Source organism: Lissotriton vulgaris, chromosome 7 (assembly GCF_964263255.1).
Source record: "Lissotriton vulgaris chromosome 7, aLisVul1.2, whole genome shotgun sequence".
NCBI lineage: Eukaryota > Metazoa > Chordata > Amphibia > Caudata > Salamandridae > Lissotriton > Lissotriton vulgaris.
In genome coordinates, this window is record NC_141695.1 from 621,692,690 (window position 1) to 621,764,778 (window position 72,089).

The 72,089-nt window shown below is 45.1% G+C and overlaps 1 protein-coding gene across 2 annotated transcripts; it reads left to right on the forward strand.

Annotated features, from left to right (window-relative positions):
* Window positions 1-13,396: 13,396 nt before the first annotated feature.
* ATP5PD (ATP synthase peripheral stalk subunit d) lies at window positions 13,397-32,656 on the forward strand. 2 transcript variants are annotated; one of them, XM_086930792.1, is made up of 6 exons: window positions 13,397-13,788; window positions 18,284-18,435; window positions 22,972-23,068; window positions 29,515-29,586; window positions 32,248-32,310; window positions 32,439-32,656. In XM_086930792.1, the coding sequence occupies exons 2-6, from the start codon at window positions 18,314-18,316 to the stop codon at window positions 32,568-32,570; spliced, it is 486 nt and encodes a 161-aa protein (XP_086786918.1). In that variant the 5' UTR covers window positions 13,397-13,788; window positions 18,284-18,313; the 3' UTR covers window positions 32,571-32,656. The 2 variants fall into 2 exon arrangements, with proteins under 2 accessions (XP_086786918.1, XP_086786919.1); XM_086930793.1 differs by lacking the exon at window positions 13,397-13,788 and adding an exon at window positions 13,918-13,995.
* Window positions 32,657-72,089: the final 39,433 nt, after the last annotated feature.

The following is a 72,089-nucleotide window of genomic DNA, read 5'->3' on the forward strand; positions in this document are numbered from 1 at the left end:
TGCTCACGCACAAGTGATTATTGTCTTTCCACTTAGACTTATTTCTTTCAGTCACAGCTACTTAGTATCAAGTAAGTGAACATTTAGAGGAATAGATTCCCCACTAGGCTTCTGAACAAATTGATGTCTAGGTAGTGATACATATATATCTTGTCGTTTTCGTTCTCAGCTGAGAGATTGAGATTTATCAACTTTACATGTTGGAGCACTTGAATTCTGATAAATGACATTGAGGAGTTGAGATGTGAGTACCTTCGTGACTATTTTTGCCCCTACAACATATGCAGTATGGTGGCACACTTACCATTAACATCGAGTTTATCCCTTGTTGTGCCCTGAATTTTGTAAATTAACACTGTAACGCAAGACACACTGATAGCGGTAGAGAAGTTTTCTCCAGTTTAGTTTTTACCTCTTTTCTCTTTCTATTTTTTGACCTGGATCAATTGTCCGATGTTTATATCATTCATGTAATCAACTGTTAAAATTAGATGCCAGAACACATACATCTAGCTTCAGTGTTTTTCATGAACTGCCTTCGCAAATTATTTAATGAGATGTTAGTTGAAGTTCTTTGTAAACAAATGAAATGTTAACACGGATTATTGATACGTTGTCTCATTCTTACAGTGCCCCTGAAGAAGGGAACCCCCCGAAATGCATTGGGCCTATTTCTCAACTATGTTTTCACCTTCATCAAAACGTTTTTCAACATCAGAGTTATTACAACAAATTTATAATGTGATGACATTTACTTGTTAATTTTCAGATTGTGTATTGATTTCAAAATGAATATGTTGAAATGAACAAGATTTACAAGCAAAAGATTATATAAAGCTACGTTTTGAAAAAGAATTTCTTTCTTTGAATTTTCTCTTCGAGTGATAACATTGAAATATTATAGGTTATCAATTGTTCACATTGGTTATACTTTAAACATACAGGAGTGCGCTTGGTAAACTAGTGGAATTTTCCACCAGAGGTTGATTGCTAAAGCCATTTTGGCAACTTGATAGTATTTCATTTTCATCAGCCCAGATCTGCAGATCTTGTAGCAGGAGGCTAGCATAACCTTTTGCTTCAATGTCTAAAAGGGCTATCAACCTGTAGTTTGAGGGGTCCCCGGTATTGCCCTTTTTGTGGATAGGTTGTAGTAAAGATCCTTTCCAAGTATCTGAGATTGTTGAATTTGCAAGACAATGCTGGTAGAGCGGCATGAGTATGCTACTTCAGAAATCGCGGTCTTCTTTAAACAATTGTCCTGGTAACCCATTAGGACCTGGCGCCCCATCCTTTCTAATGTTTTTTTGTAATTGTTGTCACACGTTTTCCTACGACAGGGGCTTCTGGAGGTATCTCCATAATTAATGGGTTCCTTACCATTGCCGATCCAGGTATGTCTTCTGTGGCTACTAGTGAGATTTCTGGTAAAGCAGTGCCGGTAAAGAGCTCTTGGTTGTGTGCTGATGTCAAGTTTTGTGCATCACAATATAATGTAGTTACATGGGTTATCCATATGTCATGGCAACCACATTGCACCTATCTTGGCCTTTTGGAATTTTGTATTCTACCATGAGGACTGACCCTCTTACTTATGTTCTTACTGCTCAGGTTATTTATACTTAGAGAGAACTCTTTTTTTAGATGGCCTGCTTCTTTGGTCGTTAAATGTTCTGTTTAACTTTGGTCACTTCATTTGCTTGCCATGCCTTTATCTCCTGTGCCTCCCTCTCACTCCTCCCACAACACTGCTTTCGTAGCTTTGCGTCCCTTAATCTCCCAGTGCCTCCCCAACGCTGCTCACAGGTCCCCTCCACCCTTCCCAAGCCTCTGCTGTTTTGCTCATTTGCAGTGCAGTGCCCTCGTTGATATCTCTTTGCCGGCTACCACCAACCCTGCACAACACAGCTTGGCACCTGAGAACTCTTCATTAAATTCCTATGTTATTTTACATTACTCGCTTTTAATTAAATAGTGCATCTTGCCATGGGCTCTGAGAAATTAAACAGCCCATTATCACAGGATGTTCAGCTGACAGCAGAACACGGCTCCCCAGATCACCAGTCGGCAGCTCCCACCACTGCATCATATATCCTTTCCCTAGGCATGTTGCAGAGTGCAGTACCATATGTAGCCAAAAGAGGTCCCAAGGGAAACCTAGTGACAGCCTGTGGAAAATGTAAATTTGGTATGAACTCTGTAACGTATTTGGGTCATGAGGTGAGTGGTGATGGTGTTCTTCCCAAGAAGAAACTAATCAGTGCTATTGAAAATGCTGTACAAAAGGGGGTGGTGATGGACGGAGCATCTGAATCAATCAAACGCTCACACCCTGTCAAAAGATCTGGGTTTAATCCATCACCGTTCTTTAGCCCACTCTGCCACCCCAGTTCAGACATAGCTATATGCAAATCAGTCTGACCCTGTGCCTCATGGGAACAGTCCAGCCCGAACTGCCAAGCCATGTCTTCCCTGGACCGGAAACAAGCTATTGAAAATGCTCCCATTCCTAAATCTAAGGAAGATTTAATATCATTCTTGGGGATGGCAGAGTTTTACTCCAAATTTGTAAAAAAAATGTTGCAAGTAAAGCTTTTGATCTTAGACAACTCCTCAAAATAAGACAGGAATTTCATTGGAATGATGCTCTTCAAAATGATTTTGATAGAATCAGAAACAAACTAGTCTCTGCCCTCCCTTTACAAGCTTTTGATAGGGCAGCTCACAGCATCATCACCACTGATGCTAGTGGGAAAGGTTTTGGTGCAGTGTTGTCTCAAGTTTGTGATAATGGTTCAGAGGTAACAATTGGATTTGCGTCTCATTTCCTTACTTCTTCGGAAGAGAACTTCTCAGTTATTGAGAAAAAGATGTTAGCCACAGTCTGGTCCAAAGAAAAGTTTAGGCAGTTTCTTGGAGGCACCAGGTTCACATTGCGAACTGATCATAAACCGTTACTTAAAGTTCTCACTCCTGATGGTATGTTGAAAGCAACTCCCAGGTTAGCTAGAATGAGCCTTAAATTGTTGGATTATACATATGAGGTTGAGTATCTGCCTGGGAAAAAAACAAATTGCTGATTACCTCAGTAGATCTCCATTACCTTTTCATGACAAACTATATGATATGTTTGAGGATTACAATGTTGCTGTGGTTCATGATGTGGGTAATTCCACAGTATTTGCTATTTCTAAAGAAGAATGGAATACAGAATGTCAGGAAGATAAAACGTTAAGTCTTGTTCATGAACATGTTATTAATGGCTGGCCCAACAAATTTAGTTTACAAGACGATTTAAAACCATTTTGGGAAATCAAAGAAGAGTTATACATTGATGATTGTGGTCATCTCTGCAGAGGTGGAAGAGTGGTAGTACCTCCAAACATACAAATTAAAATCTTATCCATAAATCATGAAGGTCATTTAGGGATAGTAAAACTTAAATCCAGAGTTAAGATGTCCTTTTGGTGGCCCAATATGAATAAAGATATTGAAAGGTTTGTTCAACAATGTTCCACTTGTGCTAACTCTGACAAATTCCAACGTGTATTCAAACCTTCTCTCGGTAGGAGACGTATACCTGAATATCCTTGGGAAGATTTGAGTATTGATTGGCTAGGTCCCATTGGAGACAGTCATGGTTGTTTGAAGTATATTCTAGTTGTCATAGACAACTATTCTAAATGGCCAGAAGTTATGATCACGGAAAAGTGTGACTCAAAAGAAATTATCATATCCCTAGAAAAGTTGTTTTTACGTGAAGGTATTCCTAGGAACATTTTGAGTGATAATGATCCACAATTTACATCCGAGTGTTATCTCCAATTCTTAAAAAGAAATGGGATTAATGATAAAGAACACCTGTTTATCACCCAGCAGGTAATGGCATTGCTGAAAGGTTCAACAGAGTAATTATGGGAAGTATACAAGCAGCTATTAGTGTGGACATGAATTGGGAGAAAGAATTAAACAGTACCATCTGGGCCTATAGAATTACTCCCACATGCACAAGTTATAGTCCCTTCAGGATTCTTAGAGGGAGAGAACAATTTACGAAACATAATGTTGCGTGGAATGAGAAAAAAATCTGTGGAAAATGGTCACCAGCCTTAGTTCGTTCTAAATTACGCAAGGTTCATGAATCATATGTGAATGAGTTTGAGAAAAAACATTCCACCAAGGAAGCGAAGTTACAAATTGGTGACTGGGTTAAAATAAAACTTGGTACTAAAGTTAAACAAGCATTTACAATGCAATGGTCTCGGCATTATTAAAGGTAGAGCAATTGGCATTGCTCATGACATTTTTAAAATATTTTTATTAATCTTAACACTTTGGCTGCTAGGCGTTTTCCCCCTCCTGTGCTGATATTTTATCACTCCCATTGTTCATGACGAGCTCAGCTCGTCATCAGCACAGCTCAACTGTGCATCATGACGAGCTGAGCTCGTCATGAGCATCGAAAGGGTTAAATAAATGGCATTGTCATTTACATTGCCAATAGCTTAATCGTTAAATAAATGGCATTGTCATTTACAATGCCAATAGGTTAATCGCTCGCAAATGCATGACCTATTGCATTCACACCAACACAGAGCAACACACACAAAGCCACCCACACACACATACAGAGCCACCCACAGAGCCACACACACACACACACACAGATCCCCACACACACACAGAGCCCCCCCCCCACACACACACACAGAGCCCCCCCACACACAGAGCCACACACACACAGAGCCACACACACACACAGAGCCACATATACACCCAGAGCCACATACACACACAGGAGAGCAAGCACAGCCAGGGGGCAGGGAAGTAAGCACAGCCAGGGAAGCAAGCACAGCCAGGGAAGCAAGCACAGCCAGGGAAGCAAGCACAGCCAGGGGGCAGGGGAGCAAGCACAGCCAGGGGAGCAAGCACAGCCTGGGGGCAGGGAAGCAAGCACAGCCAGGGAGCAGGGAAGCAAGCACAGCCAGGGGGCAGGGATGCAAGCACAGCTAGGGGGCAGGGAAGCAAGCACAGCCAGAGGGCAGGGAAGCAAGCACAGCCAGTGGGCAGGGAAGCAAGCACACCCAGGCGGCAGGGGAGCAAACACAGCCAGGGGGCAGGGGAGCAAGCACAGCCAGGGGGCAGGGGAGCAAGCACAGCCAGGGGGCAGGGGAGCCAGCACAGCCAGGGGGCAGGGAAGCCAGCACAACCAGGGGGCAGGGAAGCAAGCACAGCCAGGGGCCAGGGAAGGAAGCACAGCGAGGGGGCAGGGAATCGGAGGTCGGAGGGGGAGAGAAGGGAAAATGTATGTGAATATTTTTGTGAATTACCTAAAACTTCTAACTCAAAGTTCTTCTATTCGTCCTCCACTCTCTCTGCACCCCAACACTACTGCACCCTGCTTTACTCATTTTACAGGATTAGGGGAGACTCCTAGATAACACCGCATATATTCAACGCCGCCGAGCCCAGTCCCGGCTTGAAGGTGAGCTCCGCCTAACTGTAAAAACACTTCAGGCTGGCGGGAAAGACCTAATCAGAACCACATGTGGAGGCGAGGCCTAGCCACATCCGCAGTCATTTCATTCTGACAACGGCACATGTGGTACAAACAGAACATTCATTTTTATGTTAATCTTGAAAGAAATGAAGGATTGCGTTGCCCTGGACACGCACGCACGCACACCCACAGGCACACACTCTCACGCACAAATGCTTTTACATACACAGGCAAACACACACACAGAGGCAAACACACATACACAGATGCGCACACACGCCCAGGCAATCGCGCACACACACAGAGATGCACACACACACAGATGCGCACACACGACCAGGCACGCACACACACAGATGTACACACACACAGAGATGCCCACACACACTGATATGCACACGCGCCCAGGCACGCATCCACACAGATGCGCAAACATACATGGGCACACACAGGCACGCACACACACACAGACATGCATTCACATACAAAGGCAACCACACACAGGCATGTACACATACACAGATGCACACACACGCGCACACACACACACACACACATTCATGTTTCCGTCTGCGAATCTAGGAGAAAGAGTTAATTCCAAACTCCCTGAGTGTTCACATCTAAGACAAGAACAGAATTTTCTAGAACAAAACTGCCAAATCAGAGGCTCCGGCAGGAAGTAGTGTCAGAGCTTCAAGGGGCTGAAAACAGCATTTCAGACCAGCAGAAAAGACAAAACCAGAACTACACCTTGAAAGAGAGGCCCATCAGGGTTTGTTTTATTCTGACTACCGCAAAAGGGACACAAACATAACATTCCTTTTCAGTTACTAATGACAGCAGTCCCTACTATTTTAGATTCCTTCCAAACCCCCTCATGCTCTGCAGATGACACTACAGCGCTGCCTGAATGAGAAGAGCATTGCACTTCAGCGGAAATATCTGAATTAGACGCACATCTGGGGTGCCAGCAGAGCTTTACATGGAATGAAACAACTGGGCAGATGCAATTAGGGGCGTGGCTTAAAAATATGCGCGCATAGGTGCCTCCCCCCCCCCCCGCTGGTATTTTGCTGCTTCTGTCATTGCCTCCTGATATACAATACAAAAGTAATATTACTCCTACAACAAGCTCTTAAATGAAAGCTGCTCCCTGGAACCTCTGACAAGGACTGCCGGACTCTGCATCTCAGCAGCGCGAGGGACAGGTGCAAAGACTGCCGGACTCTGCATCTCACCAGGGAGAGGGACGGGTGCAAGGACTGCCGGACTCTGCTTCTCAACAGGGCGGGGGACGGGTGCAAGGGCTGCCGGTCTCCACTTTGCACCAGGGCGGAGGACGGGTGCAAGGACTGCCGGACTCCACTTTGCACCAGGGCGGGGGACGGGTGCAAGGACTGCCGGACTCCACTTTGCACCAGGGCGGAGGACGGGTGCAAGGACTACCGGAATCCACTTTGCACCAGGGCGGGGGACGGGTGCAAGGACTGCCGGACTCCACTTTGCACCAGGGCGGGGGACGGGTGCAAGGACTGCAGAGGGGGCGGACCGGGGTTATCAGCAGATGTGCCGTTGCCTTCCCCCATGCACCAGGGCGGGGGACGGGTGCAAGGACTGCCGGTCTCGCTTTTCACCAGGGCGGGGGACGGTGCAAGGACTGCAGAGGGGGCGGACCGGGGTTATCAGCAGATGTACTGTTGCCTTCCCCCTTGCACCAGTACAGTGGACGGGTGCAAGGACTGCCTGTCTCGCTTCTCACCAGGGCGGGGGGCGGGTGCAAGGACTGCCGGTCTCACTTCTCACCAGGGCGGGGGATGGGTGCAAGGACTGCCGGTCTCGCTTCTCACCAAGGCGGGGGACGGGTGCAAGGACTGCAGAGGGGGCGGACCGCGGTTATCAGCACATGTGCCGTTGCCTTCCCCTCTCGGAGGCTGAGCTGTGCTGGAGTGTTCCCGTAGACCTGCCCTTTCATATTGAAATAGGAGTCTAATCTGTTCCCGCCAGCTCCTGGTCTAAAACAGTCATAGTTGTGTAAGTTATCGCGCTAGAGTCAGGGTTCTAGGAAAGGCGTGACAGAGTGTGCTGAAGAAAACACGCCGTGTCACCTATTGACCTGTGTGGAGCCCCGAGTCCTGTGCCCGGGTCACTGTTAGTGATAGCAGTGGTGGCCTCCTCCTGGCAGTCAGTTAAACAAAGCCCAGATGAAGATGGCAAAGCATGGCCTGGAACGAAGAAAAAGACGTACCTCTGCCATTCTGTCATGTAACTCGCGGTCAACCTTTTATCTCAACTCCACGACCTCTGTCGAATTCGAGTGGGTCCGACCAGCTAAGTAGAACAAGAAAAAAATGGCGGCCGCAAACATCTGAAAATGTCGCATTCGGGGGCGTGTTTTTGGCGTTCTGAGTGACGGATGACATCACAGTCGAAAGAACGCAAAAAAACACGCCCCCGAATCTGAAAGAGACGGGACTTTGTTGGAGTGATGCCTGTCTCCTCCAATGGCTGGCCTTCGTTTAGGAAGCCTACCAATGGAGGAGAGAGGAGGAGAGAGGCGGGTTCAAGCCCCCATACTCCAAATCATTAAATCTCCTCCCGGAGACTGCGCAAGCGCAGCCTTCGGTCCTCGACCTAAAAAGGGTGCAGTAAATTCTCCCCCCCACTTGCAAGTTACAGAACTGTACTCTAAATTTGCTAAATTGAGCGATAATAAGGTTTGGCATCACAACAGAATAGCAAAATGCAAAGGTAATGTTTCCATTGATTGTAAAAAAAAATTGCAAATCACCATCGATGGATTGGATGTGGGATGAAGTTATCAATTGTGAGAAGGAACCTCCTTCTAGCTATGAAGTTTCTCCTGTCAATGCATCCTTACCTGATCAAGCTACGAGTAACAAACCTATAACTACATGCGTTGGTAAGTCAATGAGAGCTCCAGTGCGATTTAGAAGTTATGTTATGTAAAGTCTTTTTTTTTTCATTTGGAACATTTTGTGGAAAAGAAGTGGGGTTACACAACTACTATAAGTATCACTATACTCCACATTGTTCACTTTATCTCGTATTATCTTTACATGTATTTTACTGTTCTATGATGTCTATGATGTTATTCACATTGTTTTTAGTTTACTTTTCTTTTCAAATTTAAAGAGGGAAGATGTGGTGTCTTGGGTGCAGTGCATGCATCCAGCGTTATGGCAACTGATTGATGCTCTGTAGACACGTTCCAGAATGTAGAGTTGAGGAGTCAGTTGAAGGAGAGTTGTGGTAGAAGAGAGATGTACCTGCTTGTCATGGAATAAAGGATTACTTTACTACTACCAGCCTTATTCATCTGTACAGCCACCTTGTGGCAGGCTTTTACAAGCTCCGGTGCTGACAATTTATTGCTGGTGCTGAGCACCGGAAACCACTGGAACAAATTAAGCACTGCAGCCAGGTTTTATGTTTGAGTCATGGCAAGGGCAACCTGACTCCAATAAATTCAATACCATCAAATTAGGTAATAGTAATCCTGAGCTTTGCAGTTTGTTGAACCACAGAGCTGCAGTACTACAAAACATGCATTTGCAATGCAATAGGTCTCGCATTACTGAAAGTTTGAGCTACTTGTATTGCAAATGATGTTTGTTACAGTTTTTTTTGTCAAGAAATATCCCAGCAGTAGCTTAAGTAATAAAATTAATGGAGGAAGAAACAATTGCAGTACCACAAATGGTTACTAGGTGTCCCTGTGGAGTTATAAAGGGACCACATTTAGACACATAAGGTACTGCATCCTTAATGCAATTATAAACAAGCATTTACAATGCAACAGTTTCGCCTTTGCAAAAGTTAGAGCTATTGGCATTTTAAATGACAACATTTTTATTTATGTGTTGGTTTTGAAAACAGATAAATAAATGGCATTGTCATTTACAATGCCAATAGCTTAATCTCACGCAAATGCCACACCCACACACCCACAGAGAGCCCCCCACACACCCACAGAGCTCCCCCCACACACCCACCCACAGAGCCCCCCCACACACCCACACAGAGCCCCCCACACAAAGCCCCACTCCCACACAGAGCCCCCCACACACTGCGAGCCCCCTCACACACCCACACAGAGCCCCCCCCAACATTGGGTGCTCACCAGCATACATGTGTAGTATAATGCGAATATTTAGATGAGGGTGCAGTCTCGAGGCATAAATCAGCGTTTGAAGTGCTCGGCTGTGACCCACAGTGCCCGGTAATGTAACAGACGTCACCGTGAATCACGGGGGTTAGACAGGTGCAGTCTGCGGGCGAGAGGTGGGGGAGGGTCAGCCTTCATAGTTCGCGGGGGCTCTCCTTCGGTGACACTGGGAGTGTGCGTGTGGTTTTGGGGTGTGTGTGTGGGGTGGGGGGGGGGGGCATTGGGCCCTTATGCCACAGAACTTAAAATATGCAAAACGGATAGCCCATTAGCTCATGCATTTCACGTCAACACAGCATCCTGCATAAAGCCAGTCGATTACAGCCAATCAGGGCTTGATTCGGGGGCACAGGCAGGTACACAGCGTCCCACCACTCTTTTTACAGGGTGGACACAGAATTATGCTGAACGTGTCCCAGTGTAATTTTCAAACACCGAGACACATTCAGCATGTGACGTCAAGAGGTCATTTGCATATTGTCCGTCACCCCCACTTCTTTTTATAGGACGTGTGCCCTGCAGCCAACCAAGTGCTACAGTAGCAAATCAAAAGGACTTTTTAAACCCCATATCAAGGATTACTGGTTAATTGTCTCCTACGCATCCAAGGAGCACTTAACAACACTACCCCCCTCCACCCACAATCGCATTAAACTTTTTACAACTCGAGCCAAACAACAACCAACCTCTATCACGAGGAAAGATTACACTTTGAAAAAACGGGTCGTCTAGGAATACATTGCATTCCTCATACTCCCACCACAAGGGTGGAAATTACTCGTTCCCAACGAACAATTGTCCTTGCAACAGTACATCAACATATTTAGTATCAACCTAGCCACATCTAAAGTTGGAAGTAGCCTCCTCACACAAAATAAAATTAAAAAAACTATTTGACACCTCACTAACAGGTTACCGCTCGAACACCGTGTATCAAACCCTCTCTGCAGCAAAGAATCTAGGACTTGCCTTCATTGTCGAGTGGTATAACTTGTCCACATTCCCTACTGCAAGGCGTGGATTGCTAAACTTAATGATAAACCGATGCAGACAACCCAGGCCAACAGGTGGCCCCTGAAACGGTTTGAAAAACGGAATATGTACGACGATGACATCAATTCCTTCTCCCTCGTACAGCCATGTTACTCTGTTGTCTGCAGTCAGACTTTATCATCGCGTCAATTAAGGGTACCTACTGCTTATAGCAGGTCTTCCCAACAAAGAACGTACCTACCAACTACTTTTTAAGGTGGCGTTGCTGTTCTGGGAACTTCTCTTTTATGCATTTCAATGCACAGTAAAAGCATAAGGCATTACACTTAAATAGAGACTATCGACATAAGATTTAAGTAAAGTGCCATCCTGATGAACTACAAATGTTCTAATAATGCTGATGTTCTTAAATTGATGGAGATACCTGGGGCCAAGCCGAAAGTTCCAAAACAAGGCACTGCATTGCTAAAAAGAAGAGACACGCCGGGTGCACCGCATATGTTCGGTCCAGTTCAGCTGGGACCTGATGCTCTACCAGCATACTTGTACTGAACTGGTATACAGGATGTGACGAACAACTGAGCACTAGAAGTTGCTTGGAACTGCAAACCGAAGGTGACAAGGGGTGCGGCTGCATAACGGGTTGCATGGATAAGGAGGAACACTTGAAATGAGCGGGAGTACGGAAGCTTGTGGTCTCTGGGTAAAGGGGAGGCCGCGATGGGAGCAGCTAGGGGGAACGACGGGAACCGCAGCGGAGCAGTCTCGGAGGGTAACAGCAGAGGTTGCCCGGCACTGAGCACTATAAGGAGCAATGAACTGTATCAGGGGCGGCACAGACCGGGACGGTAGAGTACCTGGGCACGAGGTAGGGAGCAGATAGGAGCAGATGACGCGAGTACGGCCCGGGTGGCGCCTGGGCTGCACCGCGGGGCTGTTGTGCGACAGGGTCTACACGATTACGCCTGCGCTGTTTAGAATCTGCCAAATAAATTTTTCCATTCCCAGGTGCTGACAACTACAGTAACAATCTACTTTTTGAAAGCAATGTGTCCTTCGTATAGTTGTTAATAAATAGAGAAAGCGATGCGCTGAGCTCTGAAGTTAACACAAACTATTCCCAGGCTTAATAGGTTTGCGTCATCTTGTGGGAGTCCTACACACTCATGCGTGCTTTTTGCTGAACAAGGTAAGAACGACTGTCCTCAGAAAAGACGTGTGTCAAACAGGAAATAAGATGCTGTGATACAAGTTCGCTTTCACCTCCTTCTAATTAAGCCTTCTTTGTAGAAAATTCATAATGAAGTAGAGATGCCGTTGTCTGATTTATGCACTGCACGTCATTTACATTGATCGGGTTTCGTCTTTGAATAGCGCTTCATGCCAGAGCAGGCTACTTCCAGGCGCTCGCCACCGGACAGTGCCCATCAGACGCGAATACCCTTCTTAGGCTGCTTGGGCTCACTCTGCAGTCGCTCGCCGGTGGGCACTCGTCCTGAACTTTTCCACCTCACCACCTTCAAATGTCCCCAGTATTTATTATTTTCATTATTTGCACACAAAAAGATTGACGACTCAGAATTAGGCTGCCAGGGGTTATTTAGAGGAGAGAAGTAACAGAACATCCACTGCAAAATGTGAACTGTGTCACCCGACACCCGAACCACATCCACTTTCTAACTTACACGTCGGGAGCTGGTTTTCTAACAGCGAAGTAGAGACCAACTCTGCCTTCACTTCTTAGTGTTCAGGCCCCCATACTACTAACAAAAGATTTCGGCTCCGCCCACTGCTTACTCAGTGGGACGGTAGCCGAAACCTAAAAAAAAGATTGTAACTGAGCATATGTTTCCATTTCTTTTTAATGGAAGTGAGATTTTTTTTTTTTTTAGCTTGAGTTTTAAAAATGCACCATTGTTGTTTATTTTAATAATGCAACTTTTAAGTACAAGGTAACAAAAATCTCATTTTCAATAAAAACTAATGGAAACGTATGCTCAGCTGCAATCTTTCTCTTTATTATTGCATTAAGGGTGCAGTACCTTATATGGCTAACAGAGGAGGCCCACAGGGACACATAGTAACAGCCTATTTTACTACACCCTTGCCTTTTTTCGTTGATTTTCTTTCATTATTTCTGCTGTTGGGAAATTTGATGACAAAAAATAAAAATCAAAGAAACATTAATATTTCCAACGCCAATAGCTAAAACTTTCATGCAAGACCTATTGCATTGTAAATGCTTGTTCCTTAGAATAACACTTTCCATCCCTGCACACCTCCTCTGAACACAGCCTACTCTGTCACTTATAGATTTGCCTTTACCTCTATTATTGCATTTCTGCTAATTGCCGACATCTCATTTCAAACATCAAAACCTCCTTTCTAAATAATACCCCTGCATCTCCTCTGGCTCATTTATTCTCCAACCTAACTAACAATCCACCCTAATAACCAATAAACATTAGACTAATCGCTAACTGTGGGCTCCGGAGCAGTGGCTGCCCAACATAAGGCGCTTCAAAGCTTTGTTTGGGTAGCAAGCGCTATACAAACGCAATTAAAATACACTACGCTACTCGCTAACGGACCCGGCAGACGTGAAAGTTCTAGATGGTATTTTTTTTTATTTAACAGTTTATATATGGCAAACGTGGCATCACAACGATTTATATTAGCACCAGATTACACACAAACACAGATTTTTTTCTTTTCTCGAGCACGGTGAGATTAAATGATTTCTCCTAGAATCACAGCTTTGCATTTGTTTCTGAAAATGCAAAAGTGAACATGTCATTCGGCATCGCTAAAACAGTGGTTTGAAATGCGTCCTATATAGCATTGAATTATTTTCCACTTCAACATGGCCGCCACGTGTTCATCTCGATTGCTTTGTCCTCTTTCAACTATTGATATAGATTTTTTTTTATTTGGAGAGGAAGTATCGTAAGTTCCGGTGAAAGACTTTTCGTCAGCCATGTTGTTTCGGGCTTGTACTGACTTCTGGTGCGGAAGGCATTGCACTGTCTGATTGGTGGGTTCTCCGTCCTTTCGTGGTGAAGCAGCGGTGACCTCTCTTGACTTCCGGTCGCCATACCACGGAGCACCGGTAAGTGCAGTTGACAGAATGGAGCAGGAATCCCTGCAAATAACCATATTCTGATGGTATGAGATGGAAGTGCAGTTCAAGGGAGAGAGGCAGTAGAAATGAAGGAGCGTTAAGGAAGCAACGAGACAACTTGAAGAAAGGAAACGTGGATGGGGCAGGGATTAGAGAACCAGGGCTACAACGTACTGTGGAACCGTAGACCACCTTGTATAAAAGGGCATCTGGGAACAACGAATTTACTTTATTTCATCAGTTACTCTTAATTTGCATGAAGATAGACCGTGTGTATTTGCGATGTTAAAAAACATCAACAAGCATTGGCAGAGCCAGTAGGTCTGATTTTCAGTAAGAGGCATTAGGGAATACCCTAAGCATTGGCAGGGCCAGTAAGTCTGTTTTTTCACCAGCATCTATCGTATGCCTAAAGTTAAGAGGCAAGTAAGAACATTCCCAACTTTTTATCCGAACCATTATACTTCTTTCTGCTGAAAAGATAAAGACTTTCACCTTGGCCCTCATTGAGTTGGATTAGCTGCATTTTTCTTGTAGCGGGTAATGTTTTTTGACGGAAACACTACGCAAGTTAATCAATTATGGAATTTGTAAAGTGTTATAAATCATGTGCTTTTTAAACCCGTAGTGCTTCTAGCAGTCTTCAAGGACTATTGGTCCTTTAAATTCTTCCCTTCTACTGGTAGCACTTTCCATTCAGCAACAATCCGTGTTTGGATCTCACCTGGGCTATACATAAACAAATTAAGACTGATGCATCAATTTCTTTTTTTTTTTTTAAGCATGGAAGCATTTAGTAGTAAAAACTAAGGTATTACCTTTTTTTTGTTCGTTGGTAGGATTTCCACTTGATCTGTTTTTTGCTTGCATGACTGGTATTGTAATGTTCTTGTTGGTATATTTATTAGGGAAATCACTTAAGCCAGTAATTTTTCCCCCTTACCCACACATACCTTGCCATGCAAACAGGTTTCTCAACCCCTCACTGGTGCATGTTAGGAAACTGCTATGCCCTGGGGATGGGCTCCCTGGGACATAGCATGTGAGCCAGGGCCTGTAGAGGCTCGGGGAGGAGGGCACACAGGCTGTCCCCATTCTGAAAAGTTTTCCCCCTGGCGTGTATCCCGGGGCCTCTGTCAGGGGCCGTACACTGCCCACTTGTATTTTTGTTCTAAATATGTTCAGGACAGGGGACTAAGTCCCAGAGTCCTGTAATGGCTGCCAGCAACATTTTTCTCATATTGCTGGCAGCCAATCAGATCGCTCGCTCCCTCAAGAGTCTGGCTTCTGTAGAAGCGAGATGGTCCAGGGGAAACGAAGCTCCATGAGCCAATCGGAATGCTCTATTTTTAAGTTTGCACTCCCGCAAGAGTCTCTTGAGATTCTTACGGGCCCAACCGTCCAAATAGGATTCTTTTTTAACCTTAATTTTGCCAAAACTACTGAATGGATTTAAACCAAATCACAAAACTGCAAGATCTGTGGACTAAGATCTAGCTTGCTGCCAAATTTGGTGTAATTATGATCTGCAGTTTTTTCTGTAGCCCGTCTTAAAAAATCTATTCAAAATGCATAGGGATTTTATGTTTTGGGACCAACACCCTTTTTTTTTTCTCGCCCCCTGCTTGTCTGATTACCCCGAAACTTTCCATGCACAAACTAGTCAAAAAGTAGCCCCTCGTTGGAAAGTTTTGTGGAGCTTCGTCAAACGGTACCAAAGTTATTAGCAACACAAAAACGCTTTTCCTGTGGAACAGCTGACCTAACTATAACTACTTAGTGGCGATCTATATTTCAAAATGCTTTTGTTAAATTAAAACCCCTAGTGATCCGTTCATGTAAGAAAAATTGCTTTATTTTTCTTTGATCTGAAGGTGCAGATGCCCTTTTTTATTTCGGAAATTCTTTGCTCTGTGCAGACGAAATGTGCTTATTCAGTGTCCTTCAGAGGTTAGACTCCTGTTGTTTAATAACTGAGCTGCAAATCTATTCTTATGAGCTCATCCAGTGCATTTGTATTTCTCAACCTACGATATGGCTGCTCAAATCTGTTTTTTGGTTTCGCCTAGACTGAGCATGTGCTGTTTTTGTAAGACATGTTTACATAATTTGGGCTTGCAGCCCACCCATAGCGTACCATTTATTAACTTTAACGTTGCTCTTGTTACCTTTGCACTCATTTGTCATGGCACACAGGCGTCATGTCCTATTCTTGTGTTTGGCCCTTCCCTGGAGCATTGACCAAGTACTTGTGTTTATCTACTGCTCTAGTTTTTGAGCTATTTTTTTCTTTGTGTTCCAGCACTCTGTCAGTGCTTGTGTTTTCAGTCAGTCTCCCAAATTCAATCCATGTAGCTTCTATTTCTTCTCTCGTCCAGCTACCATGTTGCGTCTTTTCCCTCCCAACACCCTACCCTGCATCCTATGCCAATGCACTAGACTCTGCACCACTCTGCGCTGTGCACTCTGCTCTTCTCTGCATAACTCTACACCCTTTGCACCAATCTACTTTATGCCACTGCACTCTACTCTGAACAACTATACTCTGCCACTTCACTTTATGCCACTGCACTCTATGCAACTCTAGTCAACACCACTCTACTCTATGCCCCTGGACTCTACTCTGCACCACTATACTCTGCCACTGCCCTTTTACTGCACCACTTTGCCTAATCACCCTACTCTGCACTACTCTACCGCACTCTACTCTGTGCAACTGCATCGTATGCCACTCTACTCTGCGCCACTACACTCTAATCTCCACCATTCTATGCCACTATTCTCTCCTGTGCCACTACACTCCACTCTATTCCACTAGACTCTAGTGCACTACACACCACTCTACTCTGCAGCACTCTGCACCACTCCACTCTGTGGCAGTCCACTCTTCCACTCCACGCTGTGCCACGCCCCTCCACACAGTGCCAGTTTGCCAATCTATCCCACTTCACATAATGCCACCCCACTCTACCTCAAGCCACTAAACACCACTCTACACCTCGCCATGCCATTCAACTCTGCACCACCGTACCCCACTGCACTCTACACCATTCTGTGCCACTCTACTCCATTCTACTCTTTGCAAGTCTACTCAGTGCCACTGCATTCTATGCCACCGCTCTCTACTGTGTACCACTGCACTCTACGCCACTCCACTCTGTGCCACTCTAGGACAGTGCACTCTACTGTACACCACTCTATGCCACTGCACTCTACTCTGCACCACAGCACTCTCTATGCCACTGCACTGTTATCCCATCTTCTCTACCACTGTACTCTACGCCACTCTACTCCACTGTACTCTGGGCCAGACCACGTACTGCTAGTCTATGCCACTGCATTTTACATCACTCCATGATACTCTGTGCCACGAGCCTCTGCACCACTCTACGTAACTACACTCTATACCACTCTACATCACTACACTCTGCTACTGCACTGTACACCACTCTACACCACTGCATTGTATGCCACTCTAGTCCACACAGTGCCACTCTACTACACACATTGCAACGCTACTCTACCCCACACCACTCCATGAATGCCACTCCGCACCATGCCACTCCGCACCATGCCACTCCGCACCATGCCACTCCGCACTATGCCAATCCATGCCACTCTACTCCACTCTAGTCTACCACACTCTAGTCTACCACACTCTTCTCTAACCCACTTCACTCTCTATGCCAATCAACTCTGTGCTTCTCCATGCCACTCTACACCAATCCACTGTACTGCATTCTACACCACTGTATCCCACTCCACCCAACGTCATTCTATCCCACTCCACACCACTTTACACCATGACACTTCACTCTGCTGTATAACATAGCTAAACGATATCGGCAAAGTCAATAGATCTTGCGTTGGTAAAACCTATTGGCTTTGCCAATGCTTGTTCCTGTATTGATCCAATTTTAAATAAAATCACAAACCTTTGTCCTGAACCCTGTTTGCAGTTGCATTTATCTAACGTCTTTGTCTGGTTTTCCGAAGCCTAAAGAGTGAAGATTGCTCCGGTGTGAAGCAGACCTCATCCGTAGGTTTCAGTGACATTGAACAAGCACAGAGGTGGCTTTTTTTAGTCGGAGACTTCTGAGCTGTTTTCACAAGACTACATGATGCATGCCGTAGCCCCACTTAGTGACGTGCTTTTTATATCTGCTCACAGCACAGAAAAAACGTCATACTTATCCCTCTCTTTTTCGAACCATCGCTGATATCATCACTGAAATCATTTTGTAAGAAATGTTTACTGGCACATTACCTTTTAAGACTAAGTATTTATCCCGAAGTTTTGCCATACCCCATTGCTTGTTATGGAGGTATGTGTAAGGGGTTTGGCTCAGCATGTCAAACTGCAAGGTCCGAGGGCACTGCCTCACCTTGTTTTAGAGCCATCCTCTGCCACATTATCGTTTTAAATCCTTTTCAATCGATTGTTTCACCTTCTGTGTCTTATTTGTTACTTCTGTTTCTTCAGGTGCTACCATCATCCCTTCCGAGCTGAAAGATGGCTAGCCGAAGAGCTGCTGTGAAGGCTATTGACTGGTTGGCGTTTGCAGAGAGGGTGCCGCCCAGTCAGAAGGCCATGTTTATCGGTCTGAAAACCCGGAATGACAGCCTTGCATCTAGGTCAGTGCTGCATTGCTGAAGGGTGTAGGAGCCATTAAGGTGATAAGTCGTGAAAATAGGGTAATACCCGTAAAAGCATGGCTCCCAGTAGAGTACATACATTTATGTGCACTCCTGCAAAAGAGAGTAATTATGGTGTGCACTTCCCCTCTCCCTACACCCCCCCCTCAATGAATATATGAACTCTATATAGGCCACCCATGTAGCCCCGAAAGGGCGATCAATGACCTCTTAGTTGCGGACCGTAGTGGAAGCTACTGCCTGCACAGGGACTGATCTACCAAGCATAAGCACACTAGTATCCCATTTTACACTCTGTTTCTTCTTTCTGTCCCTAACTGATATGTAGGTATAAAGTAAAATGATGGGTGGCTAAGCAGGGAAGAGAATAGACTTAACTTGTGTCAGTTTTATTCTCAAAACGAATGTCCATCTGTACAACAAAGCTCCGGTGGGTAATAAAGAACATGAAATGAAAAGTTAAGAGGTTTATTTCCCACACAGTGAAATCAAGCAATCAACTCTGATTTGGAGAGTGCGGCTAATCACACGCGAGGTTATCCAGGTGCTAAAAACCTGCATCATTGATTATTTGCTCAATCTGTCCAGGAACTAGATGGCTAACCTTTTATGATTGAGTGCTTGATTGCAGCAGAAGTTAATAAAAGAGAAGAATGAACCACATTAAGCGACTCTTGCAGTACAGGAATATGCCTCTCCAGAAGAAATAGCATCTCTGTTCTTTCAGGAGCCAAAATGATTGCTTTTGAAATTCTGACATGATGCAGAAATGCACCCAACCTGTTTACCTATCTGTACACTTGTGTGGGTGGTGTGCATAAGCCAGCTGAATGCTTTGCAAAGCATAGAGAATGTGACATTTAGAGGAAGCCTCTAAGCTGTGACACACCGTGACCCACACTCTAAATGGTGTGAATGCTTTTCTAATGGCGTGTTGAATGTAATTAAGCCTGTCCGTATCTGCATCCACTTCGGTACAAGGGAGGGTAGAAGATCCTTGCGGACAGAAAACATAGATTTGGGCTTCTGAATAACTGTATTTAAGTAGCTCTTCTAAAAAACCCTCAAACTTTCCTATTCGCCCATGAGGTCGCTCTCATCCTTCTTTGAGTCTGTAGTGATAGAAAATTTGGGAACAAAAAGTTGAATGGAGTTACTCGACAGTAGATGGGATTTCAGGAACCTTTTAAGACAATCTACTGATGACCAAGGCTGAGTATAAAAGTCGCTTTTGCCAGTGGGTCTCCAGCTGAAGTTGTACTGTACATACCCTCCGACCTGCCAAGCGTTTTACCAGAGTGATAATGTGCTGGCCGTAGGATTCTCTGAAACCGCCAAGTAAGTTGTCTTAAGTAGGAAGTATGGGGGTTAGCACCTGCGCTGCCTAAGGAACAACACAGATTAAATATATGCTGTGATCTGGGATAAGGGAAAATTTCAGTACATTGTGACTCCCGCATTGAAAATAAATGGACAACATTGAAGGAGTGTGAAGCATCCTTTTCAGAGGACCACCTTGGTCATTTGCAGAAACAACAAAGGACTACTCCAGAGACTGGAAAGGAACACATAGTGGTTCATTAAGCAGTGTCCTTTGCTCAGTATGAAGTGTCCTATAAACAATGTTGGATAAATGACATTTTTTACAGGTTGACTAGGTCTTATAACACAAGTGTATGAAATGGGTACCTTCAGTGAGATGCATCCTCGCCTGTTCCAGGTCTATAGTGTCATATTCTGGCTGTAGATCTAGGTAGCTTCTTGTAGCAAGCCTAGAATGTACATTATTTTCAAGTCTGGAGATTTTTAAATGAGCATAAACTGGCTATTATTTTTGTTGGTTTTATGTGACTTGAGAATTTTCTTTCCTCACCCGACCCGAACTGTCTCTGTGATACATTATCTGGTGTTTTTTATGTTTACATTTTACACAGGAGATCTCTGCATTAACTATTCACACATTTCTGCTGTTCTGGTGGCAGCACCTGGCATATTGGCTATGGTTTGCCCATGCTGCCTTCAGATTTTTAACATGTGTTGTTTCTGTGCTGATTTTTAACTTGTTGCTGTGTGTCCTGCTTTGTTCCTGCTCTGATGTGGTCAAAGGGGAAACCAGGAAAGGAGATGAGGCTCCTTTGAGTTCACTTTTTGTCTAATCCATGCTCTCTTTTTAACTGGTATTTCACGTCATTAGGATGTTGTTGTTTTTTTTTCTTTAGACCTCTCGGGTTCAGTAACAAGAACAGCAGTGCACCCTTTTGTGGCAAATCAATGTTGATATCACTGATCTGGACATAGTGAATGTGGAGCCGCATCCTATGTTTTCCTGACTACCTATTTTATTGTTCTTAGGAGTACTTGCTTCATTTCATTATAGATTCAACAAGCCTGTACGGTGCTTGTATAGTTGGCTGGAAGGGACTGAATCCCACCACTGCCTGCTTTGAAGAGAGGGACTGCATGTGAAAGTTGTCTTAGTACTGTTGTGTTAGTAATACAGAACCAGGGCCCATATATATATTTGTTTAATGATGGCCTTGAAGTAACACATCATAAGGTAACCACGAATAAACTTTGTGAAGGTGCAGAAAAGTAGATGCTGGCGGGACAGAGGTGGGAGCAGTTATCGGAGTTTGCTTGTGAGAAAAGACTTGGGAATGCAGATAAGGGAGCAGCTGGAGCTTAGGGAGGCAAGAACAGGCTGATGAGGAGGCTTTGAGGATGTTCCCTAGAACATTCTACACCAGGTTACAAAGCACTTCTGAAACATGACCAGATAAGAAAAAACACTAATAGTACTCGCTGGGTTAAATTATGCTTGTGGAACTCCTAGCATAGCATGTTCTGGTGGTATTCAGAGTCCTTTTAAAACTTCATCAGCCCTGGCGAAAGTATACTCTTCAGGGACTTCTCTCTTATCATGCTCTCTGTGCATCTTGGATTACTTTTGTATAAACAAAAAGTTTGGAAAGAAAGACAATCACTTGGTCAGGGACTCATGGATACAAACGAGGACTTGTGTACGTTTCTCCTATCTTCTCCTTCAAAAGTAAGAAACTGATGTTGCCTTTTGAAGGACTGCAAATTAAACCATACAATCATTGGTAAAGCGAATAGATCAGACTTGCATTTTGATTCGTGGCCATTTATTTTTTAAAGCCTTCTGTAGTGAAATTATATAAAACAAGACTTGCTTTATATAACACATTCATGAGGTAAATAATTAAATATGTGATTTTTCACATTACATTTGAGATGTAAAATCGTCGGTCATACATTTTAGGGTTAGGAGGTGGAATAATACACCTAATGACAAATAGCAGGAGGCGAGACAGAAATATTTCAGTGGGTTGAGCCAAAGGTCACTATATTTATATTTTAAAACATTTGTAACAATAGAGCTTGCAAATGGCTGTACTGCCACACCAGACCAAAAAATAGATAGCCTTTGAAAAATTCCCATTATTAAATGCTGAAAGGAATGCGACTCATCCATAACTAGTTGACTAGTGCTGAAGCCCCAGATACTGCAGGGACAGTTTGAATCACCTTGTAAGATTTGCTGTTGGGAGGGTTATTTATGGAATAAATGGAGGTTAGCAACATCATGTGAGTCTGGAGCGGGGGGAGGGGGGCTTGACTTATCACTACATGTTCACAATAGATGAACTCTCCACAGCACTGAAGGATGCATATTGGATAGTGTACAATGTCACTATTTAAGAATAAAGTTTTTGTTTTTTCTTAATCAATTTTTGATGCATCAAGGTTGCATTACAATAGTGAGAATATTGCATTGTTACTCGTTGCCTCTCATTCCATTTCATGTTTGACCTATATCACATCTTGATTTGTTACTGTGTTGATCTGTGTACAAGCTTGTGTAAGTTTGCCCCTGGGAGCAATCTATGGAAGGAGCATGGTATGGGACCGAATCTGGTGATGCATTAGACTACATGGGATTTCTAAATCGGGCTTCTCCACTGAGTAGTTTGTGAACTATAGGTAGCTCTCCAGCTACTTATCAGTAACTCTCCTGTGCGCATCACAGCCTTCCAAACTGTGACTTTGTTTGGTTAAATTAACATATGATGACAAAATTGCGTAATCATGAGAATGTGTTTTTTCAGAACTCATAAGCTGATGTGTGGAGAAAAATGGCTTGAATTTCCAAAATATATTTAAAGGTGATTTTTGAGTGATAAATCATATGTGGAGACTTATTACTAATATGAATACTTTTGTGCCAGGGGCACTGCAGCTGTGGCAGGCATGTATTTCCTGCACATAGGTATTCCAAATGGACAAAGCCTTTTTCACATTACTGCTGGCAACCCTCCTGATGCACTACTGCTAATCTTGGACATGGTGGCCACTAATGTAATCTTCCATGATGTGGTTACTGTTACAACTCAAATATTAGTAGCTCACCATTTTTGTGTATCCCGAGTAGCTCTTATTACTCAAACGGTTGGAGATCCCTGTTCTAAATCATATCTTATTATAACTGAACAGGTTGGCAGTTCTTCCAGAGAAGCCCCCAGCAATTGACTGGGCCTATTATCGGACAGCTGTGGCCCGTGCTGGGATGGTTGACGAGTTTGAGAAGAAGGTAAGTTTCTCATACGAATATGTAGTGGAGGAAAAAAAGGACAGCGTTTGTGGCTATTTCATCTGGCCTTGGCTTTGCCCAGTCTGTTAAACTACCTACTTACTATAAAGAGCATGATTTGGAGTAGTTGTTTGGGGCACTGTTGAACCATTGCATCATTCACTGGTAGATCTTGGCAGGACAGCTCATGTTGGTATTCTTTTCAAGCATATACCAATATTCGGGTAAAGGAGTACAGACTCAAAAGGGAGCAGAGACTTGATGAAACTTGTGCGTGTCTCCGTATTACTATTAATAATTCTGACTCCAGAAAGCCTCCTGACAGTTAAGATCCACAAATGATCTCTGCTATGATTATATCCTAGAACATTAGAACATATTACCATTAATTTTGGTCCAACAGTAAAGCTGTGCATAAAGGCGACGGGGCATATTTACCTGACAGGAAAACCAATCGAAAGCCAAGTGTAGCAAAAGGCTAATTTGAAAGTTGGCTAACTACCCAACAGAAGAAATGAAAAACTTCTAGAACCACTTTGAATACCAGCTTTACACAAAATATCACTACTGCGGAAAAGCAATGGCAAGGACATTTTTAAGGCATTACGGGTATGTACACTGTCTAGTCAACATGAAAATATGCCATTGTTTTAATTACTGTAATAAAACACCAGTATGTTTTTGCAAACAAAATGCCTTGTATCGAACTCCTATCAAAGTGCAACAGAATGTGGCCACTGAAAGCATCTGTCTTAGAAAACCTGAAGCAAAATGGACCAGAGGTCTGTGCCCTGTATCACATTAATCAGCGGTAGCCTAGGGACAGAGCCAGAGCACTGCAGGCTAGGCCCAACTAACTGAGGTCCTGTTCCCGACTCTTAGTGACCAAGTGATGGCTTTTGTGAAATACTGTGGTGCCCCTCTTCTTTCCACAAGTCAAAACTTCAGAAAATGTAGTGACTGACGCCCACCCTGGCTTAGCCTCACGCCCTTGCTGTCACTCCTTTGATCTTGGATATCTTTGCTCTTTAGCAAGAGGTTAGGGAAAGTCTTACTGTGCATTAAAGGTAAATGTATCTTTTCGAGAAAAAGAGCTCCAAGGCCTGCTTGTCATTGCGGTCCTGGGCAGAGAGCTGAGAATGGCGGGGAATTGACTATTACCCACCCAGAGGCTGTCCACTTAATACTAATGGCAGAGCCATCCTTTGGTCGGCTGTCTTATTGAACCACCTCTAACCTGTCACAGGCGGTACCACATTCCCCCTCCCTCATCACTTGCTATAATCAATACTTTCCTTGCAACAGACAGCAGAGCCTCCCCTTACCTTTGATGGATCAGTCTCTTGGTAGAAAGATATTTTGGTTGCAGCAAAGTTATCTCTCATCTGCTACAGACAGCAAAAATAGCCCATGCTTGCTGCAGTCAGCACAGGTGTCTCTCATTTGACACAGGAAGCAGAGCTATCCCACCCCGATGCACATAAATGCCTTGTTCAGCTGGTTGAGATCTTGTTCAGTGCTGACAGAAAAGCTATCTCTGACCCGTATTGGTAGTATAGCAGAGATACTACTCATGTCGAAGACCGTAGTGCTAGCCATCATTGGATCTTGGCAGAGGTATAGCTCACACCATTAAGGTGTCTCGTAAGGTCCACACCTGTTTGATTATCTGTTCATCCGTGTATTCCTGGGAGCCTCGGACATAGTCTCGAGGCAAGAACTCTCTTGAGACAAGAAACCAGGGGAAACGTGTCCCCTTTGGGGCTGGGAGGAATCCCAGACTACGTGGTTAGGGCAGGAAAAAAAGGAGACAGGGAGACCTAGGTACCAGACACACAGAGACATAATGACTTCCACATCAAAGCAACATTTGCATGTGAAATATATGGCACAACAACTTGGGGGCGTTACATCCAACAGAAACAGTCCAAACAACAATGCAGGACCGGAACTGATCTTTTCAAACTTTGAAGCACATCGTTTTAGATCCCAGAGTAGGATCTTTCCACCCCAGATGAGAAATGGGAGATCTATTAAAACTGCACTAAAAAGAATCTGAACTGCAACCACCAAGACCTTTTGAAAGGGTACAAGATAGTTGCCCACACTCTAACAACACTTCCATAGCCGACCGAGGTTTAGGCAGAGTGCCACAAGACCTGGAACCACCAAGCAGACCACCCACGACTCCCTCTGCATTAACCTCATGCGCGCTAGCGGAATTCCGCTCGTACGCTGAGATTTTTAAAAGCGCATGTTACGTGACGAGCTGGGCTCGTCATCAGCGTGCGAGGAGGCTACGCCATGACGAGCGCAGCTCGTCATCAGCGTGGAAGGGGATAACATGGATTAGGTAAAAAAAAACGCAAGACCTATCCAAATCTGCTTTACGAAACACCGCTTTGAAGAAAGCATGGAGAAACCATGTCCATAACAATACAGCTAACCACATTTGGTGGCACGTTTAACTACCGCCACCCAGCACGCGTGGAAACCAAAAGAGAAATTGTTAAAATGATCATTAAAAAAAGTGATCATAAAAAATTATATACAGGAAATTTCCTATGCGGTCCTACATATTGACATATTCACTCCTATTTAGCGTCAGTATATACAACATTTCTGGTGCTTGAGGTAATTGGATCACCGAATCAGTGAAGGTGAGCAAAAAAATATATACATACTGAAATATAATGGGAGTCAGTGACAGTGTACATTCAGTGACAAATGACTACAAATTATGCTCTGATAAAGTCTATGCAATACCTCTGTGGCTGAATCCAAACTTGAAGAACTAAGAAAACTGGAGAGAGAGAGAGAAATGAAAGAGAGTGGGTTGTTAGTATGCCCCCGCTATTGGGTCCGAATCAAACTTAAGACGAAGTCTGTAGTAAGTGGCTAAACACAATCTTACTCCAAACCCGGTGATAATTCCAACCCGGCATGGTAACTAAAATCTTGTCAATCAGTGTTCGAAAACGGAAGAGTACAAGCTAAAGATTTAACGGTAAAGGAGAAAGAGAAAGAAAACACCAATAAGCACCGTAGGTCACAAGGGTCCGAATGTTCACGAAAGAAAAAAATGAAAGTATCAATGTAGGTAATCTCTCAAATATCGTGATCATGAAGTCCATTGTTTCAAGGTAGAAAAGCCCCATTTCTCTGTGGTTCGCGCAACAGTCCACGGAGGCACAGTTCCCCCCCACCTCCTCTCGCCCCCCCCTAAAACCAAAACGGCACGTTGCAAGAATAAGTGAATTTTGGCGGATGTATTGGAACCCAAGCGCAGTAATATTAATTTTATTTATCCTGCAGTTTTATACAGCGTGGAGTTGCACCAGTACGCTTTATAAGAGAACAAGAAATAAGTTCCATACCAGCGAGGACGTTTGCAGCAAGTAAACACTATGCACAACTGACACCAACTGGAAATTTCATTGCAGGTTTAAGTGGCACCTACTGTCGAAAGTGACAATGACAACGCGTCAACAATCTTGTGAATGTGTCCTTGAATGCACATATCTACTGCCTTTATTTAAAAGGCAGTGTACCTAGCCTGTAAAATGTTTTCCAACTCTTTACACTATCCCTAATAAAACAGTGCGGTGGCTGAGTAATTTATAAGCACCACCATCCGTTTATTAATGGACCCACATGTGCTTGTGCAGTGTTCCTAGTCATGTGTGCTGCCAGCAATGTGCTCTGTTGTTCCTGCGCTCGTGGGACAAAGGCTTGCATTTCTCCCCTTGTTTAATTGGGTTTCTTATAATATCACCGGCACCCTCGTTCCATTCAAGAACTCCTGCATCATTTGCTGCTTTTTCGTGGCACTTTACCCATTGAAATTCCATGTAATCCTTTTTATTAAGACATCATTAACTTTATACTTAATCTGGTTTCAAGTGCAGTCCTTCTATCACTGCTATGTTCTAAGGAGGCGCAGCTAATTTAAGGATTTTTTTTACCATAATGCTCCCCATTAGGTTGCCCCCCCCCCCATATGTGCCTGCCAGTCACAAACTAATCCACTACCCTCTCTAAATGAATAAGAAAACAGAAAAAGTAAAGACCAAAATAAGCATCCTTTCTCTAGCTAGCTATTCCGACGCAACACCAATGTCTTTACCCCTACTTGTGTAGCCTATTAGCTTTTGGAGGTTCCTGCCTGCTTAACATTCTTGATCAGTTAATCAGCCTCATCCCCTCCCCTGAGGTTATGCATCTCATTCTGCCACATGGCTCTCGGCTTGGCCGGGAATTTAAACTGGACCGAAACTCCTGGACCCTTTAGCTCCTCCATTTACATACCCAGCTCACGCTGCTTCAGGGCAGTAATCCTTTCAACATCAGACATGATCTGATGCAGGAAGTTGTAACATAACAGGGAATTGGCTTTTAGGGCGCATGAAAGGATCTGCTGCTTTAATGCATAGGTCTGGATGGAAATTCACCAAGATCTCTTCCGGTGTTGGGATTCTGCCTAAACTGTATTCCCATATATCCTCTGGCTGTCGGTCACAAGATTAGGGTCTGGCCTATTATTGGAAAAAAAAACACCTTCAGGATTTTAATGATAAAAGCTTTTAAATCGGGCCCTTTCACCCCCTTCAGGACATTCAGGATTCTTAAATTGTTCTTTCTAGAGTGTAATTCTAACCTCTCCTCATCCTCTCTCAGCCTCTTGTTTTCCAAAGGCTTTGACCTCCTGTGCATTCTCAGTGACCTCCAGGCAGACTTGGGCCATTCTCACTTCTAAAGCATCAGTAGGCTGAGTCAATTTGTACAGTTTATCTTCTAGTGCATGACAGACACCTTTTATCTCTTTGTGGTTCCGTTCCAAGATCTCAGATCTTTGCATGATATTATATTTTCTTAAGTGACGAAAGAAAATATGCTACAAAGGAGCTATCTGTACTCTGAGACCTTGTACCCTGAATAGTTACAAAGGTACACCCTGTGGCAAACAGTCTTGTGGGGCCAACATAAGACTGCTTATTACATCCCATGATATGTGAAGGTGCAAGATTCAACAGCATTTGATACCGTATTTTTCATTCCACTGGTGCTGGAAGGGAAGGCCGAGGGGGTGAGCCCACCACCTCCTCAACGGCTCCGACCCTCTCCTGGTTGATGCCTCTGATGGATCACATGCTCATCTGAGCTCACTTTCTGCGGGGTGGTCCCTGGCCACCTTACTCTGCTTCTTCATGATTTAAAACAAGTATTTGCAATGAAATAGGTCTCGCATTTACGCTAGTTTAAGCCCCCTAATAAGTGTTTAGCCTTGCAACAGTTGATGTTGTTGCACCAAGGATATTGTGCTGGATAACTAAACATTTATAAGGTCCCAAAGGCGAAACCTGTTGGCTATGCCAATGCTTGTTTAAATTGCCCCCACTGATCATCGTTCCTGTGAGAGCCTGTGACCGATCCTACGTTTTCTGGTTTTGCCTAAGGTCCGAGTAAAGGCCACCCTACTGTAGTTGTACTATTTGATGTAACCTAACAGCAGTCAAGTTTAATGCTTTTCAGAAGAAGTTAAACTAATTTAGAAATATCCAAAAAGACAAGATGAAGCAGGTGTGAGGCTGGACAGGACTGTCAGGCAGTGCAAAGGTAAGAGCAGAAGGTGACTAGGGGGTAGGGCAGTGTCCTGGAGAAGAAAATTTATGAATTTAAATCTTTGTGGCTAGAATGTTCTGTCCTTTACAGATGATTTAGTTAAGTGAGAACAGGCGACTGCACAGGAAATACGCTGGTATGAGATTGGAGAGGTGAAATTGTGCCTCTATGTACGCATAAAGTAAAGGCTTTGGCTCTTTTTGCATGCAGAGATTACATAAAGGGTGTGTTTATTGCTCACACCCTTTCCACTCTCTTGGTATTATACTACATCCTCTTTCCTTTATTGGGATGTTCATCTCCTTACCTCCTGTGCCTAAATATACTCCGCTTGTTCACGTCCCAGCTCTGGAGTAATCAACTGGTCTGAGTGATCCTCTGAACATAGTGCACACCTTGTTTTTTTGACTTGCACTCGTCCAAGAAGTGGCTCACAAGGCTTCAAACAAGTCTGGGCCTCCCTGGTTGCACAGATTGCTCAGTCCGACTTTGGTACTTTTGCAGCGATAGCAAGCAGCCTTTGTGCAAACACAGCAGGGCTAGACATTTTCACTCTCTTGCATACACTGAGGTTTCAAGAGTGGGGTGGAAGCCTGCAAATCCATCTTTCTACAAATCTGACACGTCAGCTGATAATTTTTCTTTATTCTTTTTCTTAATCTTTCAAATCCTGTATTTTACATGAGAAGGAAGTCTCGGCGTCTGGAAGGCTGATTGGAAGTGCAGAGCCCCTGAATATCCCCAAATGGTTTTATTTTGTTTTTTGCAGCGTGGTTATTTCTGAATCATGCCTAATCTTATCTTTTTTTAATTCTGTTTTGCAGTTCAGTGCATTGACAATTCCAGAGCCTGTTGATACTCAGACCGCTAAGATAAATGCTCAAGAAGCAGAATCTGTAAGCATGTTTAAACGTTTTGCTTGACTACTTTGTGCTCTTCACATATAACTGATAACTGTATACTGACAAACTTTATAACCGGTCACTGCGTAATCCTGGTTCTATGGGAAGTTTACCTTTTTGTTATGTAGGATTACTCATCTTTGTATAGTAAGGCCTCTTAGTATAAGGGGCTCATAGTTATTAAGTGTCATTGTACCCAGTGATCGCAGTATTGCTTTCACGTGTATCTGCCATTGGTACCACCTGGTCCCTATATTATTTGGACGTCCAAGGTAATCCCCCTGTAGTCCCTATATGGACTGGGCAATAACTTGGGGCAGTCTGGGTTTCTGCAATGATTCCTGCTTGTGAACTCTTAATTCCAGTCTTTTTACTAAGGAAATTCCGTGAGGTATGACTTGGTGGTGGATTTATCTCTGGTGCAATATGCAAGATTCCTACACTCTGTAATATTTGATGCAGTTGTCCCATGCCCCAGTGCTGTTATTCCAGATCGAATACCGAATGACTCATGTGGACTTAAGTTCAAAGGTTGCACATTTATGTTAACATTTTGACTTACTTTCTACACCCTATTGTGTTTATTCTCTGTACATTGTGCATACCTGCCTATTCATTTTATGCATCCTCCACCTCTTGCTTCCTTCCTATTTGTTTTTCAAGGTCTCCTCTTAAATATCAATTCTTTTCCTCTTCTCCACCCTTTTGCATTTCTCAGCCTCCACTTGCCTTCTTTTTCTCACTCTCCTAAATCATTTACTGCATCTTATCCTCTTGCCTTATTCTCACTCCTGCATATCCCTTCCATGGGTCAGTTGTTTAGCCTTACCATTGATATTTTATTACTTTCTGCTTCTGCCTCATTCTTTCCCTATACCTACCCACCACCCACTGCTCTCTCCGCATATCTCCCCCTGTCTCAGTATGCTGTCTCCTTTTTTTTCTTCTTTGCTTCTCAGTTTCGGCGGTAATATTCTACCGCTGTCCCTGCTCCCCATCACCCTTTCTCACAAACTCCGTCCATCTTGCCCTCTATCCATTTCTCTATCGTTCTCCAGTCATTCTTCATTATTCCCGCTGCCCTCCCGCTCTTATTCTACGTCTGGCCTGGTTTCTCCCCATTCTTCTCCCACAGTCACTCCCTCATCGCTGCCATTCCCTCCTGTCAGCCACATTGTTCAGCACCCTTCTTTCCCCTCTCAGTTCTCTTTGTCTTTCCATCTTCTATTCTTTCCTTCTTTCATTACATTTCTTATTCTCTTCAATTTTCACTGGCTCTTTCCACCTTACCTTTTTGCACAGTTCGAGGTACTCTGACTAGAGCAATGCACCCCTGTAATCTAGAGATGTAATCTCGGAGGTCGAATTTAAAAAATGTAAATGGCCTAGCATTGATTCAATTCAGCAGTGCTTGCCTGTAAGGGATCTAATTGCAGGAGTGGGTGCACCATTTGACTCCATTGGTTTGGGTCCATTCCACGATTACTAGCATTACCCAGTTGTAACACTGTACTTCAGATATTGACATGACCCAGCAATAGAGGATTGTTAGAGCAGCAGGTCATTGTGTCAACAACGGCTAGTTAGGCCAGTTTATTGCACCAGAATTAACTCAAATTGTACCCCCTATTTACGCTCCATTTCTTGAGAACGTACCTAGATAGCATGCCAATGCCACATATACCTAGTGAGCTTGAAATAGTGTCTGTCATTAAAGATGGACTTGCTAAAGAGTAAATTAGTTGTCATGGCCATGATGACACAGTAGATTGTTCTTCCCCAAACAGCTGTACTCAGGTTTTTTTTACTGTCAGAAGTTAGGCGAATATAATAACCTTACTTGGCCTCACAAACATGGGGTTGAAGTTTACCGTGGAATGCCGAGGCCTCGTAAAATTTGATCGGCAACAAAATGCAATACGTAGAGCACTGGCACTCAGCCATTGCAGTAGTGTCTTTTGTTTAAGAAATGTATGCATGTTGTTGCTACTGTTTGAACGAACAATGAGCAGGTGCACTTTCAATGACATGCTTCTGCTCCTGGGTCTTTTGAAATATTGCAGATAGACATGAGAGAACATACCAACCAACTCACCCCCACATAACAAATCCATATGAAGCAGTGTAACAGCAAGAAGATCTGAAATTTTCAGGAGACATTCAGCAGTTTACTGTTGTGATCTGCGCACAATACTTTCCGGAGCAATGTCAACAGGCACATTGAAATGATCTCAAAACTTCCATGTTTTTGGGGACAAACAGTATGTGGTCAGCCAGCGAAAAATCAGTTGAAAGTAATAATTCAATGAGGTAATGACGGAGTGAAGGTATTGCTAATAGACATCATCCAGCAGTGGAGCTGTTTGAAAGTTGTTTCAGACTGTTGAACAGGGAAATGTATTCGGCAGGAAAACTGATTTAAAGCGAGGTAGACTGGGCCTCTTATCTGGCCAGTCTTTGGTTTGCCTAGTCAGCCCTTTCTCTTAGATTCTTGTAAATATTAGTAAATTTAGTCGCAAGTTCCTTGCAGGGCTGGTCTAGAATTGTGATATACCAGTCTTTAGATGGCTACGCCCACGTGATTTATTTTCTTCCTTCAATTACACCACTCTGATGATACTTTGCTGAATGTTCTTTCGCATCCCTCTCTTCCAGAACAAGAACGCGACTGAGTATGTGCAAGCTTCTAAGGCCCGTGTTTCTCAATATGAAAAGGAGGTAGGTTACAGTCACTCGCCCTGCTCCTGTTTAAGAACTGCTGTTTCTTCTGAATTATTAGTCTTTGCTTGGTGATTCTGGACACCTAATTAATGTTATTGCCCATGGTTTTCTTATTCTCCCCTCAGCTGGAGCAGTTCAAAAACATGATTCCGTTTGACCAGATGACAATTGAGGACCTGAACATAGCCTTCCCAGAGACAAAGGTCGACAAGGAGAAGTATCCGTACTGGCCGCACAAGCCCATTACTGATTTGTAAACCTTTGGGGACATGCGTGTGAAAGATTCAACTTTATCCTACGTTTAAATCTCTGTAGCTCATAAATAAAAAAACTTGTACAGAAACAATGTGGCCTTTAATTACAAGTGGGTGAAAAGAGAGAATTCATTGTACCAAAGTGCAACAGCACCTGGGGATCATATGATTTACATGAATACACGGTAGAGCCAGAAATACAGATGTTAATATTCCGGGGTTGAGGCTGCCTACTGACCTTAATGCTGGTTAACTGGGTTGAGTATTGCTTGATCCATTGTCTCCACTCTGGTTGCCAACCCTCCAGGGTAAGAGAATTTGAAAATTCTAAAGAGGGCTAGTTTTTATCGATCAGTGGACAGAGTAACAGATAGGAAAGTGAGATTCAGGAACAATGATTTATTTGTGCTGTTTTGTAGCACAGAACCAGCCATCTGGGCAGCGGAACATTGTACAGCAACTAAGGGTATCAATATAACACAAGCATTTGCAATACAATAGGTTTCGCATTTTCAAAACGTTGAGCTATTGGCATTGTAAAAGTCAATCACTTAAATTCTTGCAAATGCGAGACCTATTTCATTGCAAATATTTTATGTTTTCAAGTGCCCCATGACGCACTTCCACTTAATAGAGGCCACAACCCTTCCTTTAGAAGAGCTGTGTTTAAAAGGGCCGTGGCCGCCATTAAAGTGAAAGCATGGTATGGGGTGTTTTCACCAAAAATCTAATATTTTTTTGTAAAAGCGCCCCAAACAGCACTTTCATTTTAATGGCAGCCACGCCCCTTTCTTTAGACACAGCTCGCAGCTCGTCTAAAGAAGAAAGGAGCGTGGCTTCTATTAAGTTCAAGTGCAGCCTGGGGCGATTGGAAACAACCCAAACAAAATAATTTGCAAAGCAATAGGTCTCGCATTTGCAAGAGTTTTAAGCTATGGTCATTTACAATGCCAATAGTTGAGACTTTCCTAAATGCGATACATATTGCATTGCAAAGAAGCGCCCACCATTGTCCCCGGCTGCTTGGAAAGAGAAAGCGTGCATGGTGTACTGAATGTTGCTGCAAAGCCCTTAGTGCTGCAGTAGGACAAAACTCCCTAAAGAAAATAGTGCTTACAGACTAAATAACACAGTCTGTGTAACCGAAGTAAAAGGGCTAATCCTCATGGGAGGTTACAAATAAAAACAAAGTGGTACTAAGGAGGGACTAACAAGCCGATTACTGAATCGGAAGCCAGCATTTACAAAGGACAAAGACACAAGCCAATGAAAAATATGGGCGGAGAGTGGGCGTAGCTTCAAGTCCATACTTTAATAATACAGCATGCCTCGCAGAGCATGCGCTACCCAGCCTCGAGCTGAAAAAGGTACATCAGAATAAAATGTTAAGAATAAGAAATTCAGGTTAGTATGGTCTTTGATTTCTGAAGAGGAGAGGCTTCAAGTCTTTTTTGGAATTACAAAACTGGCGTGAGCTGGATGGGCTCTGAGAAACTTCTACAGTTGTATCGGAAAATCCCCATGTTGGCGCCCTTAGACATTATGTCCGGAAGAGAACCAATAATTGTGATTCTTAAGCAGGTGGTAGAAAATGTAAATATGACGAGAGTTGAAGACATGGAAACAAAGAGGATGAACCGAGCCTAGAATCTTCGAGTGAGCCAGGGAGTGGGTGTAAAGCAGGTGTTAAATTGTGGTAGCATGAGGCGAAAAAAGTAGGTCATTGTTGACAGAAATAGAAAAGGGTTGGAGTACATTTTCAATCCCATACATCAGCCACTCATGAAATTGTCTGACAATTACCCTTCATCCTACTTTGCCTAGTGCATTATGTATTTCTTGTAAAGAGCAGTCACCCGGCAACCAAAACCACTAGGTTCGAGGCATATGAGCTGCAGATAGTACACTGTGCATTAGATCGCCACCTAGTGTTGGGCTCGGATGATTGCAGGTTGTTGTCTTCTTGGAAGAAGTCTTTGCTAGTCCCGATAGGTGACTCCTCCCTTGGACAATACTGGGCATGGGCATCTGCTCCATCTTCAGAATGTTTTTTTCCGCCACTGGGTTCGGATGAAAGTTTCTCCGCTCTGGCCAGAAACAGTTTTTCGGCAACTTCGACACGCAGAACTTTATAAAACAAGTAATACCTGCCTTCGACATCGACGGTGGAACCTTTCGAAGCCAAAGTTTCCATTCCGGTCATCCAAGTTGGCCTCTGGGCCTATCGACGCCGTGCGGCCTACACCATATGGGAAGGACTCCGTTCCGAAAATTGGTTACCACACCATAATCCATTTCGGCATCCATACTCCTCGCTGTTGAAGTACACAGTTGACTGCTTTGTGGCTGCCTCCTTAGTATCTCTGAACTAGATTGTCATTCTGGCCACTCACATCTTCAGTTTTGGCACAACGAACAATGGCTCCATGTGGAAGTAACACAATGGAGGTCTGATTTACTGGCGCTGTGTGAGCCAAAGTACTGGTGAGACCAGTCCTGGACACACTTGTCACAAGTTCTTTGTTGAAAATGCCGATTTAGTCATTCTTGTGAACCAGTACAGAGTACTTGGTAGAACTTTGGGTCCACCTTATAAAAGTTTGTGAAAGCGTGTGCATGTAAAACTAGTGGCAATTCACAGACCTAATACTTTTTTTAATCATTCAAGCGAGCATGTTGCGTAGCCTAGCCTTGGCGGGCGGGCAGGCAGGCAGATAAGGTTTTAAGTGATTTATTATTATTTTTTTTTTTAATCCTCATTTGCCTGATCCTCCTCTTATTCAGCCTCCAATTGCCAAGCATTTGTTACTCAGAGTGCAGGCCTCCTGCTGCCCCTGATAATGCGATTGGTTGCCCTCGGCAGAGATGGCCTGAAGAGAGGACGGGGTGTGACTCCAACCTTGGTGTTACACCAGTTGAACTAGCCTTGGAGCCAACCGGAGGGGGCCTAGTTCTTGGAGTTACACAAGGCATAATCATTGGACCGGGGAAGAAAAAAAAAAAAAAAACCCCGGCTATTGCTTCCACTGAACCAAATAGTTCCAAAACGCCCGGTTACGTGAGCCACCTGATCTCAACATGTCAGTTTTAGAGGTTGTATACAAAGATGTTAACCAGTTTGCTTGTGTTGGTGGTGTTTTTTCAATCCAAACCTTGCATATCTCTCTTCTTGCAAGTAGTATTGCATAAAAAAGAAATGTCCTTGCATGGCCCTTTATACTGTTATCCCACCCGAAAATAACCAGGGGGAGTGTTAGAGAAATCGAGATGTTAAGAATAGAATCCAGGGTCGCTTTAACCTCATTCCAGAACTGCAATAGGTTAGGGCAGTCTAAAAACATGTGAATGTCTGAAGCTGCGATGGAAGAAATGCAATAAATGCAATTACCTGGAACGAATTTAGACTGTTTTAAGGGGGTAAAATAGGCTCGATGTATCGTAAAAAAATGGTTGCGCCTAAGCCATGCCGGTTTAACACATTTATATAGCAGGGTGCAGGATTTCTGCCAGATTTCAATACTCTGGGCCCCAAATTCTATGCCCCATAGCTGTTCCGGGAGGATAAATTCTCCATCTATCTCTTCTAACAGACTCCAGTACCACTGCGAGACTTCTTTACCCCCTCCTGGTCTTCCTACCAATTTCTCTTCAGTGGAGCTGCACTTCCCAAATGTTACCCCTGACCTGTTCATTGCTTTAAACCAGCTGTTTATTTGTAAAAATTTAAACCTCAAACTCTGAGCCCAGTTGGTCCCTTAACTCCTCCCAAGGCCTCAATGATTCGCCTACCAACAGATCTCCCCATGTTGCTATTCCTCCTTCTCTCAGCGGAGTGATATATTAAACGCTTTTCTAACGTCCTGTAATTGATGCCTACAGTTGAAAGGTGTAATCTTAAGTTGTAACATTCCTCGCACTCAGGCCATCCTACTCCTTAATACTATTTGGCTTGTCTAAAGACTAGCTTTCCCTTTTGAAAAAAGCATTACATTGTCAATTAACTGTGAGACGGATACTGAACTGTCCCTTCTGGTCTCCTGAGTTCTCGAGTAAACTAGTTAACTATGGTCCATGTCTCTGTCCTATTGCATCAATAGCATATGCTGTTTACAATAGCAAGTTATTCAGCAGTAAATTCTAACAAAACACTTTCTATAGCTCTGGGCATAAACCACTTTAGTTTTTGGAAAAACGTCATGTCTTCAATTCTTTAAACAAAAGTACAGAGCAAGAATTACTTCAGGTCAACCCCCTTAAGCCACTGGCTTTAATGCTTTTTTTTTCCTGTACTGCCATTGCTTGGATGGCCTGTCTGTCAAGACTATAGCATTCAGCAGGTGGTTACATTGTCACCTCTTGTTAAACAAAAGATGTGACGTGACGTTGCTTCTAATTAAGAGCTAATGTGTATACTTTATTGAATCTACTGACATTTAAATTGCTGATTCTGCATCACAGGACTATTCATTGAAGTCATAAACCATAGAATAATTCCCTCCTATTTATGGACCCCTTAACACTTCGTTTTGTTTTATTTGTCCATAGAATTATATATCACTGGGTGCAACTGGCTATATGTTGAGCAGCACCCTATGGAAGCCTATCAAAAGCAAGATCTTTACGAAACAATCTCCAGAGGGACTGCAAAATGTTGAGAGCCTGTGTACAACTGAAGGAAAAGTGCAGCCTGATAGGCTTACATTGTAAAGTTGTGAAAACAGACTCCTATTCCTGTAAGGCTCCAGGAGAAGGTGAATTTTCACAGTGCATTTGCTCATTTTTATCCCCCATAAAACTTCTTTATCATTCTGTCGAGTTAAGCAGTTTTGTTTAGTCATTTTGACATTTTTTCCGTCTGAAATGCCTTCTATATTCGTACCATGCCACCAGCTGTCTGACAAAAAAGGTAGCAACACTTTGAATCAAATTTATTTTAAAGGAGGTCGTTTTAAAAGCTAATCACATTCCCTGTCCTCCCAAACATGACTTTAAAGTTATTGAACCATTTCCTGCTTGCCTCTGGCATATCTCATTCACTAAAACATCTAATACAGTGCTCAACTTGAGCCGGTGGGGTTGCAGGTAGGCAGGGCCCACTGGCACGTATTTTGTCTCTTCAAACATTTCCCAAGAGCAAAAGAAGGAATAACACAAATCTGAAAGATGGAAAAACGTCACAAAAGGAGAAAGCAGGAACCCAGAAGAGTGAGATACAGGGGCAGTCAGTGTCTGTCAGTGGATTAAAGAGGCCTGGGTGGATTCAGAACTATGCAGCCTTGGTATTCGGTGCACTGACCTTTATTAGCGCTGGTTGAAGCCGGCTTCTGAGGAGAGCTTGACACCGGCATTCATTCTTTTATAAATTAAGCTTTACCAAAACACAACAGCTAGGATATTATTATGGGACCAACTCCCAGAAACATCCATGAGTATATGAAGTAATACTTTTAGTACTACTTCACATACTCCTCAAAGTCCTTCAAGAATTGGCCCCAAAACATCCGAATTGGGAATATTTTGTGACAATTCATACATAATCTGGACAAATATTAAAGACTGTGCCCTCGTTGCACTTTTACTAATCAAGGCTTGTTGATTTTGGCACCAAATTCACAAAGGAATCTGAGTCCTCGGAGTACTCCATGATATACTCACTCTGGTTCACAGGCTCAGTGGAGTAATGCATCCACTCCAGAGATCTGTGTTAGACCTCCTGGTCATAGATTTGAATCCCAGCAGTTCCACTTAGCCATTCATACTTTGGAGGTCAATAAAATGAGAACCATTGAGTTGGGCAACAAAAACATTTTGTGCCAAGCGGTTCAAGTCTTGAGTGAACGTGCGCTTTACAAATACACATTGTTCTAAATGCCTTTGAGTTGGTCACAGTATAACTGTAGGGTACCATGTCTCCAGAATGTACATGCTTTCTAATGAATACTTCTAACCGGATTCCTCACCTTGCGCATATAACCATATGCCATGCTGGATCTGTAAAATTCAAAGCAGTACTCCTGTGCCCCATTTGACTGCATCTGTCCTTTCACTCTGAAAGTGACAGAGGCGCCATCCATGTGTGCTGATACTAGTTCTTTTGTTTCCGTGCCTTCAGATGTAGATCCGATGCTCCGCTCTTTTGTTTTTCTTCACTTGTGAAGAGGACTTTTTTCCTTCAGAATTTCCAGTGTTCCAGTCGCCCGCCCTCTAAAGACTACAGGGTTTAAGTCTTGTAGGGACTTTCGCAAACAGATGTCTGTGACTGATCCCCATGAGGTGTGCCTTTGGTTTGTTGCACAACTTTCAAGGCCTGCAACAACTGCCCCCATATGTACCCAAAAGAAACCTAAGATAGGCAAAACTAGAAAAGCACTGGAAGGCTTTGCGCAGGTCTGCCTCAAAGTCGAGTTTGCGAACCTGCTGCTTAAGTAATTCCCAAGGCCTATCTTTATTGTTGTCAGTCTTCTGATAAGGCAAAGAAGAAATAACAAGAAGTCTAAGAGTGGCTCTGCCCCCTCCCATAACTCTTCAAAGAAGGCGCAAGGGCATCACTGTGCCTCTATCACGCTTCTGTTCCACAAAGGAGTTGATTCCATCTTTTGTTCCTATGCACCCCAAGTTTTTGGCCTGCTCTGCAACCTTGTAGCAAGTCAAAGCATTTGTAAAGCTATGGTGCGCATGTTTGGCACGCTTCCAGTTCCCACTAGCACGCCTACGGACAGCAGTGGCCCATTGCCTTGCCCTCATGAAAAATGTACATTTCTCTCTACACCATCTTTGTCTTTTTTTTAAGGTCTACCATTGAATGCTATCTTTACTTCCTTGTACAGCACTGTATTGAAATTTTGTAGCCTGGTCCTGATGATGGCCTAACATTGCATACAGGCTGAAATGCAGTCGAGCACTTGTGCATGTTATCACAGGTTGCATGACATTTACTGTAACACAGTGCAATCTGTTTATGGATTCATTTGTTTTTGTGTTGCCTATATCATTTACTTAAATATATGTGGAAAGCATTTGTATAAGAAACTGTCTCGCTCCACGTTCTTGTGTTTCCCTGTGCCGCTCCACAGCAATTTATTTTGCTATTTAACAACTCCTCTTTCAAACGATACTCCTTGGGACATTGTTTATGTTGTGCATAATTACCCTGGTCTCTACTGGGTTTACGGGTAACCTCCTGTAGTTTTTCACATGCTTTGAGCAACCGAACGGTTGTGAGAGGTGGTCCCCCACAAGACCTTTATAAATTCATAACCAATTTGATTGGTTACAATACATGTAATTCATTGACACAGTATGGTATCCATGGAAACTCCCAATTACTCAGAGGAATACATTAAAAAAAATCTTGAGTGGACCTTCTCCTCTCATCCACACCTGTCCCTCCACAGAATGCAGCCAAGTCCTCTTGCATTCTCCTGGAGACACTAGAAAAACTTTCGCGCTACCCTCCATGCTCGTGTGTTAACGGATTACTTGAGATCGAACATCAACCCCCTTGGACTACAAATTCGTAATATGCCAGCCATTTTTACCCAGGACCCTAAATTCAGATTAGGCTTCAGGCATCCACCTGATCAAGACATTGTATGGTCCTTGGGATTGACACAGCTATCAAACACAGCCGGATAGAACTAGAAGAGATAGCTGAACTAGAGAAGCTTATTCTGGAAGCCAGTACCATTACAGACTCCAAAGGTCTCCTTGAGAAAATCAATGTGACGACTGCTTGGCCCAATAAACCCAACAATTACTCAATTGCATCGGTGTGGGGCCTTACCCCCATCAAGGGGCACTACAAATGCCAGAGGTATGTTGTCTGCTCTTCCACACTTAACACCAAGGAGTTCAAATGTAATGATTTGACGTACCCTCTGAGAAAATTCACGAACTGCAGATCCAGCCACGTCATATATACACCATTCGATGCCCCTGTAACCTCTATCACATTGGGCAAACCACCCAGATGATAAGACAGAATAATTCAACATCAGTCGCATCAGGTGCAGAACACTGAATGCGCCCTTGGTACAACACTTCCAAAAACAAAACCACAATGAAATGGATCTCACATGGCAGGTCATAGACAAACCTATCTTACCACAAAGAGTTGGTAACCTGCAACAGTTTCTGAACCGGTGCGAGTGCCGGTGGAGAGCCTGTTGCCAGACAGTCGACACTGCCTCAACACTTTGGACGAATGAAACAACACCATTACATCTTCGCGTGCTGCCTTATGTTCTTCGTCTGGGCCACTGCATATCCAGACATATCCATCTCCCCCACATGTACCTTGTATCTGAATACGTCCTTATCAGTGACCCCAAGCCAACCTTTCTCTGCTCACTTGATAATTTATGTGCAAAATAAATATACCTCTCTAAGGGCCAGATGTATCAAAGGGTTTTACCCATTCTGTGTCTATGGAAAAATGTGTTCTTACATAAGGCCCTAAGAGACATATATACATACCTTGAATACATCATGCCTTTCTAATGTATCGTCTCTACCTTGCTTGACTTGTTATTGATTATATAAAAATCCTTGTCCTTCATATCAATTAATTTGTATATTTTTCTCTTAACTTTGTTGAATTTCCCTATACAGGTGTTGGTATGACTCACATTTCATATATCGATTCGATTATTTATATTTTTCTCTTTTGTTATTTCACTCTATACGCTCGCTGACATCATTCTTAATTGGACCAGTGTAACTTTGACTGTAAAACTGTATCGCTCTTTCCGGTGCTAGGTTTCCTAAAATTGCCCTTTGTAGTCCACTCCTCTCCCTCTGGGTCTGTCTTCTTTTTCCATCCTTTCCCTTTGGTACCAACGTCACTGAGGGCACACCGTTACCATTGTATAAACACCCCGATGACTCCCGACACCTGACTATCTAGTCTTCACCGGACTCACGTCGGCTCACCATTGCACGCTCGCCCTTCAAGCAGACTGAACCCAGCTGTTCTTTACCCCTTCAATTCACACCGACTCCATCTTTGGTTCCCCGCAACTCACGTAAGTCTTTCTACTTGCTTCGCGTTGGGTTCCCTGCCCTAACCTGGACCTCGCCATCAGCCCTCTCTCCCGGTTTTTCTTTCAGTTGAACACGCAGCTTCCCCTAAGTGTACTCACGTGGTCCTTGAAGGAACTACGCTGATCGCTTCCTGAAATTCTTCCCCTCCCAGCCCGCAGCGATTTGTTGAAGTAAGTGCCTGCCTCCCTCACTCGTCTCCCAATTTCCACCTCCACCCTCCTCAACCGGCCATACTTCACTCCTGATAGAGCGCTTCTCCACCTATCACTGGGAGATGCCGCCCATCCGGATTCCCTCCTTGATACCCACCCAGTAAATGTTCCCTTTTTCACGTGTCCATTATTACTTACTTCCTAAATTCACTTATCCTGACCTCTCGCATTCATCTGCACATAGACAGAATCGTTTTTTCTCCCAATTGTGGACTCTGCCTTTTGGCCGGATCCTGAATTCAATTTTCCTCACCCCTTACGGTGCACTTTACCTGGATATAATAATGTTTCTTAAATAGAGTACTCTTTTTAGCTGGCTTGTTAAAATTATTTCTCCCCAACTCTTCAACTCCTCTGTACCTCGATACATCATTGATGTGGAAAGCATTTGTATAAAAAACTGTCTCGCTCCGCGTTCTTGGCCCCTCCACAGCAATTTATTTTGCTCTTTAACTACTCCCCTTTCAAACGACACTCCTCGAGAGATGGTTTATGTTGTACTATAAAGGTCAGGGACGTGGGTCCGGCAGGCTATGGCCCGGCCTTCAGGGACAGCGTTCCTCCCAGTCTTCTGCTCCTCAGGCAACAACTACAAAGCATGGATAATGTGCCCTTAGTGGCACACAACCATCCAGTGGGGGCAGGATCAGCCATTTCTGCAGGGGTGGCAATATGGGATATTTGTTATATATGCTTTATCTTTGGGTGCGATTGTACTGGGTCAATATTTACAAATGAATCTGTATCCCTGTCTCCTGCCTGCCAGTTGGAATGTGATCTTTTGAATGACTGGTGGTGAATATGACAGGCTGGAGACAAGTGTGGATGGAGTTTGTTACTTTTTAAATAAACCTTTTGAATCTACTTTCAACTGGGCTTGGTTTGTGTGGATTTCTCCAGCTTTACATATGATGACTAGGTTGGGATACCAGGATTGTTTGGAAATGATCTAAGTATTTTCGAGTTTTCATTCACCTTTTGGTCTTCTTGGTCAAACAGAAACTGCAGCACGTTTGCCCTGCAACTTAGAAGAGTCTGAAGCATTGTCAGCGGTTTCCTGTCTCTTGTGGCTTCTGTTTGAGAGGCAGTTCGTAAAACATTTTGGGACTTTTTGGGTTCCTGTTTGGTTACCGTGCACGTACCTTTGGAGGATTGCTCCTATGCTCGAGCCATCCCTCGCTCTGATTGTCCGCTTTTTGTGCTGTCATTGGTTGCTTGGAACCTTGTTCATTGGTCAGCTTTGCTCAGCAGCCACAGTGCGAGTGGGGTGACCTTGTCACAAACTTGTAATTGAGCGATGATATCTACACAGCTGATTCACTTGTCATTGTGCATTCTGGCAGTAGCCTGTGCTGATGAGATTTGCAGGACACTTTGCTGATGTAGAGGTATCTTAATGCTGCTGAGTGGTAATAGTGGCCCACTGCGTCAAATTTCTCAAGAAAGTTTGTTTATGACTAGGGCTAATTTTTATTTCTGGTTCTGAGTTTTTCAGCCAGTGTTGGCTTTCAATAGTTTGTTGTCTGCTGAGTGTTCTTTATCAACAACTCTAGTGTAACTGTCTGTTTACAGGGTGTTTACTAGTGATGTTACTTCACAATGCTAAATATTTGACCGGCACCATTTTTCCCTATGTCCCAGGAGAACCAGTCATTTCTTGGGTTAAATGGAAAAAAGTATTGGTTAATTACTTAAAGGTTTCTGATGCCAGTTTGTCTTGTGGAAAACTGCGATGGTACTTCACTGCTTGGGTGCAGATGGGCAGGATATTTTCCAGAATCTCCCCAATAGAGCATTGCAGGATGATGGCGATGGGCTGCATGTTGGGAATGAGCTATATAGGGCTCTTAAGAAGTTGGATGATCAGTATCTTCCTTAGATCTCATTGATACTGGAGAAACTTTGTTTAGGCAGGAGAAAACAAGGGTCCAATAAATCAGTGGAGAATTATGTCACTGGTTTATGGAAACTGACCCCAACGTGTAATTTTGGGGCTCGTGTTGAGCGCATCGGGGACCAGTTTATGTTGCAATGCAATTCTGATGAGGTAGGAGAAGCATTGTGGTCAACTAATGATCCTACATTGATGGAGGTTATACGCATGACAAAAAGAATAGAACACTCTGCAGAATGCCTCAAAGAATTACAGAAACAGAAGGAACAGTCACCACTAGTGCCGGCTGTATATTCCTGTGCTCCGCAGAATGCCAATGGCAAAGGGGTGGGCTTCAGATGCTAAATGCTGCAGATCTAAAACTGTGAAAGAGAAGATCTGCTAGTTGGACTGCTATGAGGAGCCATTGGTTTTGCAAGTAGTGTATGATGTGAGCTGTGTGCTTGATGTGAAGTGTGAGTATCCCTCTGATAAGGTAGAGGTCAATGGGATTCTGATATCCATGATGATGGATTTTGGTGCCAAGTTGTTTTTGGTATCAGATTCAGATTTTAGAGGAAATAAAATCAGAGGTTAGGTCAGTCTTGAAAGTCCGATGTTAAGCCATACAGTTATGGTGGTAAGCATGTTGACCTGTTAGGGTATTTTGTGGTCAAAATTGAGCTCCATGGAAATGGTATCCAGTATAAGATATTTATGTTCCTGTGAAATGGGGATAGTATTCTTAGTTGGCCTCATCGGAAATCATTAGGAATTTTTCTGGATCCTAATGCCTCACCTCAAGATCAAGTGCAAATCAATATTGAAGAAACCAGTTCTCCTGGCTTCAAACTTGACTTTCCAAATGAATTTCTGCAAGTTTTTTCGAATAAGGTTGGGTGTGTTGATGGGTATGCACATCGCATTAAAAGGATGCCATACCAGTCTCATGCAAAGTGAGGAATTTTCCTGTTCATCTTCAGGAGGCAGTCAAACTAGAGTTAGATCGATTGTGTTCTGAAGGCCATATTGAGGATGTAGAGGCTTCTGAATGGGTTTCTCCCATTGTGGTAGCCATTAAAGGTTATGTAAGTTCCCTCTTCCAAATATCCCTTAAATGGTTAACATTGTGGGAGGTGCAAATTTCTTTTCCATGTTGGATCTCACTTCAGCATACCACCAGGTGAGGTTGAGCCCCAGTCCGAACATTGCACCACTTTAATTACTCCTTTTGGAGTTTTTAGTTTCATTCATGTGCCTTTCGGATTGCGCTCCGCCGTATCCGTTTTTCAAAAGCTGACGAGTAACATCTCGGGCTACACACCTGGGGTCAAGTTTTTCCAGGCTATTGTTCTTATTTTTAGTGAAATTGTAGCATCCCATGTCAGCAAGGTCAAAGAGGTGTTACATATTTTCAGCAACAATGGTATGACTCAAACGTTTAGTAAATGTATGTTTTGTCTTCAGGAAACCAATTATTTGGTTCATGTCGTATCTGCTCAAGGTGTAAGGCCAAAGAATGTTTAGTGAAGACCATCTCAGAACTGGCACTGCTAGAGAGGAAAGAAGAGGTATAGACTTTCTTGGGCATGGCAAAGTTCTATTGTAAGTTTGTGGAGAACTTTGCCAGGCACACTTCCGCTATCAGATCTTTGCCAATAAAGGGAATCCAATTTGAGTGGACGGAGGAGTGGCAAAAGGAGTTTGTGGATGTTAAAGAGAGTTTGTGTGGGGTCCAGCATTTGAAAGGTTTTGTACCTGGATGCCGTTATCTGCTTACGGATTCAAGTGGGAAAGGCTAGGTGCTGTGATCAAACCAGTTCAGGATTCAGATTTGGTCACCGTTGCATTTACTTCAAAGTCACTCAAAAGTGCACCATAGAAAAGGAGGTGTTGGCACTGTTTTGGCGTGTGAAAAAGTTTAAACAATTTTGTGGAGAACAGAGTTAGTCGTGAAGGCGTGCCACAAACCCCTGCAAAGAGGGTTTCAATAAAAAAGGTCTGGATTGTATTTCCACTCGTATTCCTAAGTAGCTGGTGGGTTGCAGGATTTCTGTTTCAGAGTTGAATACATTCTGGGTGTTGAAAACAAGTGGGCTGACTGTCTATTCTGTCTAGTTGCCAAGGACTTAAGGCTGACTGTCTATCCCGTCTAGTTGCCAAGGACTTAAGAGGTGATGAGGTGGAGGAGAACAACTGGTGCAAGGACATGGATACTAAGGTGTGTGCTTTGGGTTTTTTGGGGGGATATATTTGATATTTCTTAAATATATGCTTTATCATTTGGTGTCATTGTATTGATTCACTGTTTAAATATGAATCTGTATCCCCGTTTCCTGCCTGCCAGTTGGAAAAAGATATTTTGAATGAATGGTGGTGGATATGGCAGGCTAGAGACTGGTGTGGATGGAGCTTCTGTTTCTCTTGAAATAAACCTTTTGGATCTACTTTCAACTGGACCTGGTCATGTGTGGATTTCTCCAACTTCACACAAAACATCACATTTGACAAATGGGTCCTGCAGATTATCCAACTGGGCTATGCCGTGCCATTCCTTTTTGACCCATAACACCTGCCACCTACAGTGCAACACCTTTTGAAGGACCACCTGTCCGTTTAATGCCAGGAGGGGCAGGCTCTTTTGGCAAAAGGAGCCGTAATGAGGGTACCAGCCTTGGACATGGGGAGTAGTAGTTATTACCGCTACTTCCTTTGTGTCGAACGAGGGCAGAGACCTCTGCCCTATTCTGGATCTTCTCCTTATCTCGGCCTTCCTATGCAAAGACAAAATCTAGATGCTTACTCTTTTTTTTCCATTTAAATTCTAAAGCATGCAAATGCCTAAGCAGGCGTACTGGCGCTAAAACTTTAAACGTAGGGTACGGCCCTCCTCCCTACACCATTACCTGCTAAACAACAATGTCTTAAGAAGTTTTCTAAGGAGACTTAGATAATCGGTCTTCAGCATTGAGATGAGAAATCTATTCCATTAATGCAAGGCCTGTGTTGAAAATGCCCAGCGCCTCACTTAGGAGAGTCTGATATTATGTTGTGTGTGAAGACTTGCTTCTCCTGCACACAACTGTTGTCCCAATGGTACCTAATAAACTTGTTCTGCAAGTAAATAGGACCCCTCCTATTTAGTGCTCTGTAAACAATATAAAGAGACTTGAAAATAATCCTCTTGGCTACTGGTACCCAATGTAGGTTCTTTAATGCCAAGGACTCCGATGAATTTGAGTGATAAGGCCATACGAGCTGCAGCATTCTGAATGCTTAAAAGTCGTCTGACCAGATAGTTGCCGTAATCTAACAGACTTAGACCCTTCATTGTTCAATCTGTAACACTATTTCAACTTTCACAGTCCTCTAAGTAATGCAAAGCAAGTTGATGCCAGCCTGTTCACTTGAGTGTTCAATGATAAATCATTGTCAAAAAACCCTGGTAAAGGTTGTATCTGCCATGAGTCCCTGAGACTGGATGGTGGCATTGGACCTGTAGGACGCGTATTTTCACATACCCCATCCTGCAGGCCCACATGTACAACCTGCGATTCGAGGTGGGCCACGAGCATTTCAGTTTGCTGTGCTCCCTTTCAGCCTTGGATGTTCACAAAGGTGAACAGCATATTTGTAAGCAACAAAGATGCTGTATCCCGGGGATTAGTTCAAATGTTAGTCCGGATGATGAGAGGTGTCTGGAAGGTTTCTGAAAGCAAATGTGATTGTTGATGTGTGCTGGGCCAGTGTTATGTAGTGCCTTGAAGGATGTGAGTGAGGCGTGGAAGCTTGAAAGGTTCTGGCCACCGAGTTCTGAACGGTCTGAAGACTCTTGGTGAGATTTTTGTTGATTCCAGCATAAAGGGTGTTCCTGCAGTCCAGCCTCCTTGTGACCAGGTTTGCATGACACTTTTCCATGTGCTGATTGAGAACCATTTGAAAATCTTGTTCAGCATCTTCAGATTATGAAAGCATGAGGCGGTAACTTCATTGACGGGTGATCATATTAAGTTTGCTATTGTCCCAAGGTTCTTTGCGTGGGTGGGAGTTGGTCCTAGCTCTGTTGGCCACCAGGTGGTGTCTCATAGTGATATACTCTTCCCAAAGATTATGATTTCGGTCTGGTCAGTGTTTAGTTTTAGATAGGTGGTTTTCATCCAATGGGTGATTTCAGTCACACAAACTTGCTTGGGTACTAGGCGTCTTGTCTGTGAGGGACGGAATGAGTTGCATGTTGTTTGTGTAAGAGAGGACGTTGATGTTCATAGAGCAGAAGATGCTGGTTAAAGGGATCAGATATGTGTTGAAGAGGGCTTGACTTAGAGAGGATCCTTGTGAAACTCCACAGATGAGGTTGCTGGTGTTCAGTGCCAGGCTGAATGTCTGGGTCCTTCCAATCAAGAAGGAGCAGATCCATCAGAGTGCGTGTCCTTAGATTTCTACGTTCTGTAGGCATTAGATGAGGATGGGGTCAAATAATGAGAATGAGGGCTGCTGTTTCTCTCTGTCCAGAGTCATGCCAATGTCATCCATGGCAATGTCCTCGATGGCATCTATTACAGCAGTTTCCATGCCGTGGTTAGGTTTGAAACAAGACTGAGTGGTGTTGAGGAGTTGGTGGTCATTGAGGTATTCAGTGAGGTGTCTATTGATGATTTTCTCAAAGAACTTGGCAGGGAACGATAGCAGGGAGAGTGGTCTGTAGTTGCCAAGTGTTGAAGTGTCCGCAGAGAGTTTCTTTAGCAATGGGAGGACATTTGCTTGTTTGCAAACATTTAAGAAGGTTGCCGAAAAGGTCGAGGCATTCAGAATGGGTGTGAGCCTGGGGCCGATGAGTTTCAGTTCTCTGGAGTAGGCGTGATGAAGGCAGTGATCCGAATGGGTTCCTGAGTAGATGGGACTTCATGTTGGGAGCTGTTTCTTATGGGGTGATGATGGACTGTGTGGGTAGCATTGGTTCTTTATATTAGATCGGGAGGCATTTGACAAAGTTTGTTGGGTCCATTTGCAGGTTTGAGTCTGCTGTAAATGGCAGTGATTTTGTTGCTGAAGAGTTGAGAGAGACTGTTACAGAGGATGGTGAAGTAAAATCTTTCCTTCATGGGGGAGATATCTTTGCTTCTGTTGATGCTAGCATTGATGTGGTCCACCAGAGCAGCGTGTTTGGTGGTATGGATCATTTGGTGGTAGCTCTTTGTTGGAGTTCTCTGGGGCCTAGCATGGCAAGGCAGTGCAATAATGGACCTCTGCATTAAGAACTGCTATGCGTTGGCTAAAAAGGTAGCTTAAAAGCAGCTTTCAGGTGGCCTACAAGATTATTCCGCCAAAGCCAAAGCTGTTACCACTGTGCCTGTCCTTGATATTTGTCATTCGTGCACACACGTTTATGAAGCACTGCTGCCTCAGCAGTAATGTCTGTTCAGACAGGCACTTAGCCTGCTCAGCCCTGTAGAACTTTTTAGTTTGTGCCATTCCACAGACCCACAACCTTGGGATGTACTGCTTTGGTATCCATTCACAAGGCAAATAATCTGTGGTTAGATGTATCCATCAGAAGAACAAGTTACTTACTTTCAGCAACTATCACACCTGTTTTCGTAAGAACTTAAAGACATGGCTATTTGACATCTAATGCACCTTTCAAATCCATCTCTGAGTCATCCACCAGCGCCATGAAACTTTCGAGTGATATGTGCGCTTAACAAATACTCTATGATTTGATTTGATCTTTCGGGTAATACCCTATCTAACCACAGACTCTTGAACCCCCTCCCACCTCTTCTTCTGTTGTATGGTTTTGTCCATCAAAAAAGATCTCAATTAGGAATGTAGACATTGGTTTTGCATTTGGTCTGTAGGCTGCAAGTTTGAGGGCATGACAATGGCGTAACAAAACTTGACGGGCCCCCTGCAAAGTACACAGAGGGGACCTCCTGCAAAGTACACAGAGGGCCCCCTTCCTCCCTGGCCCACCACGCAACACTTTGGCTGAGGGGTTGCCGCGCACCGTGGGGGCTGCGGGTCTTACGCCATTGGGACGTGAATGGATTTATTAAAGAAACTTACCTCAGCGAGCATGTGTGGCATTTCTTTGTAGTTCCGTTTGCCACTTCTGGAGCAAAATGCCATTGATTAGGAGTTGCATGGCTCCACCTGTCGGCGTGCAGGAGCGCTGCTTTGAATTTTCCAGATCCAGTTTTGAGCCTTTGGATACTCGTATGGTGAGGAATCTGCGGTTAGATAGAATAGCCACCAGAAAAATCATTACCAAAGGGAAGTCAATTTTTGATTAGTCTGAATTAAAAAGTAAAGTACTCCTTTATTTCTTAAAAGTTTGGAAAACCTACCCTATAAAAAAAGTGGCTGAAACAAGTCACAACTAACTCTTCATAGTTCCATGTTGGTATTTGAGTTACTCTGGGGTTTTGCTAGCTCCTGCTTGTTCAGAAACTCACAATCCAGAAACAGTGATTACTTAATGAGCTCTTCAGATAGAACATTTTTCTGAGTTGCATCTGAAGAGCTGTCATGCATACTTTACCATGAATCATTAGTACTTTCCTTGGTATGAAATTACCACCTGTGCAGACTACAACTTTCTCTATGTGACTGACATAATGCATGTCTTTTTTTGTAGTAAAATATTTATTTAATTATGAATCTCTTGATGGTGTAACAAAGAATGATAAAGAACACGTTTTACTGGGTCTGGTTGAATCCCCATCTCGAGGCTTACATGCAAATTATTATAGATTTCATACTGTAAGTGTTTGTTACCAAATGTAACTCCTGTACTTTCTAAATTACAAAAATATTATATAAGGATTGAAATAACCTCAACAAAGTGCCCCTATTTCGTTTGTAATATTGACTTTTTGACAAATATAACCAACTAAAAAGAAACGTAGGCTAGCCCTTCTTTCTACAGTCAACTGTAGCAGTAGCTAGGTCTTCTAATAAGACCTTTATTTCTACTGTAACCTACTGCAGTAGCTCGTTCCTCTAATAAGGTTCAACTGAAGTATGACAGAAAAATAGAGATTTGTAAAAAGGATACCTGCTGTAAAATGAAAATTTGCACAGTTAATAAATTACTGTGGATCAATTAACTACTGACCTGTGCATGAGTGTAAGACATTACATCGCATTCAATTACCATGCATGCCTTTAACACACATTTTTTACAACATATGCCTTTAGCACACATATCCCTTTCCCAAGCAAGTAAGTATAAATAAGGTAAGCAAAAATGTATATATACCACAGTAAGCCACACTATATATAATATATATAACCTATCAAAAAAGACAATCCTGCTCCAACGAAGAAGAGGCACGTACACGAGGTATGTAGGAATAGGGCTTATTTATTGTTTGTCAGGTCTCCCACAATCCTGCATTGAGAGAGAAGCGGTTTGCCTGTGCAGCAGGCTTTATCAATCTAAATGGCACCATAGAGTTGCAGGTATATATTGCGCTCCTCCCTCCTTCAGGCATTTATAGACATTGAAAATAGACTGTGCAATAAAAAATAGAACTAGTAACACATGCTTGTCATAACATATAAATGAAGTGCAACGAATTAATGAATATGAATAACAGCATAATGCACAATCAGCATGTATTGCCAACAATTGAACGTAATCAGCTTCCTGAGATGTGCACAGAAAAAATGCGTATGTGTCATCTGCCCTAGCTATAAACATGTCGTAATGACAAGTCGAGGGGCATTGATGTTTATCAAAATTATGGCGCCAATACTCTCAGAACATGCTGCCCTCCTGATGATAAATCAGATAATAAAAACTAATAAGGTTTTAAACTGCTTTGAATACATATCATGCTGCAAATCTAATTAATGCTTATTTGCGCACACCACATTGCCTCGTAAATGAACAGAGCAAACCCTACCCGGTTTGATCAATGAAAATGGCACACAGAGCGAAAATTCAACTATGCTCCCAAATGCGTGCAGGAACAGACACATAAGATAAACAGATATTGGGCTTGTAACACGTCCACAGGGGTCTATTTACAGAGGCTGTGTATGATTTCGACGATAATGTCGGCCTCCGAGTAATTGCTACTCCTCCCAGTGGGGTGGGACTACGAGACCCATAATCCCCCTTGGCAGCCTTGCATGTTCGAAATTGATCAACACATGTTTATGTGAAAGTTCAAATTGCAGGTGCTCCTTAAGTTGTCTGTGCCATTGACCGGTTCATTTTTTTTTAATATTTCTTTTTATTAAAACAAGGCATCAACAAAAAAGGGGACATTACAGGGAGGAAACATTCTTCAACATTGCACATCATCTCGTCAGGAGAAAAAAAGGGGGGGGGGGTGAGGGGGGAAAGCAGGGAACATGATACCCAATTTTACAGAACACTCACGGAGAAGTAGGAACATCAACGGGAGAAGCAACAGGTGGCGCACAAATGTCTCCCCTGTAGCGGTTCCAGAGCCCCCACACAGATGTCCATTTACGGGGGCGGCCCCTAGCTATATACACAGTTTTCTCCCAGAACATACACCAATCCATGTTTTCTTTCCATTCTTCGACCGTTGGTAACCTCTCGGATCCCCATCTCTGTGCTATATTCCTTTTCGCTATCATATAAACCTAGAGTCACCCAGCTAGTCTGTGCTGTATTAAGATCAGTGGGTTCCCAAATATTTAGGAGGCATCTACTCGCCTCCGGTAGCACAGCCACCCCCAAAACCTCTTGCATGACATCATGTATCCCACGCCAATACTCGGCTACAGATCAGCACTCCCAGATGATATGGAGGAAAATTCCCACATGACCACACCCCCGTAGGGGCGTGGCTAGGACGCCGATGGTGGAGGCGGCGTGAGCGCTTAGCTCCGGGCCGGATCCCGCCAATTATCCTGCAAAATCGACCTGTGGTGTAGCCGTTTTCACATCTACAGGTGTCTGAACATTCGGTGACCCCGCTGTCCAACGGTGGTGCTACCTGAAAAGCGAGGAGTGCAGTTACGGCGATTGTTGCTGAGGCTGTGTTCGACACTGGAGCAGCAAGATGGCGGCGGTGCTCGGTGACTGAGACCGAGACGGAAGGCGCTAGGGTGTGTTGAATTTCCTACGCTTGCAGTGGGGCTGAAGGCGCAGACCACACTGGAACCGATGACAGCGAGACCCACGATTGTGAGAATCTCACATTGATTGGCAGACACGCACTTCGAACTTTCATCGGAACGAGGCCTCCGTTCTTAAAATCCAAAATGGCGCTGAGTTGATGAGTGGCCTGCAACGAAGGAAAAGATAGCGCAATCCAGCGTGGATACAGAGAGCGCGGAGCTGATGCCCGACTGGGGGAAACACCGGAGGTGCTCAACAGACCGGACCCGATCAGCTGCGATATCTACCGCCCGGAGATGAAGCGGAGGGCGGCCATTTTGGGATGTCGAGCGGACTGCGTACTGGCACGGCAGCGGCCTAGGGTGTTGCTGGTGTACCGGAGGAGCCCCTGTTTGTGCTGAGAAGCAGCCGGTAAGCGAGCTACCGCCGAACGGGGGAGTGCTGGACCCACAGTATATTAGTGGAGGGTGCGGACCGCAGGCCGCGGAAATTGGCCTTGGAACTGGTACTCCTGCGGGCCGCCGACCTGCTATCCCTCCTCCCCTTGTAGAGTGGCACAGTTGACAACTAGCTGGTGGTGGCCGACGACTTGTTTGTACCTGGGTGATAAGCTTAGCGGCGATGAAACCCAAAGGCAAGACTGAGGAAGCGGCGGCGGCAGATGGAACCAGAAGTGACGAAGCAGACGCTGAGGCCACGCCGGTGGAAAAAAGGTTGGCTGACCGTCTAGATAAAATTATGGAAGCCATTGAAGCGACGAAAAACTCCCTACACCAGGATATTTCGCAAGTATCTATCGGACTGGGGCTCCTGAGAGCGGACCATGCGAAGCTAGTGGACAGGGTCAAGGATGCTGAATCCACCATACTGGAACTGAAACCGGCGGTGGTAACGGTGGAACGCAAGCTGGAAGATGCACTGCAACGTTTGACGACTCTGGAACGGAAGGCGGAGGATTCCGAAAAGTTGCAATCGACGAAATAATGTAAGGGTGGTGGGTCTGCCAGAGAAAATTGAAGGAACAGACATGGTGACGTACCTAGAAGAGTGGTTCAAATCAAGGGTGGCACCTGAGGGCCTATCGTCTTTCTTTACCCTGGAAAGAGCGCACAGAGTGCCGGCCAAGCCTCCCCTGCCGGGTCGCTCCACTCGACCTGTGGTGGCCAGGGTGCTTCACTACCTGGACTTGTTAATCCAGAATGCACGGTCGAACGGGCCCTTTAAAGTGGAGAACTGCTCGGTGGCATTATTTCCGGACTATACTCAAGACATTCAGAGGCGTAGAGCCTCCTACTTAGCGATTAAGAAAGAACTCAGAGAAGAAGGCATCCAGTATTCGCTGTTATTCCCGGCGAAGCTACGAATCATCGTGGATGGGGTGACGCAGTTTTTCTTAACGCCGGATAAACCTTGGTCGTGGCTTGAGACATATAGAGCGGAAATGGACCGCAGAACCAGAGGGCCCGGTGCACAATATAAACAACCGAGAATACGCCAGTCACAGAGGATCCGGAACAGAGGAAACGCTAAGAAAGGGTCCCAGTCCACGCAGTTAGCGGCGGATAAACAGGACGCGCTGCTGGCCGCTGCTGCCTTAACTGGGTCGCAGACGGAGAACTCGACTAGAGGCACGGACTCTGAGGAGGACAAGCGTCGTTCGGGACCTGAGTTTTTGGACACGGACAGTATCAAGGGCCCGGAATTGACACCCAGGCTGGCTGATGAACTGTAACTTTCGCTAATTCTGCAAGGGATAAATACTGTTGTTCCGGAGGAGCGCCTGCTGAGCCAGTGGGGGATCCTCATGAATATTTGGCTGCACCGTAAACTGTGGGGATTGCGGGCTGGGGGTTGAGACGCGACCCGCCTCATGTCGGGCCTACGCCACCTCCCTGTAGCCCTTAAGGCGTCCTGTGGTGGTGACTGCGGGATAGTAGTGTGTGTTTGTTGTGGAGCTTTGGATGGGGACTGATAATGTGTTATTGGGTCCTGTTCTGGGGGGAGGGAGATGGGTGTTGAGTTACAAAGTTTGGGGTTACGGTTTATAGCTCTTGGTGTGGGCTGGCAACAATGGAGAGGGGAGAGTGAGTCGTGCCTTATCAATGGGGACATTACCTGAACTGAAATGTATTACCTGGAATGTGCGTGGATTGCATACTATGTCCAGACGCCACAAAGTGCACGCTTATTTGGTAAGGTAGGGGATCCACATTGCGTTGCTTCAAGAGACCCATTTGACTAATCAAGAATGTACCGCATTACAGAGGAGATGGAGGGGGCAAGTGTTTGGTACTACTTATTCAACGTATGCAAGAGGGGTTCTGGTGTGGGTGAGAGCGGGGACTCCTTTCCAGATGACGAACACTGTAGTAGATCAGGAGGGCAGATATGTGGCAGTGGAATGGAGATTGTGGGGAAGAGAAGTGGTGCTCTGTAGTGTTTATGCTCCAAACACAGAACAACCCAGGTTTTTAGATAAATTGTCTGGTTCATTGGCACATGCTCTAGCTGGTACGGTGATAATGGGAGGGGATTTTAATTCTATAACTGACAGGTTGATAGGTCACACCCACCATTGGTTGATTCCTTGGTCCATAGAACAGCGAGACTGAGGGTGGACTGGCAGGAGAAATGGGGTTACTAGATATTTGGAGAGGGCACCACCCAGATGACAGGGACTATTCTTTCTTCTCTGCACTACACGAATCGCACGTTAGGATTGACACGATCCTCTGTAGTCGGGAGTTGGCTCCCTTGGCGATCCGCTCAGAGTATTTGACCAGGACGTTGTCAGATCATAACCCTCAGGTGGTGGCGTTTCAATGGCAACAGGAGAGAACTGCGATACCCACTTGGCGGTTGCGACCGGACACCCTGGAGGATCTGATCTTTAGCACCAGGGTACAGGAAGGGATTGATAATTATTTTACGATGAATGAGGGTACAGCGACGTCCAGAGGGGTAAAATGGGACGCCTTCAAATTAGTAATGAGAGGGCTCTGTATTAGTAACCATACGGGAGAGCGGAAGGTGGTGCTGGCTGATGAAGCGAAGGCAGAAGAGGGTTTGAGGGAGTTGGAAATGCAAAGACCTGAGCAGCCGGGGGTGCAGGAACGATTGATGGAGGCCAAGGAGTGAGTGGCAGCGGAAACGGAGAGGTTGCGCTGTATCGATTATAAGCAGTACATGGTGAAAGTCCATGCGGAACGGGACAAAGTGGGAACGCTTCTAGCAAAATTGGCGATACCATTGTCAGGGGGGTGCTCGGTTTTACATATTAGAACTGACACAGGAGGTGGTGTACTCCCAATCGGAGATCCTTTCCTGTTTTTTGGACTACTACACGTCATTATATAGTAGTCATCTGGAGGCTGAAGAAGCAGAGATAGTGGAGTATTTGCAGGGGACCCCGCTGCCGTAGCTGGAGATAGAAGATGCAGAGGAGTTAGGAGGGAAAATACGATTGGAGGAAGTGCGTGAGGCAATTAAGCACATGGCAAGGAACAAGACACCAGAGGTAGATGGGCTCCCAGTAGAATTTTATGCAAAATATGTGGACGTCCTGGCTCCACGATTAGTGGAGGTCTATAATGGGGCTGCAGAGAGGGGCCACCTGCCGCAATCTATGAGGGAAGCATTAGTGATCCCCCTATTAAAGTCCGGAAGAGAGGGTAGCGACGTAACCTCATACAGGCCGTTATCAATGTTAACGGTTGACTATAAAATACTGAGTAAAATATTGGCCACGAGACTGTTACCCCATATAACCACCTTGGTGCACGCGGATCAGGCAGGGTTTATTCCGACTCGGAATACCTCGACTAACATACGTAGACTGATACGGGTGTTGGAATGTGGATTAGAGGAAGACATGTTCCCGGCTGTATTATCAGTGGACGTAGAGAAGGCATTTGACAGCCTGGAATGGCTCTACCTAGACAAAGCGCTGGAGAAGTTTGGATTGGGGGAACGATTTAGGAAATGGACGGCCATTTTATATTTATTAGCGACGGCTAGGGTGCGACTGGGGCCTCTTATTTCGGCGCAATATCCGGTGCAAAGGGGCACAAGACAGGGCTGTTCACTCTCACCTCTGCTGTTCGCGCTGGCAATCGAACCTCTAGCGGCACGTGCTAGAACGGGGGAATCCTATGGCGGCATATTCTGTAGTGGGGTGCCACATGATATATCGCTATACGCGGATGATCTGCTTCTGTTCCTGGAAGACACAAATGTGGCTCTTCAGGGAGCGGTGACCCTGTTGACGGATTTTGGGGCACTTTCGGGCCTCAGGGTCAACTGGGGTAAGACATGTATATTCCCTCTGAGAGCCGACATGCAACAACCACTGCTGCCCCCAGGACTGATATGGGAGAGGTCGTGTTTCACCTACCTGGGGGTCCGGATCTATCATGACTCGGAGTCCATGCTGGAGGGGAATGTAGGCCGCTGTATCAGAGCTTTGAGGGGCTGTATATCGTTCTGAGCTACGTTGCCTCTTTCGGTGTTGGGGAGAGTGGCGCTGCTCAAGAGGGTGGCTCTACCTCGCCTCTTATATTATTTCCGTACCCTCCCTCTCTGGATACCACCCAGGTTTTTCCGGGACCTGAGGACACTCACGATAGATTTTATATGGGGGCTTGGGAGGAGACTAGTAGCACTGGATACACTACTGAGACCAAAATTAGACGGGGGACTGGCTGTCCTGAATTTTGAATTATATTACTTAGCAGCTCAGCTGCAGATCCTCACGCAGAACGTTGCGAGGGAGTTCAGGGGTCCAGAGGGGGTCCGTAGGATGGGTGCGCAGAGGCATATACTTTCTTACATCATTATGCAGCAAAAGCTAGAATTAAAGGAGTGGACATCGGAAGACAGAACCCTGAGGCTGTGTTGGAACAGGAGTAAGCGGAAAGCAGGGGTGCTCCATCCATATGCGCCTGAAATCCCCTATGGCATGTTGACGGCGCTACCACATGGGGGGGACTGGTCGAGATTGATGGAATGGGAGGAGTTGGGGCTCCAGATGGTGGGTGAACTGTATGCTGAGGGGGAGCTGTTGTCCTTCCCGGCACTGCAGGACCAGTTTGAACTTCCAGATGGTGGTTTCCTGTTGCACATGGCTGTGGTGTCTGCCGTGAAAAAACATTGGAAATCGGGGCAGTTGGAACCCAAGACTACGCTGGCCTGCCAATATGTGGTGATGGCGGCGGGCACCTTCAAGGCGGTTACTTATCTGCAGTCGCGCTTGCTACAGGAAGGGCTGACACCATTGGACGCACTTAAACAGAAGTGGAAAGAGAGTGTGGGGAAACCCATACCGGATGTGAATTGGGCCCAAATATTAAAGAGGACATGGGGGGGGGGAGCAGAAACGCGCATTTCCAACAGGTGCACTTTTTTTGTGTTGCACAAGGCATACCTCACCCGGGGAAAATGAAGAAATATTTCCATGTCCAAGATGCGGCCTGCCCCCCGGTGTTTGGTGCCCGAGGTAGAGTTGGAGCATATGTTGTGGGACTGTCCCAAATTAGGGCACTACTGGGCAGAGATAGGGGAACTGTTAAATGAAGCTACGGACAGGCAGGTGGAGTACGACATGGCGACTTGCCTGCTGCTTTGGTTCCCCCATACGAGGAAGACCAAGGTAACCAGTACGTTTATTGACCTGGGACTTATGCTAGCGCAAAGGGAGATAACCTGGCACTAAAAGGCAAAGGAGGGCCCTTCTGTTAGGAGATGGGCGAATGAGATGTGCAAATGGGCCAGTAGTGAATGAGTGCTTAGACGTCGGCAGGCAACTCGCTCGGCTAAGGAAAAGTGCTTAGAGATGGCGAGAGCGTGGGAAGACCTAGTACAGACATTTAAGAACAGCTTAGAACCGGAGGACGAATGAGTTGATAGGGTTCTGCGTGGCGTTTCCGGGAGATACGTTGTGCATGGAATAAGGACGATATGATCTCAGTATTGGATCAGATCTTTAATCTAAGTGAGGCCCACACCAGTTGCAGTTAGATGGGGGGGTGGGTTAAGGACAAGACGCAGCTGATAGAGGTGTGGATATGTGGGGGTGTTGTGACTGAGCACCAGGCTCGGGAGGAGGGAAGTTGATATGTTGAACCGGGTCTGCCTGGGAATCCAGGGTGCTCTAACACATCGGTAAGGTACCTGGAAGGGTAGAAATGGAGGGAGATGTTTCGAGTTTATGTGAGTTAAGACCTGCAAGGTGTCCTCCAGCGTGGATTGTCAGTAGTTTGGGAGTTGGGGGGGGGGGGGGGGGGGGAGAAAATATTCGAAAAGCAGATAACAGATGTTTGACCGAATGAAGATCCTGCTATCCCCCGTTCGGTTGCCAGGGGTGAATGTCGCCGATCCGTGCGCCACCCAGCCTCCGGGATGTGGGCTTTAAGGCTGTGTAATGATTGTTGATGGGTATTACATGGCTGGGAGGACGGGCAGTCACATCGGCATGTACAGCTCTATGTTGTGTTTTTTACTTTCTGTCTGCAATAAAAATTATAAAAATAAATAAATAAAAATAAAAAAATGACCACACCCCCATCTGCACAAATCCGTATCTGACAACCCCATTCGAACCAGGCGGGCCCTTTGACATACACTTTGTGGAATATTTTCAACTGAACAAGCCTCAATCGTGCTGGGATCGCCACCACCTTCGGCGATGACACGGCAGACTGCCAATCCTCATCATCCAATTCAACACCATCTTGCGACCATTTTTCCAATTCGACCAATAGATCTGCCCTGTGATTAATCAGCTTTTTGGGAAATCGTTTTTTCGGGCAGATGGCCATATAAAATTCTGTCTTCAAGAGGCGATGACTCGGGCAAGTCCGCTTCCGCCGGGAGAGCCGCTGTCAACGCATGCCTGACCTGTGCATAGCGAAAATACTCAGTCCTATCTAATTTATATTCAGCTTGCAATTCTTCAAACATTTTAATCCTTCCCTTGGCCCACAAGTCGCCAATAGTTGAAATCCCAATCAGGTCCCATTTATCAAAACCCTTTGTATTCCAGAGCTTACCCAACTTCTCGGAATCAAATAGTGGGGTGGCCAACGTCAATCCATCCCTCCATCCCAGAGAGCTAGTGGCATCCCGCCAGATCTGCACCGCATGCCTAGTCGGCCCTGTCAAACATCTCTCCCCCGATGTAGCATACAATGCCCTACTGTAATTGCCTCCAGGAAGAAGCCATCTGTCCATCGCATATCCCGGGTCCGAAGCTTGCCCATAAGTACTAAGGTTAATGGCCGCCAATTGAGAGGCCCAATAGTATCGCCTGATATCTGGGAGTGCAATCCCACCATCATACCACAGAAGCGTCAATTTGGCTAATGCGATCCGGGGTCTGACATCCCATAACAGCGTACGCTGTAACTCATCGACCTCTCAAATAGCTAGCAGGCACCACATCCAATGTATTTTGAAGAGCATATCGAAAATGGGGCGGGGACATCAGAGGGTTGCACGCCCCAGCAGGGAGAGAGGGAGCCTCCTCCAGCCGGCCACATCGCTTCTAAGTCTAATCAAGGGGGGAAGGAGATTCCTCTCATAACGGGTTGCGGAGTCCAATGAAACAAATATCCCTAAATACTTAAACCCGTCCGTAGCTAATTGAATCGGACAATTTCGCGGAAGAAGCGGAGTCTCCCCACTAAGAACAAACAAAAGCGATTTTCCCCAAATTATGGAGAACCCCGAATTCCTACCAAAGGAAACCAGCACATCACAAACAGCATCCAGGGATTTCCTGGGGGAGGCCAAACAAAGTAAAATATCGTCTGCATACAGAGAGATCCTGTCCTCCCACTGCGGAGACCACCGGATACCTCGAACCGAGGGCTCCTAGCAGATCCAAGCTAATGAGAACAGGAGGGGAGAAAGGGGACATCCCTGTTGGGTGCCCCATCCGAGACTAAATGGCGTAGAGACCCGGCTATTCACCACCACTTGGGCAAGGGGTTCAGCATACAACAAGCTGACCCAATGAATAAAATCAGGGCTAAAGCCAAATTTGGCTAGGACAGCCCACAAATAAGGCCATTCTACAGTATCAAAGGCCATTGTTGCATCCAGCGATGCTATTACGGTGGGCTCCATTAGGGTATGAGCTCTGGCGATCACACTATGCAACCTACGCAAATTAAGGGCAGTGTTTCTATGAGGGATGAAGCCAGATTGATCGGGATGCACCAACCCACTGATCACCTTAATCAACCTGGTGGAGAGGATCTTGGCAAGGATCTTGGGTTCAGCATTTAATAATGAAATAGGCCTATAGGAGGAGCATCTTGATTTAGGTTTGCCCTCCTTATGAATAACCACTATAGGGGCTACTCTCTGATCGTAGGGCAGCATCCCGGTCTCCCGGGCCTCAATAAACATCCGTCTCAGGTAGGGAGCAACCTTATCAGGTCGAAGTTTGTACAGCTCAATGGGGATCCCATTTGGCCCCAACGCCTTACCTGAATTCAAAGAGCACACCGCCTGGGCCACTTCATCTATGGTGAGAGTACTGTCCATAAACTCACGGTCCTCCCAGGTCAGGCACGGAAGCTGCAATGCTAGAAGCAACAACTGGGAATCTTCCTCCGGGAGATCGGAGCCGAGGTGTACACAATGTGAAAATATTCTGCAAAGCTATTTACAATATTCTATATATATAAAGGTGTATTCCGGCCTTTGTCACTATCTCTGGGACAACACGATTTGCCATATCTTTCTTATCCAAAGAAGCGATAAGTTTCCCCGCTTCATCACCAACGTCATGCAGTCGACCTTGCTGCTCTCTAGCCTTAGCGCTATCCGTGACCAGCGACCTGTACTCGTGCTGTTTAAGATTAAGGACATGCAGCTTAGCACAAGTTACTTCCCGTTCCAGCTCCATCTCCAGGCCCCTATCTCGAATTCCACATCAACAATTGCTTTATTACGGTCTTTCTTAGCCCCTGCTGTCAACGAGAGAGCTTGACCCCTAAGAACCGTCTTAAAGGCCTCCCAGAGCGTAATAGAAGAGGATACTGATCCATCATTTTCAAGGAAATAATGATCTAGTGCCTTGACCAGGTCCCCTCTGACTTTAGGATTACGCAGGTGCCAGGGATTAATGGGGTCCACCCTACCCTCAGATCTCAAGGCAACACCGAAACTGAACCAGAGCGGCGAATAGTCAGATATGCCCCTAGCAAGATGCGTTGCCTCCACTACGTAAGATGCATGAGCTGCCGGCACAAGACAATAATCTAATCTAGAGAGACTACCATGGGCCCCAGAGTGAAAGGTGTACTGTTTTTGATCCGGATGGAGCAGCCTCCAGCCATCAATCAAACCCATGGCATCCAGGAAATCAGGCAACCATCTCTGAACCCATCCCAAATCCAAAGGAGGGTACCTGTCCAGAGCTCCAGAGGCCACCGCGTTAAAATCACGCCCCAAAATTAATAGACCACGTGGGAGATCTAGCAGAACCTTACCCAAATCGGAAAAAGTAAGAGCTTGCAGGCCCGGAGGCACATAAACCGATAACAAGGAGAGAACATGCCCCTCCCAGCGACCCGTCACTCTGACATATCTGCCCCTGTCATCCTCTGAGATAGAGTCAATCACCAATGGGAGCGCCCTACGGGCGAGTATTCCCACCCCTCTGGAGCCCGAGGTGAAGCCTGCATGTGCGACCAAGCTGTACCCCGTTCTATGCATCACTTTACATGTATTCCCAACCAAGTGCGTTTCCTGCAATAGAACCACATCAGGAGCGTATCGTTTGAGCTATTGAAGAACCACACTACGCTTGATTTTATCACCCAACCCATTCACATTCCAACTCAACACTTTCAGTTCCCTACCCCCATCCCCCAAGATACAAAAGGGAGCAGCCTCCTCCCGACCAATGCGCCATATTCATACCCCAGCCCAATTCGATGCCCTGATTAACAACAACAAACAATGTGAAAAAACAACAAAAAGCCAATCCCTCAAATGAACCCCAGCTACCACCCCCCACCCTGCACCCCTGCTCACGGTATACATCCGCCCCCAACTCGCAGTGTGCCTGTCGCCCCATGATCTAACTACTAAACTATCGAAAAGTAAAGCTGAGGAGGAGTACGACCCACCGATTCCCCGCCTAACCCCTGGACTATCATTGGACCTGTTTATGCCATCACAACACCTAACATGACTACGAATACCCTGTGCCTAGGATCCACCCCCCTAATTCGGGCCAACCCCACCTGCAACAATATCAGTCATCATTCTTGCTCTTGTGCGCCCTCATCTTCATCTCCACTCCGTCGCCGTTGCTCATCCCACGAGGCAAGACTCTCCAACCAGTTCGAGGCAATTTCGGGTTTATCAAAGAAAAACGCCTTGCCCGCATGTTTCACTCGCAACTTGGCATGGTGCATCATGGCATACTTCAATCCTTTATCCCACAGCTTTCGTTTGACTCCCATGAAAGTTTGCCGCTGTTTCTGTACCGCCTGCGTAAAGTCAGGATAAAAACTGAGGATGGAATTTTCATACTGTAGAGGACCCCCTGTCCTGGAGGCCTGCAGGATAGCATCTCTGTCTCGGAAGTTAAGCACCCTCGCGATCATTTGCCGGGGTGGTGCTCCAGGTTTCGGTCTCCCTCCCGGGACGTGCGCTCTTTCCACTGTAGAGAACTTTCCCAGTCCTCTGGGTTTCAAATGGTTGAGTATGATGTCTTCGATAAAAAGGTCCGCAGCTTGTCCCTCGGCCCTTTCAGGCACCCCAATAATGCGCACGTTGTTTCTACGGGCCCGTCCTTCGTATTCATCCAACTTGCGACTCGCAACTTCACTAGCGGATTTGAGGTCCCGAACGTCCTGCTGCGACAGCGCTACATCATCGGCAAGACTGGAGGTTTTGATGTCTAGTGATTTTACCTTTTCACTAGTTTTGGTGAGGTCCGCACGGATTAAATTAACCTCGATAGTAACCGTGTCCAGTTTATGATCTAAGGACTCCATCTGCTGACCTAAAGAGGTTTTCACCCCGTCGATCGCGGTCATCACATCCTGCAACGTAAATTCCGGTGAAGCGGCCGATGCTTCCATACTTGCTGATAAAGTAACAGGATAAAGTGTCACCATTGAATCAGGCACATTAAAGGCCAGTGGCTCCCGAGATGGGAGACTGTGTCACACCTTCTGCCCAACCACGCTGCAAATCTGGTTTTCCTGTTGTGCCCCTCACGCTCACAGTCCATCAGTGATCACTGCCAACCACTGCTGCTCATGCCACTCATCTTCAGCGCCACATCCACCTGACCTGGTCCTCGCAGCACACAGCAATCCGGAGCACCATAGGCTCTCCCACTTCCAGTAGGAGAACTACAGCTCGCCGCTATACTTCTGGGCTGATGCAATGTAGTCCTGGGGGCCCGCAAGGAACGCTTATGGGGCTAGTGGTGCAGATACATAGAGTTCCAGAATCCTCATCTCGGCGGCCCAATCATGCCCCGGCCGCGGGACAGTACTGAGGCACTGCGGGGGCCATGGGGGGGCCTCCCGATTATATGTGGCGGAGGGGGTGGGGCTGCTACGGGGCCGGAACGGCCGATGTTGATTCACTGCTGCCGGGGTCTGCTGGCTACTTAAGACCCCGGCTTCAAATCTGCTAGGCCCCGATGTTCGCCGCCCTCTCCCTCTGGCACACAGCGGCCCAGTGGGACACAAAAGCACAGCGCCCACCGCCGCTACACTTCAGCCGCCAGGATTCGTGGTCCGTATTCAGGATAGACCTGTGGGGCAGCGGGGGTCTCGGGAGCCTGAAGCTCACACGGCCATTTTGGACGCGTCCGAAGCTCCTCCTCCCATTGACCAGATAATTGTTCCAAAGAAGACCAAAAGTCCCAAATCAAAGTTACAATTACGGGAAAGGTCGCAAATGTCAATATTAGCAGGCAGCACGAGATATGACTGCCATGGGCACACACACGAGGTCGGAGGAGACCGATGAAAATAAATTAGCACACCTCACCGCTTATGCGTCGGCAATCACGGTGCCCAGTCACCAAAGGGGGCCGGTATCCTGAGCAAGGCATTTCTGGCTGCGGAAAGCAGACATACGTGCTGGCAGTCGGTAAGATCGCCCCGCTCCGCAATCTGGAATCCACACAGCTGTCATCCTGTAGTGTAGTTCCTATATTCCCAATAGGCTCTGCACATTGGAATAACATAAATAGCAGTGTAGACGTAGGACTGAGGTCATCTAGGTCTCTACTGACTATGTTAGACTTAATTAGTTTTTGCCAGCTAGCTCAGAGGTCACTAGAAACTTTCTCGAATGAATAGGGAAGGGTTAACTTCCCTAATTTAGACAAAAAGGGATTAGCTTCTGACGACCATATAACATGACAACTTTGCTCCCCCAGAATAAGGAGTGTATCTCCAGAGTCATGTGAAAACAATAGACAGCTATTTCACTCAGTCAATCGTGCATGCTTAGTTCCACCAGAGTGCAGAGAAATAGAAAGACGGGCGTTTTCAATAAAAGGTGTTATTTTATTGAGCAGTCTTCTTTCTCATGCAAGAGAAATGAATTGCCACAATTGCAATACTTATCATGAAGTAAAGTGCGTACAGTAAAAAGGAGTATTATAAAATAATACTGTAAAAGCATTGATATGGTTTCTTAGCCATATGATACTTTAAAACGGATAAAATATTTACATACATAAAAACATTGACTAACAAACTCAACTGGTGCTTCTAAGATACGCCTACCCCGGTGTACCTGACCTGAGCCTAATACGTGGGAAGGAGTAAGTAAGTTGCAGTTTTAAGTTAAGTTGGGTTTTTTGCCAAGAATCTGAATCAAGAATTCTCTCTAAGGTTTGAATCAGCTCCGTACCTTGGTTATAGAAAGAAGGAGGTCTTGTATCTCGTTTCTCAGGACTCGATCTCTCAGTTACCCGCAAGGGTGACTGGAAACACCAGAGCTGGATTTCTCTGCTCCACACCCCCGTGTGTTGCTTAAGGCAAGTGTTGGTATATTTATACCTGAAACGTGCCGTGTTTGACGTAAGGTTGGACATAAGATGTCAATAAAGGATGTCACTAAGAACTGACTGTTCCTTTAGTGCTCGCAGGAGTTCAATGACAAATCAAAACAAAGACATGGGGATTTCCCAGGTTACAGAAGGTTTGGTGTGTCGAAAGAACTCGTTGTGCTCTCTAGGAATCTAAGGAAGGAGCCTTGCCGTATTTGGGCTGCGTGGGCTATGACTGAATATGAGTAAGATTCGTATATCTTCATTAGGACATGATTTATCATAACCGCATAAGGGCATGAATCAGGAATATTTAATCAGGGTCCTAGATACAATCACAACAATCCTTGGTCCTCTTCCCGGAGCACTCTCTGGGGGCTCCACTGTGGAGCACTACCATGCTCCTCCAAAGACAGTTGGGGTCAAGAGTAGAACCACAAAACGACTGGTGGTACGTGTACAAAGCTGACCGCCGGTGCAGAATTTAATCAAAAAAGACAATCCTGCTCCAACGAAGAACAGGCACGTATACGAGGTATGTAGGAATAGGGCTTATTTATTGTTCGTCAGATCTCCCACGACCCTGCATTAAAAGAGACTCGTTTCGCCTGCGCAGCAGGCTTTATCAATCTAAATGGCGCCATAGAGTTTCACGTATATATAGCCCTCCTCCCTCCTTCAGGCATAAATAGACATATAAAATAGACTGCGCAATTAAAAATATAACTAGTAACACATGCTTGTCATAACATATATATAAAGTGCAATAAATTAATGAATATGAATAACCGCATAATGCACAGTCAGCATTTATATATAGCTTTTTTTTAAGGAGGAGGTGAGACTCCCCTAAATCCATCTACCTTTTTTTAAAAAATAAATACATTAATATTTCTATTGGGGATACCACCCCAAACCTCTTTTTCTTTATTAACCTTACCACCATATGCCCCTACCCACCACTAAACCTTAAAAAAATACTTTTACCACCCTCTGCCCCTACCAAACCCCTAAAAATACCCTTATCACCCAATACCCTTATCCTACCCTAAAAACAGTCTTACCACCCTATACCCCTACCAACCGTTAAACCCTAAAAACACCCTTACAACCCAATAGCCTTAGCCACAACCCTTAAACCCAACAAATACCCTTACAATCCAATACCCTTACCAACCTCTAAACACTTAAAATACCCTTATCACTAAATGCCCCTTCCCACCCCTAAATCCAATAAATACTCCTACTACCCCATACCCTTACCAAGCCCTAAACCCTAAAACACCCTTACCACCCTAATCCCCTATCAATGTCTAAACCCTGAAATCATCCTTACAACTAGGGGTGGGGGTAGTTCGCGAAGTAGCACTACGCGTAGCTACGTGAAGTGTCCTTCGCACTACGCGAGCTACGCGTAGCACTATGCGAATTGCGTAGTAGCATGTTCACACTGTGCAAGATGTTGTTTTCAAGGATTGCACAGTGCACTCATTGAAAACAGCATCTTGCACAGTGCGAGCTGTTCTTTTCTGCCGCTCAAGTAGATTTTTACTCGAGCTGCAGCTTTCTCAACGTGGACTGGTAGTTTCTCACCGCGAGCATGCGCAACCACTCGCAATGACAAACCTGGCATCCCTGCGTTGAGAATCTCGCCGGGAGTTTTATTTTCCTTGCTCGCGATCTTGATGTTGCTGATCGCGAACAAGGAAAAAGTCTCGTGAGGATGTCATTTTCCTTGCTCGTGATCGCCAACTTGATGCCGAGGAAAATGACCGCTGCACTACGCTACGCATGTTTTCACTGTGCTACCTGCAGTTCACGTAGAGCGAAGTTGCGCAAACTACGTGAGAATAGCGTAGTGCTTTGCCCTGAGTTACTTACAACCCAATACTCTTACCCACCCCTAAATCAACCCGTATCACCCTATACCCATAACCACTCATAAACCCATATATATATATATATTTCTCTGCAAAGTGATCCTTCGACTCCGGGCGCTCAGCTGTGGGTGCTCTGCATAGGGGCCGGATCCAGGCCCAACTATTCAATTTTCTCACAAAGGATGCCGCACACAAAGTTCTGAATTACTCATAAAAGAGTTTATTATTCCAGCTCAGACCAATGCGTTTCAGCCTCGAAACAGGCTTTGTTCACGGTAAGTGAGCAATCTTCTATGTTTACTATTTATCCCACCTGGCTGTTAAGGTGTATTGTGGGACTAGTGGTTCATAATTTCAACAATGATCTTTTCAATGCTCTGACATACAGTATTTTAACCACATACTATATTTTTAGCTTGACAATTTGTTTATATTTATGCGCTGTTGTTACGCGCTATATTTTTGTTGTGATATTCACATAATATATATGTAATTGCGCGCTGCATTTATGCGCTGATTCTTGTCGTAATGGTATAGTACCCATTCTAAGCATCATTTCATTATGCAAATTTTCAAATTTGTAACTTGGTATATTACCCGATTTCTTAAAGCTATTACATGTCTAATATTTGCACTTTTCAGTTCTGTTACATTTCTCTGTTATCATTCTAGATGTACGTAAAGTTCTTCGTCAAAGTTCATCCCCCTGGGCATTTTTGTCTTAAGTCTGATTATGAACTTTGATTCAGTCTGTCTCAATGTACGCTGCCTGTTACCACCACGTTCGTCCATATTTATCATATGTATGCCATAGTAGGACATTGCTCTCCAGCCGCTCTTTTGACAAATCGCCATGTGCTTCGCTGTGGCATATGACATATCTTTATTTTTCACGGCTCTAATGTGCTCTAAGATATGTTTTTTCAAAGCACAAATTGTGCTACCGATGTATTTTGAGCCACATTTACATTGTACAATATAGACTACGTGTGTGGAGGAGCAGTTTATTTTTCCGGAGATTGGGTTACTTCTTCCATCTTCTTCTTCAAAAGTCGTTTTATTTAGGCCAATTTTGCATGCCTTGCAGACATTGAATTTTCTGAATCAATTTTTTTGATCAGTCAACCATTTGCTTTTATTGTTGGATTTTTCCTCTTTAACGTGACTGTGCACTAGTTGGTCCTTGAGAGAGGAGGTTTTTTTTTATAGCTTATCGTTGGTTCTGTTCCTACCATTTTCCCAATGTCAGGATCCCCTGTTATGAGATGCCAATATATTTTAATTTTACTTTTGAATAGGGCTGGGCTTTCCCCACACAATGCTGGCTCCGCCCCCTGTGGTGCGTCTAATGACCCTAGCCCTGCCAGTGAAAAGAGTGAGGGGCTGAGCACATCAAGAGTGCTCACCAACCAGCTGCGACTGGTTTGCCCCCTCACCCTGTGCCAGAACAAAGGATTGACCTGTATAAAAAGGGGCTGTGTCCCCTTGCAAGTTGTTCTCTTCTTGATCCTATCTAGAGGGGGGCTGCTGCTGTGGCTGGGCGCCAGGAGGACCGCCACTTGGACTGCCTTCCTGCCTGGAGGCCCAGTGAGCTGACTCTGGGCCCAGGCTTTCCCCCCCACCTCTTGGAGCACTTTTCCTGTACTTGTGGGCCTCTAAGCACCTGGGAGCGCTTTATTTGTGCCCCAGCTCTGGGAGCGCTTTTCTTTCACCTCTAAGCGCTTTATTTGCTATTATAGCACTTGGGAGCGCTGTATCTTCTCTGCCGGTGCCCACCCGGCATTTGCCCGCTTAATTGCCGCCCTCGAGGGATTCCCCGGCGTGGGATCCCCTTTTGCCAATTTGCAGCGCGGGAGCTCACCCCGCTTAATTGCCGCTTGTTGCCGATTTTAAAGTCCCCTGGCAGGTGCCCACCCTGCCAGGGACCTTGCCGCTATTTATTTGTGGCCGCCTAGCGAGTGCCCACCTCGCTTTATATTTAAATTGAACGAGGGAGCCCACCCCTCGTCTTGGCCACCGAGATCACCGCTGTGACGTGTTGCCCCCCCGCCGGGCCGCCGCACTGCCTACGACGACCCAGAAGTGCTGCTGCTGAGAACTGGAAGCAGGAAGCCACAGGAGCCGACCCCGCGCTCCTGCGTGTGCTGGAGGAGGCTTGCCGTCCCTCGCCGGTCCCCCAGGTGGAGAGGGAGACCGGCAGTGCTCCCCGCCCCAGCAGCCGTCAGCAAGGAGCACCACAAAAGAGGTCTCCCGAGTCCCGCCAGGAGCCGCGAGAGGAGGCCTCCACCAGAGACCCGGTGAGTGCCCGCAAAGGAGAGGGGGGGGCATCAGGGCACATTGCCGGTGCCCGCCCCGCCCCTCCAGGGTGAGGGCCGCCGTGTTGGGAGGCCCGTGGGGCCTTGCTAGATTTCGAGTCCCCCAGGGAGGGACTCCAACGAGCGGGCCTATTTGTCTTTGAGCCCAAGAGGCTCCGGGGGCCATTCTGGTTGTTTTAGGGCCACAAGAGGCCCTTGGGGGCATATTGTTATTTCAGAGTCCCCCAACCGGGACTCCAACATCTGGGCCACATTATTTCATGAGCCCTGAGAGGCTCAGGAGAGCCATTGTGGTTGTTTAGAGCCCGCAAGGCTCCCACTTACCCCACAGTTTGTTACCGAGGCACAAGGGGGGCACATTTGTTATTCAGAGCCACAAGAGGCTCAGGGGCATTTGCTTGGTTCTGAGCCAGGAGGCTCCAACGCGTGTCCTGCCATTGGTTCCCCAGCTGCCCAGCACTTAGTGGGCAGCTGCTCCGTTTAGGCCTGACATTGGGACACAGGCCGTCCTAGCTCTAGAGAGGCCAGTTGGCCTAGGGACTGCCACAGGTGGTGGCTCATGTGAGTTTAGCGCAATTGCTTGTTCTTACACCTCTGAATGTGTTTTGATGCATCATGTGTTTTCCTCCCCTACACCTCTGAATGTGGTGATGCATCATGTGTAATGTGTTCTTGCTTATACCCCTACAGGTATTGTGATACTTAGGTGGTTGTTTTTCTCCTAGTACAGGTGTTGCTAGTGAGGTCCTGGTTCCCTGCGTGACCTCTTTCTAAGGTGGTTAGGGTTGCATAGGTGGTACCTATCTCTAACCAGTGGTTACTGGTTGTGTGCTTTATGTTCTATTTTATTATTACTATATGTGCTATGTGCTAATTATTATTCTTACAAGTGCTAATTCTACCAAGTACTAAGTCTGAAAGTGCATATTCCTAACAGTGGTCCATGTGGCCCTGTCTTGTACATATCCCCTGTAAATTCTGCCCGTGCCTGTTGGCACATTGTAAAGTGTGTGTTTTTATCTAATGTGTTTTGGTATAATACAAAGGCTATTTTTATATATAACCTTGTGTGGAGTTTCCTTTGTGGTGGGCCTTGGGTGTTGTTGCTGGGGTGCGTGCGCAAATACTTAACTCACATAGCCTCCAAGTTTAGCCTTGCTGCTCGTGTCACGTTACCTAGAGGGTGAGCAGGGGTTATCTTGGCGTGTAACTCCCTTGCCCTGACTTAGGAGTGGTGGTCTCTGACTGACTTTGGCGCAAGCCCTGGCCAGCCAGGGATCCCATTTCTAACAGGTATGAACTCTGACTTTTCGCAATTGGTGCTAAAAATAAGTCTACATATTGTGAGACGTTTTCATATAGACTTGAGCAAGATGAGACAATCAGTCTCCCTGGTGGATCAATCAATGTCTTGTGTATTTTTGGCAAAAAATCAATCGTGGGGATCACCGGGAATTCATTAATAAGGAATTTCTTCTCATCTTCAGTTAGTGATCCAATTTTTTGTCAATTGTCTAGTAATCTTGTGTCTCCATCAAGACGATATTGCCGCCTTTGTCCGCTGGCTTTATTGCCAGACAACAGAAAAAATCTTACATGTAAAGAGAGGAATGCCATAAAAACATTGAATGACGATCCTTGTCTGACAATAAAGCCAGCGGACAAAGGCGGCAATATCGTCTTGATGGAGACACAAGATTACATCAAAGAAGCTAATAGACAATTGAATAATCCTACCAACTATAGCAAATTGAAAACGAATCCAATGAATGAAATGACAATACATCTTAATGGATTACTAGACAATTGGCAAAAAAGTGGATTACTAACTGAAGATGAGAAGAAATTCCTTATGAATGTATTCCCGGTGATCTACGATTTATTTTTTGCCAAAAATACACAAGACATTGATTGATCCACCAGGGAGACCGATTGTCTCATCTTGCTCAAGTCTATATGAAAACGTCTCACAATATGTAGACTTATTTTAGCACCAATTGCGAAAAGTCAGAGTTCATACATTAAAGATACCAGCGATTTTTTGCGTATACTGGAAAA

What these genes read in the sequence shown, in the direction of transcription:
- ATP5PD (XM_086930792.1), top strand. Translation starts at nt 18,314, where the DNA reads ATGGCTAGCCGAAGAGCTGCTGTGAAGGCTATTGACTGGTTGGCGTTT. An exon ending in ATGCTCAAGAAGCAGAATCT is followed by an intron (nt 29,587 to 32,247) that starts GTAAGCATGTTT and finishes CCTCTCTTCCAG; the next exon opens with AACAAGAACGCGACTGAGTA. An exon ending in TTTCTCAATATGAAAAGGAG is followed by an intron (nt 32,311 to 32,438) that starts GTAGGTTACAGT and finishes TTCTCCCCTCAG; the next exon opens with CTGGAGCAGTTCAAAAACAT.